General features: G+C 43.2%; 3 protein-coding genes across 5 annotated transcripts; 2 read left to right on the forward strand and 1 right to left on the reverse strand.

Annotated features, from left to right (window-relative positions):
• The first annotated feature begins 898 nt into the window (after window positions 1-898).
• si:dkey-28a3.2 lies at window positions 899-19,883 on the forward strand. Of its 2 annotated transcripts, XM_034164345.1 has the most exons (8): window positions 899-998; window positions 6,318-6,404; window positions 6,435-9,696; window positions 9,808-10,488; window positions 15,350-15,399; window positions 15,475-15,524; window positions 16,019-16,339; window positions 19,249-19,883. In XM_034164345.1, exons 3-8 carry the CDS (start codon window positions 6,499-6,501, stop codon window positions 19,263-19,265), a joined length of 4,317 nt encoding a protein of 1,438 aa, XP_034020236.1. In that variant the 5' UTR covers window positions 899-998; window positions 6,318-6,404; window positions 6,435-6,498; the 3' UTR covers window positions 19,266-19,883. The 2 variants fall into 2 exon arrangements, with proteins under 2 accessions (XP_034020236.1, XP_034020237.1); XM_034164346.1 differs by lacking the exon at window positions 899-998 and adding an exon at window positions 2,082-2,102 and having other exon boundaries at window positions 6,318-9,696.
• An 871-nt stretch (window positions 19,884-20,754) lies between these two features.
• Window positions 20,755-40,924, reverse strand: ecsit (ECSIT signaling integrator). Of its 2 annotated transcripts, none has more exons than XM_034164385.1 (8): window positions 35,549-40,924; window positions 29,978-30,069; window positions 28,069-28,474; window positions 27,747-27,970; window positions 27,602-27,659; window positions 26,358-26,506; window positions 24,514-24,619; window positions 20,755-24,325 (listed from the first exon to the last, which is right to left on the reverse strand). In XM_034164385.1, the coding sequence occupies exons 2-8, from the start codon at window positions 30,041-30,043 to the stop codon at window positions 24,036-24,038; spliced, it is 1,299 nt and encodes a 432-aa protein (XP_034020276.1). In that variant the 5' UTR covers window positions 30,044-30,069; window positions 35,549-40,924; the 3' UTR covers window positions 20,755-24,035. The 2 variants fall into 2 exon arrangements, with proteins under 2 accessions (XP_034020276.1, XP_034020275.1); XM_034164384.1 differs by lacking the exon at window positions 35,549-40,924 and adding an exon at window positions 30,459-31,223.
• A 683-nt stretch (window positions 40,925-41,607) lies between these two features.
• Window positions 41,608-55,045, forward strand: LOC117505363 (protein NLRC3-like). Its single transcript, XM_034165007.1, has 8 exons — window positions 41,608-41,744; window positions 47,881-48,117; window positions 49,108-49,204; window positions 49,906-49,984; window positions 52,039-52,240; window positions 52,389-54,189; window positions 54,279-54,331; window positions 54,933-55,045. Exons 4-8 carry the CDS (start codon window positions 49,982-49,984, stop codon window positions 55,043-55,045), a joined length of 2,172 nt encoding a protein of 723 aa, XP_034020898.1. The 5' UTR covers window positions 41,608-41,744; window positions 47,881-48,117; window positions 49,108-49,204; window positions 49,906-49,981.
• The last annotated feature ends 16,737 nt before the right edge of the window (window positions 55,046-71,782 follow it).

Raw genomic sequence — 71,782 nt, forward strand, 5'->3', positions numbered from 1 at the left:
CCCTGTCCACAGTGGATTTATGTCCCCTTTAAAACAGCACATTGGAGTCCCTGTCCACAGTGGATTTATGTCCCCCTTAAAACAGCACATTGGAGTCCCTGTCCACAGTGGATTTATGTCCCCTTTAAAACAACACATTGGAGTCCCTGTCCACAGTGGATTTATGTCCCCCTTAAAACAGCACATTGGAGTCCCAGTCCACAGTGGATTTATGTCCCCTTTAAAACAACACATTGGAGTCCCTGTCCACAGTGGATTTATGTCCCCCTTAAAACAGCACATTGGAGTCCCTGTCCACAGTGGATTTATGTCCCCTTTAAAACAACACATTGGAGTCCCTGTCCACAGTGGATTTATGTCCCCTTTAAAACAGCACATTGGAGTCCCTGTCCACAGTGGATCCATGTCCCCTTTAAAACAGCACATTGGAGTCCCAGTCCACAGTGGATTTGTGTCCCCTTTAAAACAGCACATTGGAGTCCCTGTCCACAGTGGATTTATGTCCCCTTTAAAACAGCACATTGGAGTCCCTGTCCACAGTGGATTTATGTCCCCTTTAAAACAACACATTGGAGTCCCTGTCCACAGTGGATTTATGTCCCCCTTAAAACAGCACATTGGAGTCCCTGTCCACAGTGGATTTATGTCCCCTTTAAAACAGCACATTGGAGTCCCTGTCCACAGTGGATCCATGTCCCCTTTAAACCAAGATCGAGGTCAGCTGTGCAGAGTCTATAAATCAATAGACTTTTGTCCAACTGTTCCGATAGGAAATAGAACACGTGACGTCAGGATTGACCCCTGTGTGCCCCCCTGTATATTTGGGTGTATTTATTGGGACTTTTTTTTGTAGGGGGCGTAGTGTCGGTGTGGACACACGCGCACAGGGAACATCCTGGTCCTTGGAGCAGCCTGCTGACGAGGAGCAGCGTCAGTGTCCGAGCGACGTCTGTGTGTCCACAAACTGTCCCGGAAACTCACGTGTGTTTAACGGAAAGGTAACGGCTTTAGTGTGTGATTTGTGCTTTTTTTTTGTCCTTTGTCTCTCACACGCACGCACAGGCGCGCGCGCTAATCTTCGGCTTTTATGGCGCGCGGGCGGGGGACGGGCGCGCGCGCAGCGTCACAAACAGGTCCTTTGTGTCTCCGTGGTTTTAACTGACGGACTTTTTCCGCCGTGGACGTTTGTCCCATCGGGGAACGACGCTCCCGTTCGGACGCCGTCCAGCAAAAACACATTAAAGGATAAAAAAAAACGACTCATGTTATCGGGTTTAGCCGGAGGGACACCTTTAAAGGGACAGTGTCCTCCTACTTCCGGTGTCCTCTCTTGTTAGCGCGATACACACGGAGGTTTATCGTTTTAATGTCACTCAAGAAAAGAAATGTGCGGTGTGGTAAGAGTTTGTCACGTTTTCACGGATTTAAGAGAGAAAAGTAACATTTTAAATGGGTTTCGGTCTTGTGACGTATGTGTGCCGCCTGTGGGTTTTTCTTCCCTCCGTGTTGTCTGAAGGCTTAAGCTGCTGGTAGTAATGGAAACCCAAACTTTTTGATGAGTTACTGGGACTCTCACCCGGGTGTGAGATCACAGAGACATTTGTGATGATGCCTCACCTTTGACAGTACAGTTGCTAGGCAACCCCATCTCGCTCTGGTTTGATATATGCCAAACTCCATGAGTATTTGGACATTATGGATACATATTACATGGTCAGGGTGAAGGCGAGTATACATTACTCCTGGCGAAGTGGCGAATCTGAAGGTAAGAATTCATTCGCTAGATGCAGTCATGTTCCCGTATGTCCGCCCAATGCCAATATACTACATATACGACCACCTCATCTCATTTGTTGTTGCAGATACAAGCAGGAGGTATCTGGGCTTACACCCTGGGTCAGGGTGAGACACTTGACTATCCAAGACAGATTCAGAGTAGAGTCGCTGCTTCTTTGCATCAAAAGAAGCCACCTGAGGTGGTTTGGGGCATCTGGTGAGGATGCCCCCCATTGGTCTCCTTATAGAGGTCTTCCAGGCACATCAAAGTGGGAGGAGGCCCCGGAAAGACCCAGGACACCCTGGAGGGATTAATTTAAATTGTTGTAAGTTCTATTATAAACAAAATAACTAAAAATTTTTATGATTACAGTGAGGAAAATAAGTATTTGAACACCCTGCGGTTTTGCAAGTTCTCCCACTTAGAAATCATGGAGGGGTCTGAAATTTTCATCTTAGGTGCATGTCCACTGTGAGAGACATAATCTTAAAAAAAATAAAATAAATAAATAATCCGGAAATCACAATGTATAATTTTTTTAATAATTGTATGTTACTGCTGCAAATAAGTATTTGAACATCTGTGAAAAGCAATGTTAATATTTGGTACAGTAGCCTTTGTTTGCAATTGCAGAGGTCAAACGTTTCCTGTAGTTTTTCACCAGGTTTTCACACACTGCAGCAGGGATTTTGGTCCACTCCTCCATACAGATCTTCTCCAAATGTTTCAGGTTTGGAGTTTCAGCTCCCTCCAAAGATTTTCTATTGAGTTCAGGTCTGTAGACGGGCCAGGCCACTCCAGGACCTTGAAATGCTTCTTATGGAGCCCCTCCTTAGTTGCCCTGGCTGTGTGTTTGGGGTCATTGTCATGCTGGAAGATCCAGCCATGACCCATCTTCAATGCTCTTACTGAGGGAAGGAGGTTGTTTGCCAAAATCTCACAATACATGACCCCATCCATCCTCCCTTCAATACGGTGCAGTCGTCCTGTCCCCTTTGCAGAAGAGCATCCTCAGAGTATGATGTTTCCACCCCCATGCTTCACGGTTGGGATGGTTTTCTTGGGGTTGTTCTCATCCTCTAAACACAGCAAGTGGAGTTGATTCCAAAAAGCTCTGTGTTGGTCTCATCTGGCCATAGGTATTAAAGGCACTGCGCTGCGGTGGTTTGAATCATATTTGTCTAATAGATTACAATTTGTTCATGTAAATGGGGAATCTTCTTCACAGACTAAGGTTAATTATGGAGTTCCACAAGGTTCTGTGCTAGGACCAATTTTATTCACTTTATACATGCTTCCCTTTTCATTGTTACGCAGATGATACCCAGCTTTATCTATCCATGAAGCCAGAGGACACACACCAATTAGCTAAACTGCAGGATTGTCTTACAGACATAAAGACATGGATGACCTCTAATTTCCTGCTTTTAAACTCAGATAAAACTGAAGTTATTGTACTTGGCCCCACAAATCTTAGAAACATGGTGTCTAACCAGATCCTTACTCTGGATGGCATTACCCTGACCTCTAGTAATACTGTGAGAAATCTTGGAGTCATTTTTGATCAGGATATGTCATTCAAAGCGCATATTAAACAAATATGTAGGACTGCTTTTTTGCATTTACGCAATATCTCTAAAATTAGAAAGGTCTTGTCTCAGAGTGATGCTGAAAAACTAATTCATGCATTTATTTCCTCTAGGCTGGACTATTGTAATTCATTATTATCAGGTTGTCCTAAAAGTTCCCTGAAAAGCCTTCAGTTAATTCAAAATGCTGCAGCTAGAGTACTGACGGGGACTAGAAGGAGAGAGCATATCTCACCCATATTGGCCTCTCTTCATTGGCTTCCTGTTAATTCTAGAATAGAATTTAAAATTCTTCTTCTTACTTATAAGGTTTTGAATAATCAGGTCCCATCTTATCTAGGGACCTCGTAGTACCATATCACCCCAATAGAGCGCTTCGCTCTCAGACTGCAGGCTTACTTGTAGTTCCTAGGGTTTGTAAGAGTAGAATGGGAGGCAGAGCCTTCAGCTTTCAGGCTCCTCTCCTGTGGAACCAGCTCCCAATTCAGATCAGGGAGACAGATACCCTCTCTACTTTTAAGATTAGGCTTAAAACTTTCCTTTTGCTAAAGCTTATAGTTAGGGCTGGATCAGGTGACCCTGAACCATCCCTTAGTTATGCTGCTATAGACGTAGACTGCTGGGGGGTTCCCATGATGCACTGTTTCTTTCTCTTTTTGCTCTGTATGCACCACTCTGCATTTAATCATTAGTGATCGATCTCTGCTCCCCTCCACAGCATGTCTTTTTCCTGGTTCTCTCCCTCAGCCCCAACCAGTCCCAGCAGAAGACTGCCCCTCCCTGAGCCTGGTTCTGCTGGAGGTTTCTTCCTGTTAAAAGGGAGTTTTTCCTTCCCACTGTAGCCAAGTGCTTGCTCACAGGGGGTCGTTTTGACCGTTGGGGTTTTACATAATTATTGTATGGCCTTGCCTTACAATATAAAGCGCCTTGGGGCAACTGTTTGTTGTGATTTGGCACTATATAAAAAAAAATTGATTGATTGATTGATCTGACCACATGGCCTTCTCCCATGCCTCCTCTGGATCATCCAGATGGTCACTGGTGAACTTCAAACGGGCCTGGACATGTGCTGGCTTTAGCAGGGAGACCTTGCTGCCCTGCAGGATTTTAAACCATGACAGCATCATGTTACTAATGTAATCTTTGTGACTGTGGTCCCAGCTCTCTTCAGGTCATTGACCAGGTCCTCCTGTGTAGTTCTGAGTTTTCTCAGAATCATCCTTACCCCACAAAGTGAGATCTTGCATGGAATCCCAGACCGAGTGTTATGTGTCGACGCGGATTGAGGAGCGAACCTGCGTCAGACAGGACCCAGCGCTAAAAATAACCAGAAAACGGTTCCAAACAAAAACTATTTATTATACACCTGTGTTTAAAAGTGTAAAAACATAAAAAAAAAACAACGTCCCTCTGGTGGAGTGATCCGCGGCTCGCTCTCCAGCGCCCGCAAGGATTAAAGCCGGCGCTCCTGGACTTCCTACCACCGCCAAACACCCCCCAGGTGGACACGACAAACTGATTCTCTGTGAAGCAAAGAGACGGTGAGGTAAATCAACAGATACAACTATATCTTCCAATAAACACACGCTGCCAGCAACACACTCAGGTCAGTGTCCTCTTTTTTTACTTTATGCAAATGAGCAGCCTCTCACAACAAGTGGAGGATCACTTATCCTTCACGCCACAGCAGTGAGAAGCAAACTACGCAATTCTCTTTACAATTCCAGTACACTGTGTAACAAAACACCAAGTTACTATCAACAAGTACTTAAACACTTAATTACCTTTCGTGTGTGCTGACAGCATGTGTCCTCACCCCTCCCTGCTTCACAGGCTCGATGTGTCAAACCCAGGCGCGGTCCTCAGCGTCTCACAAACGAACGTCACAAGGTCGAGTTCCCGGCAGTTCTGCTTGAATCACACATGACTTAAATGCAGAACGCCATCCAATTATCTGCTTCAGCTGCAAGTCGTCCAGGTTGCACGTGAGCACCAAGCACAGGTGCTTTCCATGATGTTGATGAGGGTGAAGAGTCTTCAGCCAGCACCTTCTTCACAGACAAATCAGCCCTCATGCCACCTGGAGAGCAAAGAAAAGAAAAGAACACCAAAACATCCAGCCACGCCCCCCCCAACACACAACACCGAGGGAGACTGACAGTCATCTTGTGTTTCTTCCACTTTCTAATAAATAATCATAACAGTTGTTGTCTTCTACCAAGCTGCTTGCCTGTTGTCCTGTAGTCCATCCCAGCCTTGTGCAGGTCTACAGTTTTGTCCCTGGTGTCCTTAGACAGCTCTTTGGTCTTGGCTATGGTGGACAGGTTGGAGTGTGATTGAGTGTGTGAACAGGTGTCTTTTATACAGGTAACAAGTTCAAACAGGTGCAATTAATACAGGTAAAGAGTGCAGAATAAGAGGGCTTCTTAAAGAAAAATTAACAGGTCTGTGTGAGCCAGAATTCTTGCTGGTTGGTAGGTGTTCAAATACTTATTTGCAGCAGTAACATACAAATAAATTATTAAAAAAATCCTACATTGTGATTTCCAGATTGTGTTTTTTTTTTTTAGATTATGTCTCTCACAGTGCACATGCACCTAAGATGAAAATTTCAGAACCCTCCATGATTTCTAAGTGGGAGAACTTGCAAAACTGCAGGGTGTTGAAATACTTGTGTTCCTCACTGTATGTTCATTTCATGTCATAAAGGAACAAAAAAGATAAAAGACCCAGGAGGCGAGTGCTTTCTACAGGAACTAAATGTGTCGTGAAGAACCAAAAGGTGAGGGGAGGTGCTCATAAAAACTGTTTGTAAGGAAAGTCTGTAGGCTGTTGGTCCTGTATTGGATGGAGGTAACCGTGGTTTGGGGGAGCAGGGGGCTCAGAACAAACACGTTTATTATCGTGAGAGTGACAAAAGCAGTAAATTGCGCTTGTTTTCTCTCCTTCAGGTCAGCTGCACTTTTCTGTGATGTGTGAGAGGGTCGGCGGTTGCTCTGCAAAGCAAAGACGGCAACTGTGACGTCATTCAGCAGATCCCCGAAATGTAAGTCTTCGGCGCTGCGCTGGGCACGAAGAGTTCTGGATTGAAGCAATGAAGTTGATCAGCGGCCTGTAAAAGCTGGAGGCAGCATGTCGTGTGCAAAAGGTAAAAGTGGTTCAACATCCCGGCGCTACCGTGCTAGTTCACCCTATGATGATGCCACCCTCGCCCAAAAGCGGGAATACTGGAGAACCAAAAAGCGAGAGCAGAGGGCCCGCCTGTCGGAGGGGAGGGGAACGCTAAAACAAGGTGAAGGAGGTGAAAAACTCCTACACCTGAATGGCTCTGCAGTGGTGAACTCCAGTTCTTACAGCTCCTTGGTTGCTTCCTCTTCTCCATTGCAGGAGAACAATAAGTCCTGCAGAATGCTCGCTGTGACTCCAGTACAACAGAGCAGACTTACGCCGCGGAACCAGTCATCTGAAACCGCTCAATCCCAAAATGGAAAGCAGCTCCGAACACGAAATCTCAGCAAAGTCCCACCTCAGTTGTGTTCCATCTCTACCACAGCTGCTGGGAGTAAATACGAGATGACAAGGGGTGCTGCAAGCCAAACGGTTACCTCACTCAGACCCAGTGGAATCCAACTCAGTGCCACTTCCTCAGTGCCTGTCGTCAGATTGACCACACTGACTATCACCAATGGCAGCTCCGCTAAAGCAGCACCTCAGCCACGTGTGTCTATGCAGCATCCGTTAGTGCCCCAAAGTCCCCACAAGGAACAAGGTGCGGTTCGCATTCAGCCGGAACCCTTAATAACTAACATTACCGATAAGGGGATTCAAGCGACATCAACGCGTAGCTCTGTTAAAATCGAGGGCAAAGCTGCAAAGGCAGCACCACAAAGCAGGGCAAAGAGTGCCTGGGTTACCGCCAAGAGGACTAAAGAGGATGACAATACCCAACCCTGCCTGGAGTCTGAGGAGGAGAGAGCAGCCAAGCGACGAGAGCAGTGGCGGCTCAAAAAGCGAGAACAGAGAGCAAAGCTAGCAGCTCAGCTCGCGAAAGCCAGAGAGAAGACACAGAATGGGGAGGCGGCTTTAGCTTCAGCCAGGGTGGTTGTCCAGAAACTACACTCTCACTCAGCTATGAGAGGACCAGGCCTGAAGCAAAGTCTTGCCCGTGTCTGCAAGGTCTCGTACACACCTCTCAAAAGGGAGGCAGGCAAATTCCCAACTGAGCCATCAAATGTAACTCCAGCAAGCCTTAGCGAGAATCGGCAAATGCCTCAGATAAGAGTAAGAGCTCCGCTGGACCATAGTATGTTAGGTGGTGTTTCTGAGAAAAACCTAGCAGAACTATCTGGAAACCTTCCAGGTTACATGCGTTTTTCTAATGCACCTCGAGGGATTGTTCGATGTAAAACTCCCAGACAGAGGTTCATTGAAGCACAGAAAATTTTTATGAGTCAAAGGAACCTAAGGGGAAAAGCCTATGCTTTAATCAGCAATAGCAGGAATTGCCCCAGAATTGACCCTAATGACACCCCTGAACAGATACTAGCCAAAAGGCGAGAGTACTGGCGGATTAAAAAGCGTGAACAACGAGCTAAGCTGTCACCTCAGGTGAAAGCTCGCTTGAAGGAGAAGGACTCTTTGATGCGACGAGTGAAACGGTACCAGAAAATCCTGGAAGAGATGAGGAGAGCCAGGACGATGGCTGGCCGCAGCTTGGCTCAGTCACCAAGTTGTGCCTATACACATGACTCCGAGACCATTGGAGGCTTCATCAAAGAAGATGGGACGGTGACGGTCAACATTCCCCAAGTTCCCTTAGATTATGGCACAACCTCACATAAAAGAGAAGAAGCTCCCAATGTGTTTTCAAGTGCCAACTTCATGGCGCAACACAACAAGAAGAGTAGAGGCATTGCACCCATTCAGGTAAACCCACCATGCCGTTCACTTCGCCCAGCACATGTCAAAGTCCAGAGTACACTTGGTAGCCAGTCGCCAAGCAAAAGTCCACACTTACTGTCTGTCAGACTGAGACCTCGACAGGAAGGAGCGACCACCGTCCTGAATAATTCTGCCGCACTGGCAGGGCAGCTCAAGCTAGCTCACCCAGAAACCCTTCAAAATGCACTTTCAACCACAGGGTCAAGTCTTGGGACATGTGTCATGAAAATGGCCCTCTCGAATAATGTGGCATCACTCTCAGGGCCCTCTGTGGAAGTGGAGTTGACGGAGGAGGAGAGGATGGCAAAGAAGAGGGAATACTGGAGGGTTAAGAAACGAGAACAGCGTGCGGCTCATGCCGCTCAGCTGAAGCAGGCAGCTCTGCAGAGGCGGAAGACCCAAAGGCCAACGCTGCTTCAAAAAGTGAATGACCCTGTCCCGCCGAGCAGAACCCTCGCTGAGTGTACACAAGATGCACAACGTCTTTCCCACAGCGGTGCACCAGTCACGCTTTGTGCAAATGACATAAAACAAGAGAGCGAGTCTGTGCCAGCAGTTGACCTAAATTCCGAACCAGAACATGCCATCTGTGCAGATATCAAACCCCCAGCCTCTCCCCCACAAACACCACCTATCCCATCTCCTCAGCCAGAGCCGGACCTGGCTCTGAGCACAGACAGCCAGGCCACCACTTTACGAGCTGTGGCCTCAATGAAGAAACTCTTGGAGGAATCGCTGAGCAGCGTGATGGAATGTAAAAGTCAGCAGACGAACGTTAAGCTAGAGCAGCTTTCAGGCCAACCGGAGTCTGAGTCTGGTAAAACACAAGGGTTATCGGAGCAGGAAATGAAGTCGAATTTACTTCAGCTGTTTTTTGGCGTTGACGAGGAGGTTCACAGTGCTGCTGACGTGTCTGTTCCTGCGTGTTCACCACACTCTCATTCTAAGGACCCACCACAAATGACAGAGTCACTTCCACCTCTTCCTTCCACCAATGAGGTGGCACTGCTTTCCATTTCTGAGCCATCCTCCCACGCTTCTCCGTACATGCTGTCATGTGATGGCCCACATCAACCTTCCACATACAAAACCCACATCCTTCGCCCGAGAAAAGTAGAACCCCAGCAGTATTGCTCCCCAGAGCCACCTAAGCTGCATCACCCCCCTGTTGATCGAGCATACTCACGGCCACAACAAGCGCACGGACTCGGCTCACCATCAGTACAACAGCATCGACGCACGGGGTCAGAAATCTGCAGCATGAGCAGCCTGCAGAAGAAAAGGGAGTACTGGAAGCTGATGAAGAGGCAACAAAGGGCCAAATTAAAAGCCAGGCAGAAGGAACGACAGGGAAGATACGGCGGCCGGCCCGCTCAGAGGAGCAACCAGGTGAGGGTGGTTGAATAGTAAAAGAATGTCCTTCATTTTCTTGTCTTGATTGCGTTATTCCTGTGGTCCTTGTTTATTACAAATACTTTGTGCTGTGTCCTCATTCTTCAGGCTCCTGGTCTGGCTGGGAATCCTCCAGCAAAACCAGCCTTTCCCCCCAAGTCCTCGGTCAGTAGTCAGAACACTCTACACAGCATCCCCAACATCCTGGTCATCAGCCCTACGTCGGATAATTCCGGACAGCCTCCTGATACCATTCAGGTCAAACGTCCCGTCAGCAGCATTTCATCTTCACCCAGCACAGAGCCGTTCATTCACGTTGAGCCTTCTCAGTTTGTACCTGACCTCACCGGAGCCGATGAAGATGCTTCAGCACTGGGGAACTGCAGGGAGATCACAACAGGTTTACCAAAGTGGATGTTCCAAGATGCAGACCTAAATCCCTTGCCTCCTACTCTAAAACCTCCGGACAACCCACTGTCTAGCATCAACTTTCGAAACATACAACCCCTCGGACAAACTTTCAGTCCAATAAAGACGCCTCAGTCATCTAATGATCCCAAATGCACGGTGACCCTTCCCTCCAAGCTGGCACCTGTAAGCACCATGGTTCCTCCAAAACCGATCCCAGGTGAGCCTGAGGAGGATTTCCTGAAGAGGAAGCGGGAGTACTGGAGGATAAAGAAGAAGGAGCAGAGGGCCAGAAAGGCCATTCTGAACAGGGACGGCAGCCAAAGGAGAGCTTCCAACAACTGGCAGCCCACTGTGCAAACCCAAACCCAAGACACACGGGTAAGATCCCTGCAGAGATTGTTACAAAAGACCCGAATCCTAGTTAATCCCCCCGTCTCATGTAGCTGAGCAACACGCAGTGTAAATGTTCTAGAGTAGACCATTTCGTCCAGTGTTCCCCTCCAATAGGCTTGGCAGGGCGGACTCCCGCTCTGCTGGTAACTTGTATTCTACATCAAAATGGTGTGAACGCCATTAAAAACTCAGAAAAAATCTTTACTTTAAAGGAGACCTGCATTGAAAAAAATGCAGTCAGATTTTTTGAACAAAAAATGACTTACATTTAGTTTTCATGTTTTCTCGTAGCACGGGCCGGGGCGGAGGATTAGCAGCAATCTTCCATTCCAGCTTATTAATTAATCAAAAACCCAGACAGAGCTTTAATTCATTTGAAAGCTTGTCTCTTAGTCTTGTCCATCCAAATTGGAAGTCCCAAAAACCAGTTTTATTTGTTATTATCTATCGTCCACCTGGTCGTTACTGTGAGTTTCTCTGTGAATTTTCAGACCTTTTGTCTGACTTAGTGCTTAGCTCAGATAAGATAATTATAGTGGGCGATTTTAACATCCACACAGATGCTGAGAATGACAGCCTCAACACTGCATTTAATCTATTATTAGACTCTATTGGCTTTGCTCAAAAAGTAAATGAGTCCACCCACCACTTTAATCATATCTTAGATCTTGTTCTGACTTATGGTATGGAAATAGAAGACTTAACAGTATTCCCTGAAAACTCCCTTCTGTCTGATCATTTCTTAATAACATTTACATTTACTCTGATGGACTACCCAGCAGTAGGGAATAAGTTTCATTACACTAGAAGTCTTTCAGAAAGCGCTGTAACTAGGTTTAAGGATATGATTCCTTCTTTATGTTCTCTAATGCCATATAACAACACAGTGCAGAGTAGCTACCTAAACTCTGTAAGGGAGTTAGAGTATCTCGTCAATAGTTTTACATCCTCATTGAAGACAACTTTGGATGCTGTAGCTCCTCTGAAAAAGAGAGCTTTAAATCAGAAGTGTCTGACTCCGTGGTATAACTCACAAACTCGTAGCTTAAAGCAGATAACCCGTAAGTTGGAGAGGAAATGGCGTCTCACTAATTTAGAAGATCTTCACTTAGCCTGGAAAAAGAGTCTGTTGCTCTATAAAAAAGCCCTCCGTAAAGCTAGGACATCTTTCTACTCATCACTAATTGAAGAAAATAAGAACAACCCCAGGTTTCTTTTCAGCACTGTAGCCAGGCTGACAAAGAGTCAGAGCTCTATTGAGCTGAGTATTCCATTAACTTTAACTAGTAATGACTTCATGACTTTCTTTGCTAACAAAATTTTAACTATTAGAGAAAAAATTACTCATAACCATCCCAAAGACGTATCGTTATCTTTGGCTGCTTTCAGTGATGCCGGTATTTGGTTAGACTCTTTCTCTCTGATTGTTCTGTCTGAGTTATTTTCATTAGTTACTTCATCCAAACCATCAACATGTTTATTAGACCCCATTCCTACCAGGCTGCTCAAGGAAGCCCTACCATTATTTAATGCTTCGATCTTAAATATGATCAATCTATCTTTGTTAGTTGGCTATGTACCACAGGCTTTTAAGGTGGCAGTAATTAAACCATTACTTAAAAAGCCATCACTTGACCCAGCTATCTTAGCTAATTATAGGCCAATCTCCAACCTTCCTTTTCTCTCAAAAATTCTTGAAAGGGTAGTTGTAAAACAGCTAACTGATCATCTGCAGAGGAATGGTCTATTTGAAGAGTTTCAGTCAGGTTTTAGAATTCATCATAGTACAGAAACAGCATTAGTGAAGGTTACAAATGATCTTCTTATGGCCTTGGACAGTGGACTCATCTCTGTGCTTGTTCTGTTAGACCTCAGTGCTGCTTTTGATACTGTTGACCATAAAATTTTATTACAGAGATTAGAGCATGCCATAGGTATTAAAGGCACTGCGCTGCGGTGGTTTGAATCATATTTGTCTAATAGATTACAATTTGTTCATGTAAATGGGGAATCTTCTTCACAGACTAAAGTTAATTATGGAGTTCCACAAGGTTCTGTGCTAGGACCAATTTTATTCACTTTATATATGCTTCCCTTAGGCAGTATTATTAGACGGTATTGCTTAAATTTTCATTGTTACGCAGATGATACCCAGCTTTATCTATCCATGAAGCCAGAGGACACACACCAATTAGCTAAACTGCAGGATTGTCTTACAGACATAAAGACATGGATGACCTCTAATTTCCTGCTTTTAAACTCAGATAAAACTGAAGTTATTGTACTTGGCCCCACAAATCTTAGAAACATGGTGTCTAACCAGATCCTTACTCTGGATGGCATTACCCTGACCTCTAGTAATACTGTGAGAAATCTTGGAGTCATTTTTGATCAGGATATGTCATTCAAAGCGCATATTAAACAAATATGTAGGACTGCTTTTTTGCATTTACGCAATATCTCTAAAATCAGAAAGGTCTTGTCTCAGAGTGATGCTGAAAAACTAATTCATGCATTTATTTCCTCTAGGCTGGACTATTGTAATTCATTATTATCAGGTTGTCCTAAAAGTTCCCTAAAAAGCCTTCAGTTAATTCAAAATGCTGCAGCTAGAGTACTGACGGGGACTAGAAGGAGAGAGCATATCTCACCTATATTGGCCTCTCTTCATTGGCTTCCTGTTAATTCTAGAATAGAATTTAAAATTCTTCTTCTTACTTATAAGGTTTTGAATAATCAGGTCCCATCTTATCTTAGGGACCTCGTAGTACCATATCACCCCAATAGAGCGCTTCGCTCTCAGACTGCAGGCTTACTTGTAGTTCCTAGGGTTTGTAAGAGTAGAATGGGAGGCAGAGCCTTCAGCTTTCAGGCTCCTCTCCTGTGGAACCAGCTCCCAATTCAGATCAGGGAGACAGACACCCTCTCTACTTTTAAGATTAGGCTTAAAACTTTCCTTTTTGCTAAAGCTTATAGTTAGGGCTGGATCAGGTGACCCTGAACCATCCCTTAGTTATGCTGCTATAGACGTAGACTGCTGGGGGGTTCCCATGATGCACTGTTTCTTTCTCTTTTTGCTCTGTATGCACCACTCTGCATTTAATCATTAGTGATCGATCTCTGCTCCCCTCCACAGCATGTCTTTTTCCTGGTTCTCTCCCTCAGCCCCAACCAGTCCCAGCAGAAGACTGCCCCTCCCTGAGCCTGGTTCTGCTGGAGGTTTCTTCCTGTTAAAAGGGAGTTTTTCCTTCCCACTGTAGCCAAGTGCTTGCTCACAGGGGGTCGTTTTGACCGTTGGGGTTTTACATAATTATTGTATGGCCTTGCCTTACAATATAAAGCGCCTTGAGGCAACTGTTTGTTGTGATTTGGCGCTATATAAAAAAAATTGATTGATTGATTGATTTACACATGAGATCCTTCTGAATGTAGTAAAGTAAATCTACAAGCCCAGATCTGTCATTCAACAGAGAAATCTTCATTTGAAAATGACAAATTTACAGCTAACATTTAGCCCTCCGCAAATTGTCCCTCTCATCATGGACGCTGCCGAGACGTCACGGACAAGACCCTCTCCCAGCATGCATTGCGCCAATTGTAATTTGTGGATTTACGTCAGTTTGCATCTGCACCTTTTTCTTGTCTTATACGGAAGGATCTACTTTTTTTAGAACTTCATATTGTCTTGTGGCACGTTTGGTGAGTACACATTTCTTTTATTTGTGCTTGAAAATTATTTTTAGGGGACTTTTTCATACGCCCGTTTGATTGAGTGGTGTCGCAATGAAAATCTACTGTCTTTCGCCTCCGGTACCATCGCGGGATATGGAGGCGACACCCGCAAAGAATCCCAGTCATTAAAAATATATAAACCTCTCTCAGCGTCCATGGAGCTCTGGGGCTCCGATTGCCGAGACGTGCGGTGCTGTGGATTTTGCCGCAAGAAGTCTGTCCTTGCAGCAACAGGTGTACCAGCCGCTTCGCATTAAAACAGCGAGCGTAATCTCAGGACTTGTGCCAAGTGTGCTGCAGCTCCATTCAGTAGACAGAGAGGTGATGCCGGTGTTATGCGCTGAATCTGGCACAACACCGGCTGCAAAGCAAACACGGGCGGTGTAAGTGGCCTGCGTCGGCGGTTAACGAGCTCGTTAACGAGCCCGCAGACTTAATAAGTGCAGCGGAGGCAGAGAGCGGGAGAGGAAGAACGGCGTCCGCTGTCGATGTCGTTGCTGATCTGAGCACACAGATCTGTATCTCACATTCATTGCAGCTTACTTTTGGATGTTGAAACCAGGACGTGTATAAGTAACATTACTAACAGATAAAATTAATTTCAATTCGGGATCGGACTGAAGGCGGGAGCGCGTCGTCTTGTCCCTGACGTCATGGAAATGATACGGCTGTACAAACTGTTTTCACAGAGGGCTAAATTTTAGCTGCAAATTTGTCATTTTTAAATGAAGATTTCTCCGCTGAATTACAAATTTGGGCTTACAGATTTACTTTACTGCATTCACAAGGGTCTTATAAATACATATCAGCTATTTCTTTCTGAAATCTGACCACATTTATTTCATTGCAGGTCTACTTTTAAAAGTGTAGTGTCAGTGCTCAATCTAATGTTAGCAAGCTAGCAGGGGACTTGAAGCTAATTATCAAGGAGACTGAAGATGTTTGGAGGCGTTGACTTTCCAGAAATTGTAAACACTGACCTCACGTCAGGCACTTTGCCTGAAATGTCACTGGCTGTTTTGTTTTTTCTTTTAAATGTAAGAATGTGGAGACTTTGAGCCCGGTGTGATGCTTCTTGAGCACGTTTTTTTATTTTTTGTTGTTTTCTCTGTAGGATTCTGATCGTTGGGTGAGCTCGTCTGACGGCTCGGAGCGACTGAGCAGGTTTGAATATTTCGCTGGATTTGTTCCTGTCGCAGTGATGTAATCATGAACTTAATTGCTTGCTCTCTCTTCCAGCTCTGATGCAGATTCGTTCCCCTCGTTGAGTTTCAGCGCTCCGCTGGAAGGTGAAACCTCACCTGTGCCCCCTCCTTAAAATAACATCTCTCAGAATAGACACAATATTGTCCTTTGTCTTCTCGGTTCTGAAGCAGCTCTCATAGATGGTTAACTTTGGTGCGGTGTGTTCCCGTGGTGGGACTCTGGAAGTTGGTGTAGCGCGGCAGAAGTTGGGGAAAGGTTGTGAAGTTTTTCCAAACTTGGTCAAACTCGGAACGACTGCGGTTTGACTTGTTCTCAGGATAGCAACTCCTTTCATTCTGAATTCATTCTGAATTGTCCAAGCAAAATGGCGCAACATTCCCCAATTTTCCCCAAACTTTTTTGCGAGTTGCACCAATGTTCTTCTTGGAAACTGGGTGGAAAATTAGCCAAGATGCACCAGTTTGTAGCTCGGCCTGATATGGCCCGACTTGCCAAAATTGCCCACACGTGAGAGTTGCTATCGTCACAGTCTAATGTTTACTGTGCGACCATACCGCTTTATCATTGTGTGTTTCAGATTCCTCAGAGTTTCTGTTTGCTAACTGCGGGAACAGTAACAGCAGTGAGGAAAATTCCGTGTACGACATCGCGTGGAGAAGTCGCTACCTCATGGACTACGACCCCCTCAACCAGCTCCTGGTGTGCATAGTGTGCGGCGAGCTGCAGTACTCCCACACAGTGGAGGGGGCGCGTGCTCACATCGAGGAATCCCACCCGGACAGCTTGAGGCTGGAGCCCCACGAGCGCTTGCGCATCCTGGAGGCCTGGGACGAGCAGGTGTCCCAACGAGAACGCTTCTTCAGCAGCCAGCTGCAGCAACATGATGCCGCTCTGACAGGTACGTGTGACGGCATCCCACTGCTCATCGATCCTTTTAAACTGTTCTTGACCTAAATGACATTAAATCTGACTGACTGCAGCAACACCAAGTTGTTCAAGAAGCCCTTTAATCCACCAATGATGTTGGAGGATGTTATGTTTTCGCCCCCGTTTGTCTGTTTCTGAACAGCCTGGAGCCCACAATATGTCATATGTCATTATGAAGTTTTTATTGAAGATTCATATCCTCATAGGCAAGAACTGATTCAGTTTTCAAGGTCAAAGTCAGGAAAAAATGTTGGAAAATTGGAAAAATTCCTATCCTTTAACATTGAACAAATTTTCAGAAATTCATAACTCTGTCAATGGAGATCAAATTTCTTTCATATGTGACAGTGTTATGTAGGATGGTATCCTTTATCGACTGACAACGTTTGATCCAGATCGAATCCAGAGTACAGATTTTGGAGATATTTAAATTTAACATTGAAAACCATATATAATGTATATTTTACTTTATATCTTAATCAAACATGCCCCAATCACTCTCATATTTGAAAGTGAGGTGCAAACTGACACTCACTATCACCTGACAAAATTTGATCGGGGTCTGATCCAGATTATACAACCCCTGGCAAAAATTATGGAATCACCGGCCTCGGAGGATGTTCATTCAGTTGTTTAATTTTGTAGAAAAAAAAGCAGATCACAGACATGACACAAAACTAAAGTCATTTCAAATGACAACTTTCTGGATTTAAGAAACACTATAAGAAATCAGGAAAAAAAATTGTGGCAGTCAGTAATGGTTACTTTTTTAGACCAAGCAGAGGAAAAAAATATGGAATCACTCAATTCTGAGGAAAAAAAATTATGGAATCATGAAAAACAAAAGAACGCTCCAACACATCACTAGTATTTTGTTGCACCACCTCTGGCTTTTATAACAGCTTGCAGTCTCTGAGGCATGGACTTAATGAGTGACAAACAGTACTCTTCATCAATCTGGCTCCAACTTTCTCTGATTGCTGTTGCCAGATCAGCTTTGCAGGTTGGAGCCTTGTCATGGACCATTTTCTTCAAATTCCAAAGATTTTCAATTGGATTAAGATCCGGACTATTTGCAGGCCATGACACTGACCCTATGTGTCTTTTTGCAAGGAATGTTTTCACAGTTTTTGCTCTATGGCAAGATGCATTATCATCTTGAAAAATGATTTCATCATCCCCAAACATCCTTTCAATTGATGGGATAAGAAAAGTGTCCAAAATATCAACATAAACTTGTGCATTTATTGATGATGTAATGACAGCCATCTCCCCAGTGCCTTTACCTGACATGCAGCCCCATATCATCAATGACTGTGGAAATTTACATGTTCTCTTCAGGCAGTCATCATTATAAATCTCATTGGAACGGCACCAAACAAAAGTTCCAGCATCATCACCTTGCCCAGTGCAGATTCGAGATTCATCACTGAATATGACTTTCATCCAGTCATCCACAGTCCACGATTGCTTTTCCTTAGCCCATTGTGACCTTGTTTTTTTCTGTTTAGGTGTTAATGATGGCTTTCGTTTAGCTTTTCTGTATGTAAATCCCATTTCCTTTAGGCTGTTTCTTACAGTTCGGTCACAGACGTTGACTCCAGTTTCCTTCCATTCATTCCTCATTTGTTTTTTTGTGCATTTTCGATTTTTGAGACATATTGCTTTAAGTTTTCTGTCTTGATGCTTTGATGTCTTCCTTGGTCTACCAGTATGTTTGCCTTTAACAACCTTCCCATGTTGTTTGTATTTGGTCCAGAGTTTAGACACAGCTGACTGTGAACAACCAACATCTTTTGCAACATTGCGTGATGATTTACTCTCTTTTAAGAGTTTGATAATCCTCTCCTTTGTTTCAATTGACATCTCTCGTGTTGGAGCCATGATTCATGTCAGTCCACTTGGTGCAACAGCTCTCCAAGGTGTGATCACTCCTTTTTAGATGCAGACTAATGAGCAGATCTGATTTGATGCAGGTGTTAGTTTTGGGGATGAAAATTTACAGGGTGATTCCATAATTTATTCCTCAGAATTGAGTGATTCCATATTTTTTTCCCTCTGCTTGGTCTAAAAAAGTAACCGTTACTGACTGCCACAATTTTTTTTCTTGATTTCTTATAGTGTTTCTTAAAGCCAGAAAGTTGCCATTTGAAATGACTTTAGTTTTGTGTCATGTCTGTGATCTGCTTTTTTTCTACAAAATTAAACAACTGAATGAACATCCACCGAGGCCGGTGATTCCATAATTTTTGCCAGGGGTTGTAGAATTTGTAGCCATTTAAATTTAACATTGAAAACCCTATGTATATTTTACATTTTATTTACATTATTTATATTTATTTTCTTAATCAAACGTTCCCCAATCACTCTCATATTTGAAAATGAGGTGCAGACTAGCACTCATTACCGCCTGGCAACGTTTGATCCAGATCTTATCCGGATTGTGTATTTTGTGGACACTTGAATTTAATATTGAAAGTCCCATTTGGAGTAATTTTGCATTATATCTCAATTAAAAGTGCCTCTGTCACTCATTTGTTACAATGAGGTGCCAACCGACACTCTCAATGAACAAACTAAGTTGCTGCAGATTTAGCAGATATTTGATTGTAACATTGAAAAGCCCTTTTGATATATATTTCATTACATTTTATCTTATGAAAATCAACTTCTAATAGGACTTTGACCTTGAACATTTTTCCAAGGTAAAAATTTGTGGAATTGGAAATTTGTGTTGTGCTCTATAAGTACAATGCTCTAGTTTTTGATTTATTTCTTAGCTGACCTGAGAGACCTAAAAGTTCCAGTCTTAATCTTTCACCCCTTCTAGAGGCGTCATTAAATGTGATCACCAGCCGTCACCTTCTCTTCTGTTTGCAGAAGCGAACAGAACTTGAAGTGCAGGAGGCTTGAGAAGAATGCGGACCAGAACCTGTGACCCAGAACCCGCACGCTGTCTCCGGACTCTGCATCGAGTTATTGCGTTCGAAGCAGGAAGGTGAAAACTCAGCTTTACCTCAGTTATCATAAAACTCACTGTGCTCTGTTCAGTGTACAGCAGCAGAGATTTCTTGACATCACTCTTTTTTATTTAAGTTGTCAATCACAGCATGTTAGAGTTGAAAGCAGCTCATAGAGCAGATGATCTTACTTTGAGGGGAACTGCATCCAAGTCTGGTGAAGAGTGTAAACATTCCAGCACTTTTTCTGCGTGCTTCTCACTTTTAAGGGTCCAACCGTAACGTCTGGGCGTTTTAATTAGTCTCTCATTTTTATTGGCAGCCACCAGATTAAAAACTTGATTTTACATCTGTTGACACTCAGCTCACTCAATTATTCAGGAATGTAAAGCGTGCGACAGTTTGGTTAGTCGGTCCTCAGACCAGTGAGGGAAGCCACCAAGACCCAAAGTCCAAAAGCCTGAAGCCAATTTGGATGTAGTTGTTACCGCCTAAGGTGCTCAAATCACACTTACAGCCTCAGTAATCGGTGGCCTGCATAAAACTGTATGGTGGTCATGAGGTGGCAACTGCAGCCAGGTAGAGGTCACAATTTAAAAACACACCAATCTCATTGGAAAGTGTACCACATTATGTAATTATGACTTATAAATGCAATGCATTGAATGTTTGGTCTCCAAAGTAAAGGTCAAACAAGGTTGACTCCATTGGATTCTATGAGATGTGACATATGTTGAATGAATGAATAAATGAATGGATAAGCTGATTTCGGTACAAAGAAAAAAGAGAAACTTTTTGGTACGAAATAAAACAAAACTGATATCTCAGTTAAACTAAGTAACCGAAAGTGCATAAGGAGAAGCAAAAGTGTACATACACCTTCCCCTTTTGCCTCAGTAAATTTTACTCCTCACAACAAAAAGCAAAATGAGCAGAACAATTAAAACACAAACATTTTAAGATAATCAATGAACTGAAATTTCTCATCATAACAAAATGAGTAATAATAGTGCACATCGCACAATCCAGAAAATGGTACAAAATCAAACTGAATTGTCCACAGGAGCAGTCAAAATGACAGCACACATAATTTGTATTATATTGTATTCAACTAAGTCCACGAATTTTAGAATATTTAGGCAAATAAATGATGGGTTGGCTGACTCACAGTAACATTCATAACTGATAATTCTTATTGATTTGTTTTGCAATAGAAATAAACCTCGTGTCCTGTCCAGGTCTTAGTTATGTTGCCCCCTAACATGACTAAGCATGAGAGATGGTGCATATTATTCATTTTTATTAACCATATTAGCTCAACCAGTAATTTGCATCAGTTTTTACCAAAATTGGACCACATTTTTTGACCCCTGTATGAACTTCTATTGACCTTTGTCACCATTTTTGTTTTTTACCTCATAACTCCAGAACACTCAGTCATAGATAGTCCAAACTATACCTTTTTGGAATCTTGCTGATCAGACAAATAATGTGGTATAGCTTTCAATATGATTGGAGCATCTTTTAATTTTGAACCCTGTATAGTTCTTCACTGACTCCGACCTGACTATACCTGTAACCCTGGGGTGGCCACCATACCTAATTATTAAATAGGGATAGAGACACACACACACCTCGAAAATTATGGGTTTCATGTTTTGTAAATCCAGATGGCAGTGACTTGTGCACTTTCAGGTGTCTGCCACAAGGCCTAAGTGAGGGAAGCCACCAAAACACCCACAATTTCTAAATTAACACCAAGATATATGAAACACTTGATGACCTTCAGCACATTTTCTTATCAGTTAGGAAAAAAATGCACCCCCAAAACAAATGACATAACAACAGACCGTTGGAATGGAAGCATATCAAAGATTTGTATCTGTCCAAATACTTTTGGTCCCTTACAGATGAGCACCTGGAAGTCATTCTACATTTTCTAGTTTGCATTTTTTCCAACATGCCACAATCGGAAGCAACAATAATAAGCCTGTGTGCAAAAAAAGGCTGGTGGTTCAAATTTATTAAAAAGCCAGCGTGTTTTCTTTGTTCCGTGTCAAATGTCACACGTACAGTTGTGCGTGTTCGGACGTCCTCCAGCCTTTGTTCCTCCATTTTTTTAAATTTCCTGTTCACGCTGTGATCCTGGTTCGTTCCTTTTATACGATATCACGTTTTGCGAGCGGCACTCTGTCCCGTAAAAAACCTGCGCTGTATTTACGACTGCTGGGATTTTTTTTTTTTTGGACAAGTTTTATTTATTATTTATTGACTCTCTTGTCGTGATGCTCGCTGATCGTTCATATGTTGGTTCTGTGTTAGACGTGTGCTGTTTGTGTTACTCCTGCATGAGTAGTGAAGGGATGAACAGTTGTGTATCTGAGTAGAACTCTAGAACAATTTTCCAGATTTTGGACGGCAACAAAGCGCAAAGCTGTGAAAATCACACACACAAAAAAAGACCACAGTTGTAAAAAACAGGCGGAGAGTAATTTGACCTTTTGAGAATGTAAGTGTGACTTGTTTATTGGTTAAAAGGGAATGTTTAAATGCCTTTACATTAATAAACATTTTCTACATTCAGCCTCCTTCTGTGATTAGTTTCAGTAACCACTCAGACAGTTTTTTTTTTTTATTGATTGGCTTCAAACTGTGCACCTTCAACTACAACCTTGAGTTGAACCCTTTGCTGTCAGGCAGCAATGGCCACATGAGGCCTCATGAAGTTTGCTGTTTTTTCCTAGCCCACCAGATGGCGACATGTTTTTATTCCACCTCAGTGAGACGTCACTCTGCGCGGGGCGTCACACAGATAGTTATGCAGCGGTTCACCCTTGAGCGAGGTTAGTTCAGTTGTGCTCAGACTGTCATAAAACCTTTTTAAAAACTGCCCAACTGCCACCAAACTTATGTGCTATGTATATTGACCCCAAAAGCTCAAGGTCACAGGTGTGTACTTTGTAAAAAATTTTATGAGCACAATAACTTTTTAACTGACCGACTGGTGCCAAAATAAATAAATCTTGCAAGTGTAGTAACATATTTACAAATTGCCTGATTGTCATTAAAGTTGGTGTGTGTGTTAGCCATAGTGACCCCAAGAAGCCCACTGACACCAGGGTCAAAAGGTAAAGGTCACTATAGAGTACTTTTTTTTTTCTAGTTTGTAAAGTTTTGAACTGGATATATAGTGATTTTGAATACTTTGTGCACCGCCAGTTAGTGACTCCAGCTCCAAGCTGTCCACGGATGCTCTGTCCCTAAACGGACACTTCAAGGTAAAAACAAAGTACTTCATTAAGTGCACGTGTAGTGTGAGTACTATTACGTTGAGTTTCTGATTTTGCTCTGATCAATTCATGGTGCTTGGCTGTGGAGTAGACAGCTCCCCCTGCTGGCACACTGACAATATACTCAGCACAGGGAGGTGGAGCCTGGATCTAAGCAAACTGTAGCCCGACAACCGGCAATGAATTGGGCCAGATACTGGCCTCTCTCTCCTAGCCTGTGATTGGTTGGCGGCCAAGCCACTGACATCAGCCTCACGCTGATGTGGCGCGAACGCTGCTCTCCTATTGGTCGTTTAGGAGTGGGATATCTCACTCCAAGACAGAGGACAGTATCCAGCCCAATTCATAGCCGATCCAGTTGTTGGATGAAGCAAACTGAAGTGTGACCTTTGAACTTCTGATTTTGGGGGGGCACCATGTAACAGGCTCAGAGAAAACAGCCAGTGCTTAGTGAGACCTTGCGACTGAACGCTAATTCATCACTTTATGAAGCTGTGCATGATTTTCGAGGTACTGTTCAGAACAGACACCCCTACATGTGCCATCACACATGGGTGGAAGAAAGACAAAGGGTACAGAGTGGTATCTGGTTTAAATTCCACAGCCAGAACTCGTATGTTTTGTGCAGAAAGGGGGTGTAGAAACTCCCCCAAAAATGGACAAAATCAGAATTCTGCTACGCCACAAGATATCAAGAAGCATTTGAAGCTGTTGCAAAACTTAAACCTGAGCCCCAAACTACTCGTAGGCAGCCGAGACATCAAGTGAGCAGTGTCCTTCTGGAAGTGGTGGCCAGTGTCAGAAGCACAAACACTTCTGATTCTGTCCACCTCATACTGTGTGGAACATCTACATCATGCAAAGTCCAATCTGGATTCTGAAAGCTGCACTTAACCATCTACTGGTTGTCTCTCTGCCTGACCCTAGAGAAGAATCGACTTCTTGTCTGAGAATTCTGGTGTTCCTCAAGGATGTGTTCTGGTTCCTACACTGCTTTCGTGGACTGGGTGTTGAGGAAAAAGACATGATGTTTGTGAGGTCACGGCTTTAATCGCTCTGTAATTAACGATCAATCATTCTTGCTGTTCAGCCTCGATGAAGACTTGAGCCAATGTTTCAGTGACAGGAACTATATTTTTTTTTAATAGTTTAAATTTTATCGTTGAAGACTTTCTGAAAATCAGTCAAACTTAAATACAGACGCAGAAACCACCAGTAACAAGGTCTAAACGATCGCTCTGTTAGTTTGTGGGGTGGGTTTGGTAAAGGGGGCGGAGCCTGTATGTTTCATGAAGTTGCGTCAGGATTTGTTCTGGAGCCCTGCTTGGGGGTCTGCTGGGTCTCCTCCTCCAGAACGTCACATCACATCGGCACCTCTCCTTCCCGGACAAACACCCGGGATTTTTCATTCTGATGTTCATTTCTTCATCCCCTGGCTTCTCCTCAGCTCTACTTCCTCTAGAACCTCAGGCTCTTCTTCGGCCTGTGGCATCGGTCTGGATTGGGTTTCTGGGTCAGGTTGGTGGCGGGGGTCTGACTCAGTGCTGGCTGTGTCTTCCAGCACTCTTGGGCCAGAGTTTAGGCGGAAGAGGGTGGGGATATGACCCAAGATGGGGTTGGCCTGCTGGAGGCCAGAGATCCATTGGTTTAGGGTGGCCTCATCCCCGCGACCCGTCATACACATGGCATAGACCGGACCCTCATCCACTGGACACAGAACAAACAACAGCCAACATTACACACTGGAATTTGTCCTGAATGTGGTCCCCCTGTATGTGGAGGATAGAACTTTGTGGCGAGATGGTTGTTGGGTCAGGGCAGAGTTATGTCCTCATTCCATCAGAACTACACCACCAGAGAATCAATGTTCAACAAAGCCAATTAAAATATCTTACGGTCTTCCACATCGAAGCTCTCCTCGTCGCCAAGGTCACGGTCTAAATCCAGATCCAGCTGCAGGGGATAGTAGAAACACCTTTCTGGATCATACGGCTCCTCTACCTGTACGGACACAAGCACAGATCCAGTTACATCGGACTTGGACTGCAACAAAAACCTCAGCAGCACAGAGGTGAGGTTTCACCGTGATTATAAACCACAATGATTAAAGACACACATTTCAATTAATTTCAATTTATTTAAAAATAAACTGATTCAATGTTTCAGGAATGAAATGCTATATTTTAAAGTAGAAATAGATGAAAATGTCAATGTGGGAATTTAATATTTTGGTTTTATCTTTAGTAGAGAAGCTTGAATCTTCGACTGGACTGGGTTGCTTGACGCGAGGACGTTTCGCTTCAAATCGCAGAAGCTTCCTCAGCTAAAATTCTTGCTCTGGTAGTCTGACTTCTGTCTTGACTCTTGTAGAGAAGAAAGACAAGAGTCTCTACAAGAGTCAAGACAAAAGTCAGACTACCAGAGCAAGAATTTTAGCTGAGGAAGCTTCTGCGATTTGAAGCGAAACGTCCTCGCGTCAAGCAACCCAGTCCAGTCGAAGATTCAAGCTTCGCTACTACGGAAACCACCTGGACAACAGAGCCTACACAGAAACGTTGTTTTATCTGTTACTTTGCTAAAAGTAATATTTCAGTTTCTCAGTGTTTTTCCCAATAAAATAACTTAATGGTTAAAGCATGCTTGAGCCTTTATTGTGAAACTGCTGATTTTTTCGGGGGGGGGGGACCACAGGGATCCGTGCTTGTACATCTGCTTTTTAGTTTGGGTCTTCATGTGTTTTTTTAAAGCATCAACCAGAAGAAATGTCGCAACAAATTCGAGATTTCAAATGTGATTCCCCACCACCAAAAAAAGAGGCATCCTTCAAATTCCTGCCAAAGTTAGCTCATGGTCTCAACAACATTCCCTAAAAATTTTGTGATGGGCACACTGACAGTCTCTGCACTACTGGCAAATACACATATCACGTTGACTCCAAAATCACCATTAGTAACACATCTGAACTACTTTTCCTCACACTTGCTCTTTAGATATTTTCCTTTTCAACTTTCTCTCAAATAAAATTGAGCTATAGAACTTATAACAATTCAGAATTTCATTTTCCATTTGGAAAGAAAAAAGAGCTCGAAAGGTGCTGGAAATGTAAGTCAGACTGTATCTCACTCATTAAGAAGTCATGAGCAAAAATACAGGGAGTTCCGAGTGTTACTCGTGAATCCTGACACCATCCCACAAAGACTTACAGAATTCTGAGGTGTCAGCAGATTCCTGGTTGGTTTGACCCGGAATGACCCTCTGACAGTAGTTTTGCTGCTTCGTTAACAGAAAATATTTTAAAACTAACTTTGCATCAACAAAGAATTGCGTTGTCTCAAAAACGTTTTTCACCCGAGGCCAAAATATGGCCGTCGGGTATTGCGAGGACTTTGCGTCTGTGCTCAGTATAACTCCTTTTCTATTACTGCCACGGTCTTCAAATTCACAAGGACCATTCTTGGGAACCTTGACCTTTTCTAAGTGGTCAAAAGGACACATCCTGTTTCCTATTTATATGCTCATATGGCCGAGGGTATTTTAGCACTGTGTTATACCTAAAGATTGTTGTAGGGTTGCTGATGAGTGTCATAAAATTTAAGTTTTGTGTTATTTTGCACACAAACTGTGACTCATCGATGAGAAACCTATATATAGGTCTGAACTGATTTTGTTGTAGTTATAGCGGTTTTTAGTCACCATTATCTTTAGTATGAAAAAGACAGTTTATGATGACATTTCCAACCTTCTCCTCGGGAGGTGTGGGATCAGATCTGAGGACGTAGTAATGGACACAAGTTCTTCTCAGCCACAGCGGAAACGGTCCCTCCACAAACACGGGCCGCCTGCTGTTGTGTTTGGCCAGCAGCTCCATCTGGCTCGGACTCTGGATTCCTGGTTCCACACAGAAAGATGGGTGAAGCTACACACCACAGGGGGCAGACATATGGAATCATCTGAGACAGAAGTGGACTTGTTGCTTCTTTGACTGGACAGGGGTCAGATCTAGGATCGTGTGCCAGGACTGCATGTCGCCACAACCACACCGGCAGACAACCGGTCCATCCTCACCTCTCCCAAGTAACCACTGAGGTCCAAACAGATCTGGTACCATTCCCACAACCATCCAGTGAGATAGGAAGCACCAGGACCGGGTTTCATAAAGCGGTCTAATCTTGTTTAGTTAACTAATCTTTTGATGGTAGTCATTCCACAAAGGGCTTAGTTGGCTAAAGTTTCTTTCACGTTAGTTGACTGAAGTTTTTAGCCTGCTACAAAGGAGGCTAATCTTATTTTAGTCAACAAAACTTCAGCATCTTACCTCAAAAATGGCAGCTATTATGTAACACCACTTGATGGAGCAGGAAGGAAGGAGAGCCTTGGGACAGGAGCGGGTTTTCTGGGACCGGAATAATCTAGTGGACTAACAATCAACTAAGTAAGATTAGTAGACTAAAAGATTAGACCACTTTATGAAACAAGTAACTGGACTCTTAAGACTTGGATCTTCATTCTCTTGCAAAAACACCAGCATCACTAAAGATCTCTGACCTCATGACTCCACAAGTTCTCCCCAGGTGTCTGTGGATCTCAAAGGCTGAGGACCCAGAGACTTTTAACTTGGCACAGAGACACACTTCAGATGGCCGAGTCCAGGGAGTGATCGAAAACCTGGATCAGTGACATGGAAGTGTTCATGTGTTCATCTCCCTGACTTGTCTCAAGAAAACTGCCTGTAAAAGTGATTATTTAATCCTTATATTTAGAACAAAATCCCCCTGTTGCAACTTTTTTTTGGAATGTGTCACAGGAATGGACGTATAACAAAAGGAATGACGCTGACCAACCAAACATGAAACAGAACTCAAAGTAGGTGCAAAGATCACTGTTGGCTTTTCAAAATTTGCAACCCAACTTTTTTCTGATTTGTGGTTGTATTTTTTTTAACAAGGACACCCTCTGGTGGTGGAAAAACAGATTTCACTTTACCGACAATATGTGGAAGCGTTAGCTGCTCTCTGCTCTCCGTTACGTCTGAACACGGCATCTGGAGGAAGAAAAATGCAGTGAGGACCAAAATGAAATAAAAAGGTCACATACTGTACTTTGGTCAAACCCTCCTCCTTAGACGTACCTGGTATACTGTGACTTTAGCATCCAGATCTGCAGCGATACGGGTCAGGCTGAAGCGAGCCAGGTCCACAGGGTCTTCAGGCAGCTGGTGTGGGACGGGGAATGGGTTTGTATGTTTAAATTTGGGAAACCAGTACATGATGCGCTGGTACTTCCTGATCGGGTGGCTTTTGTTTCCAAAGATCTGCATCAACAGGACCTTGGTCTCCACGTTGGGCGTGACACCTGAAACAGAAATACACGGTGACATAAAAACGCATCCGATTCTCCAAATATCAAGAAGAGAGCGAGCGAGTGGCGGGAAACCCGTTGAGAAGACAAACCGTAGTTTTCCATCTGCTCCAGAACCTGCACGCCGCACTCCTGCTGTCGCGGGTAGTGGTTAAACATTCGCTGGATAAAGTTCCGCGGCACAAAAACCTCTTTGGGAAAAACATCCAGTAGCTTGTTGTAAACGGAAAGGTCTCGCTCCACGCCAAACTCCGGCATTTTCTTCAGAGCGGCGTAAATGAACTCCACGTGACCCCGGCGCCTCATGTCCCTGCTAGTGAAGGTGTCCACCGCCTTGATGAAGGTGGCCTTGGTTTTGAGGTCCTTGGCCATCTGTTCGAACAGGTCGTCCTGGGAGACCAGAGACTTGCCTATCTTTTCATTGCACTTGTGAGAAACGTCCGTGAGCGCAGGCCGACTCTTTGTGCACACCGGGCTGCCATGGAAACGCCTCAACACCTACAGGTGAGGAAATCAGTCAGTCACACTGTACAGCACGAACTCATAAAACAGGTTTTGTTTTAAATATTTGATCCTTCAGGGTTGCAGTCAACATCTCCCTGAAACCACGAGTCCATGACAAAAACGTTTGTGTGTTCCTTGTAAATACAAAGTTCAGCAAGAATCTCTATGGTTTTCCCACTTTATCAAGTGAACGCAGTTTTTTTGGAACGTTCCAAACTGGGATTTACGAGTCGCTTTGAATGCAGCAATAGTATGAAGCCTTCAGCAGACATGGAAGTCGTGGCTTTGAGGCCATGCCATTGTGTCACTGAGAACACCACTCTGACTTATCTTTGGCCAGCTTTCATTTTTATTACCAGTGGTCACGTTGCGTCACGGTTAGCTGTCTCTGACTCTGTCCTAGCAAGGTGCTATGAAATGCTGGTTCTTCATCCGCTTCTGCCTGGCTACAGCGGTGCTGTGCGAAGTTGCATCTTAGTGGAGGCGAAGAAGGCACTAACCAACCCAACTGTCCTATGACACCAAATTAACTACCCAGAAACCAAAAGTGACAAAAAACCACATTTGTCCATCTACAAAAACAGAGTTCTCGCGAAGATTTTTTTCAAAGCATAGAGGGGAACTTAGCCATGTGATGAGCACTGCAGGCGTGACTATTGTAGGAGGGTCCAGGGGCATCCCCCTGAGAAAATTTTGAAATTTATAACCCTTTGAAACGCTATTTCCTACATTTTGAGGGCCACTCTGTGTTTCTAACTTGGACATTAAATAATGTGTGACATGTCCTTTAAAAAAGAAAAAAACAAAACAGAAAAGCCCCCCATGCTGGTTAAATCACACAATAGGAGCCCAAATCACTGCACAGCGGCCCCCTGTGCTCAACTGTGCTGGCGAGAACCCTGAAAAACCTTTATCAGTTTTATAAACTTGGTCCGAAACACATTGTAGTCTGAAACTGGACAACATATGAGCCCAAAGTCAATTTGAACCCAACTTAGGCTGTCCAAACCCTTAGAACCCAGACTCACTATACCATGGCCAAGAAAAAAAGGGGGGGGAAAAAAAAAAGTATGGTGGCCATTCTAGGGTGGCAGCTGTAGCCAGGTACAGGTCAATGAAGGGTTACACAGGGGTCAACATTTAAAAATGCTTGAATCATACTGAAAAGTATACCACAACAATTTGCATCAAGTATACCACATTTTTGCTGTTTTTACCCCCATAACACCACAATATTCAGTCACAAATAGTCAAAATTATACCTTTCTGAAATCTTTATGATAGACAAATAACGTGATACACTTCTCAATATGACTGGCACATTTTTTTTATTTTTTTTTATTGACCCTTCCCTGGGATGGCCACCATACATCTTGTGTAGGTTATGGTACACTGAAAGTGCTTGGAGCTGGGATTCACTCTTTGGATTGTGAAGTGTCCCAGTCGGAGGGACTCGGTTCCTCCAGAGAAAGGATACAACAGCTGGATGGTGTTTACCTGCTGCTGGATCAGAACCGCAGATCTGACCGAGTCAGCCCGCAGCAGACAGCGTGCACACCTCATGGCAGATCCATCACTCTCACCGTCACCTAAAGCCACAAATCAACCACACTCAGATCTGGCGATCAGTTTCAGCCAAACATGGCAACATAGTGTTTTCAGTTTAAAAACAAAAAAAACAAAACATCGATGGAGTCACTATAAACGTCAAAACCTGACATTAAAACATTATAATTCACGTACTGATTAACGCCGAATTAAAGAGCGGCTCTTATATTCTTCAGAAAGTTATCCACTGCTTCTCTAACGCGTATAAACGGTTATCAAGATAAAACAAACAAAACAGTATTTTTTTTCTACGGAATTCTGAACGCTGTCACTCACTGAAGCTAAAATTGTCAGAAAAACGATAAATAAAACATTGTTATCCCACACAGATTTTAAGGCATGAACCATTTTTAAATATATAAACACTGACCATTTAAAATGGAAAAATAGAGTCTCCTTCACAGCTTCCTACGGAGGCCACCATGTTGGAAACCCGGCGGTCCGACAACATTCACCTTCCCCGTCAACGGTTCCGCCGCTAACAAATTGTATATGTGCGGCAACAATAACAAAACAAATAAGAAAACTTCACTCAGATCACTGTTATCGAAGGATTACGATAGATTTTTTTTTCTAAAGCTCAATCCCTTCTGATCTTTTCACTGATTCACTCACTACCGCCCCCTTGCGGTGATGTTATGAACTTACATTACAAACTCCCTCTCGGGGGAAACACGTGGTCAGGGTTTGCCAGCTTGACGTCAAATAGAAATACACTGATCTGACACATTTTCCATCTTGCTCATCCACAAAAAACATTATTAACTTATTTCTATGCTCTTTTTAAAGCCTGATGAATATGTTACCGCGAGCTTCTGCACTGTTTTCCAAGATCATCAAGTGAATGCATACTTTTCAGCAGAGGTGGGACAAAGTCACTGCATTTTGAAGTCATCAGTCTGCAAGTCTCAAGTCAGCTTGCAAACAACTGGTGGACATTATGGCTTGAGACTTGACTTGCTGGTGACTTCGTCCTACCTCTGCTTCTCAGTTCGTGGCTTCGATTTTCTGTGTGTAGAGTCATCTTGAACTCAACTCAGCCACATGGGGTGTGTAGCCAGTACACTCTGAGTGCCCATGTTGCCGACCAAACCGTCCGCCCCTCAGAATCGGTCCACCTTTTGCATCTGCGCATTTCAATTTCAATTTATTTTCATTTATATAGCGCCAAATCACAACAGAGTTGCCTCAAGGCGCTTCACACAGGTAAGGTCTAACCTTACCAACCCCCAGAACAACAGTGGTAAGGAAAAACTCCCTCTGAGGAAGAAACCTCAAGCAGACCAGACTCAAAGGGGTGACCCTCTGCTTGGGCCATGATACAGACACAAATTACAGAACAATTCACGGACGAATATACAAGAAATGCTGTTGCCGCACAGGACAGGAGGATCGCCAACACGAATACAACTCCCATCTCTGGATGGAGCTGCACCTTAAACAGAGAGAAAAAACAGAATGAGGCATCAGAAAGACAAAAAAATACTGTATAGTTTGTCAGTATTAAACAACAAGAAAAACAAATACTAAGGTGATCACCGGCCACTAGCCCTAAACTTCACTAAAAGACCCAGAATTTAGGTGAAGTTGAGGCCGCAGCACACTCCAATTACTAATAAATGAATTAAAAGAGTAAAAAGCGTAAAACAAAAAAACTGTACCAGTATGCTGCCATATGAAAGGGAAAATAAGTGCATCTTAAGTCTGGACTTGAAAGTCTCCACAGAATCTGTTTTATTGACGCAGGGAGATCATTCCACAGAACAGGGGCACGATAAGAGAAAGCTCTGTGACCCGCAGACTTCTTATTCACCTTAGGGACACAAAGTAGTCCTGCACCCTGAGAACGTAAAGCCCGGGCCGGTACGTAAGGTTTAATTAGGTCAGCTAGGTAGGGAGGTGCCAGTCCATGATGATCCAGAATTTTATAGGTTAGTAGCAGAACCTTAAAATCTGATCTCACTGGGACAAGAAGCCAGTGAAGAGACGCCAAAATGGGTGTAATGTGGTCAAACTTTTTGCTTCGTGTCAAAAGTCTGGCTGCAGCATTTTGAACCAATTGGAGAGCCCTAATGCTGGACTGCAGTAAACCAGAAAATAGAACATTGCAGTAGTCCACTCTAAAAGAGATAAATGGATGGATCAGGGTCTCAGCATCAGCCATAGACAGGATGGGAGGAATCTTCGCTATATTTCGCAGGTGGAAGAAAGCAGTCCTAGTAATATTTCTAATGTGGAGGCCAAAGGACAACAAAGGATCAAAAATTACCCCAAGGTTCCTCACTTTGTCAGTGTGATGTATGAAACACGAGCCGAGGCTGAGCGTTAACTGGTCAAACTGCGCATGTCATTAGCAGAGGTTCACGGCAGAGCTCCGAATTGATGCGTGCGCAGATGCAAAAGGCGGAGCAATTTATAGGGGTGGACCGTTTGGTCTGCGACACCGGCCTCAAGCCCGGATAAATGAGTAGGGTTGTATCAGGAAAGGCATCTGGAGTAAAACAAGCCAAAATAAAGATGCAGAGCACAAACTGAATTTCCATACTGGATCGTCGAGGCCCGAGTTAACAATGACCTCCACGGTTGCCACTGCCCAAATGGGTGCAGCTGGAAACTGGGCTACAAACAACATGGGAAGGTTGTTAAAGGCAAATATACTGGTAGACCAAGAAAGACATCAAAGCGTCAAGACAGAAAACTTAAAGCAATATGTCTCAAAAATCGAAAAATGTACAACAAAACAAATGAGGAACGAATGGGAGGAAACTAGAGTCAACATCTGTGACCGAACTGTAAGAAACAGCCTAAAGGAAATGGGATTTACATACAGAAAAGCTAAACGAAATCCATCATTAACACCTAAACAGAAAAAACAAGGTTACAATGGGCTAAGGAAAAGCAATCGTGGACTGTGGATGACTGGATGAAAGTCATATTCAGTGATGAATCTCAAATCTGCATTGGGCAAGGTGATGATGCTGGAACTTTTGTTTGGTGCCGTTCCAATGAGATTTATAAAGATGACTGCCTGAAGAGAACGTAAATTTCCACAGTCATTGATGATATGGGGCTGCATGTCAGGTAAAGGCACTGGGGAGATGGCTGTCATTACATCATCAATAAATGCACAAGTTTACGTTGATATTTTGGACACTTTTCTTATCCCATCAATTGAAAGGATGTTTGGGGATGATGAAATCATTTTTCAAGATGATAATGCATCTTGCCATAGAGCAAAAACTGTGAAAACATTCCTTGCAAAAAGACACATAGGGTCAATGTCATGGCCTGCAAATAGTCCGGATCTTAATCCAATTGAAAATCTCTGGTGGAAGTTGAAGAAAATGGTCCATGACAAGGCTCCAACCTGCAAAGCTGATCTGGCAACAGCAATCAGAGAAAGTTGGAGCCAGATTGATGAAGAGTACTGTTTGTCACTCATTAAGTCCATGCCTCAGAGACTGCAAACTGTTATAAAAGCCAGAGGTGGTGCAACAAAATACTAGTGATGTGTTGGAGCGTTCTTTTGGTTTTCACGATTCCATAATTTTTTCCTCAGAATTGAGTGAGTCCATATTTTTTCCCTCTGCTTGGTCTAAAAAAGTAACCGTTACTGACTGCCACAATTTTTTTCTCCTGATTTCTTATAGTGTTTCTTAAAACCAGAAAGTTGCCATTTGAAATGACTTTAGTTTTGTGTCATGTCTGTGATCTGCTTTTTTTCTACAAAATTAAACAACTGAATGAACATCCTCCGAGGCTGGTGATTCCATAATTATTGCCAGGGGTTGTAGAAACCATCTCCACTTCTGCCCTACAGTGCCACGTCGCCTGTCCCCCCCCCCATGGATTTTTGATTCCCCAAGAGTCAATATGGGTATAGATCAGCTGCTCAACCGGGAGAAAAACACCAGAGTGGTTTCATGTACAGAAATATTTTGAACAAATCAAATTTTATTTATATAGCGCCAAATAAACAGTTGCCCCAAGGCACTTTATATTGTAAGGCAAAAGCCATACAATAATTACAGAAAAACCCAAACTGTCAAAACGACCCCCTGTGAGCAAGCACTTGGCGACAGTGGGAAGGAAAAACTCCCTTTTAACAGGAAGAAACCTCCAGCAGAACCAGGCTCAGGGAGGGGCAGTCTTCTGCTACTACTACTACAAGTAAGCCTGCAGTCTGAGAGCGAAGCGCTCTATTGGGGTGATATGGTACTACGAGGTCCCTAAGATAAGATGGGACCTGATTATTCAAAACCTTATAAGAATTTTAAATTCTATTCTAGAATTAACAGGAAGAACAGTACAACGATTCTCTTCATTTTCATTGATGCGCTAAAGACCCAATTAGTGGCTGCACTGGTTCTGCAATTTTCATCCCAGAGAATAAAATCAGTATAAAGAGAAGAACATTGATCACCTCTCTGTGTATTCTGAGCTGTGTGCTGTCTTAATGGACCTTAACTGGGCTGAAGACAATCTGTCACAGAAGTTAGTGGTTGCCTCTGACTGTCAAGCAGCTCTCCTGAGTATTGGGTCTGGGAAGTCTTGCAGACCAGATTTGATATACATTTATTACTTGATATGGAGGCTGCGTGAGAAGGAAGTTTCTTTGTGCTTCCTCTGGGTACCGGCTCATGTAGGAATTGAAGGAAATGAGGACGTTGACATCCTGGACAAACAATCTTTAAGAATGGACGGAATTGATTAGGAAATTCCCTTAAGTATGAAGGAAAGACTTAAAGGAAATGTTCTGGAGTTATGGCAGGAACTTTGGGACATGCATGATACAGGAAGACATATCAAATCCATAAAGATGTTTTAGGTAGAATGATGCGGCTGGAAACAGGAAAGAGAAGTAGTCTTGGCCTGTCTCAGGATAGACCACACAGGTCTTAATAACACTCCCAACTGCCCCAACTGGAAACTGTTCATGCTCTTATACAGTCTGAGGTGTATATTGAGCAACGGAGGAGACTGTCCACAATACTGTGCAGAGAGAATAAGAACATGTCCCTTGGAAATCTGCTGCAAAACCCATCACACGTCATGCAAAAAGAATTATTTAAATCGTGTAACAAGCCTGGCTCAACGGCAAGTCACAACCCAAACAAAACTAACTGTGGTGAAATAACTCAAGCGGTTCAGGCCAATTAAAATGGTTTATTTGACAAACAAAATGCAACAAATACAAGTTCTGCAAATGTGAGTAAGAATCAGTGGTGTATGCGAGTGAATGTGAGTGCGAATGTGTTGGCATGTGAAAACCAAAGGTAACTGGAACGAAAGATGAGCTGAAGACAAACCAAATGGGTTACCTGGTGGGGAGAGAGCAGAGAGAGGGAATGAGCACAGCACAAACAATTTAACAGCACAGGTGACACCCCCCTCCTTAAAATGAGGGTACTACTCTCATCCAAATAGGACTACGTACATAAGACCCAACCAAAATAATACCTGTGCATACAGTAATTTCTGCACCCTTCTACCAACCGTCCGTACCTCCACCCAGCAGCCCTGGTACCTGGGGAGCAGTTTAAGAGCAGGAGGACAAACAGTGAGGCAAAAAGGAGCAGAGAAACACATTAGGTTAGAGGAGCACAGGAAAGAGCATCAGCAATAATGTCTTTACCACTGATGTGTCTCATGTCAAGGGTGTACGGTTGTAAAAACAAAGCCCAAGCATAAGGCGCTGGTTGGGATTCTGCAGAGACTTCAAAAAGGTCAGTGGATTATGATCAGTGAATACAGTCAACGGAGTCAACCCGGAACCTACATAGACCTCTAAGTGCTGTAAAGCCCAAATGAGACCCAAAGCCTCTTTTTCCAATTACAGAATAATTAAAGTGATACTTATTAAATTTCCGTGAGAAGAAACTTACAGGGCACTCAAAGTTATTATTGTCCTGTAGAAGTACAGCACCTGCACCAATTTGACTGGTGTCCACCTGTAATTTAAAAGGTTTACTAAAATTTGGTGCTGCCAACACCAGAGCGGAACACAGCAATGCCTTAACTAACTCAAAGGCCTCCTGACACTGGGGGGGACCAGAAAAACTCAACCTTGGCTTTCAACAGGTTGGTCAGAGGGGCAACTACCACAAACGTTTTTACAGAAGGAACAGTAGTACCCAGCCATCCCAAGGAAGCGCATAAGCTCCTTTTTAGTAGTCTGGGGAGCAAACTGCTTTACAGCCTGTATTTTAGCCTCCACGGGACAGACAAAACCTTGACCCACCACTTTACCAAGGTAGGTGACTGTGGCTCTGGCAAACTCACACTTTGCCAAATTTACAGTCAACCTGGCCCACACCAGCCGATCAAACAAGGCTTACACTCTCTGGACATGCTCCTCCCAGGAATCCGAGTAGACAACCACATTGTCAAGATACACTGCACACCCTTCTAGACCAGAGACTACACGATTCATCAGTCTCTGAAAGGTGGCGGGAGCATTCCGGAGTCCAAAAGGCATCACTGTGTACGAAAATAAACCAGACGGTGTTATAAAAGCAGCAATCTCACGTGCCCGTTGAGAAAGTGGAACCTGCCAATATCCTTTCAAAAGATCAAACTTACTTACATACTTTGCAGACCCAACCTGATCAATACAGTCCTCCATCCTAGGCAAGAGATAGAGATCTGCTTTGTAATGCCATTTACTTTTTGGTAATCTGTACATGGTCGAACAGTAGAGTCTGGCTTTTCAACCAGCAAACAAGGTGAAGCCCAATCAGAATGGGATGGTTCTGCAATACCATTATTTAACATATACTGTACCTCAGAATCCAACTGTCACCTCTTCTCAGAAACCCTATAAAATTTTTGTTTAATAGGCTTAGCATCTCCGATGTCTGTCATGTTCAATTAAATGAGTTTGAGTTGGAGTATCAGAAAATAAAGCTAGATACTTTAATTAGTCCAACTAACTGAGTACGCTTCTCAACATCCAAGTGGTTAACTAAAGTACCAAGATTTTCCAAAGTCTGCAAATTCTTTAACCGTCCTCTCAAAATCTCATCTGCAGCCAAAGCTACCTCTTCTCCCCCCTCCTCACGATCAAGACCACCAGGGGCAGTAACAGGCACAACAGCCAATGCTGCCCTCTCCACATGACCAGTATCTCGAGAGTGGTAAGATTTCAATACATTCACATGATACAATTTAGAAGTTTTCCTATGTCCAGGAGTTTCAGTGAGATAGTTTAGATCAGACACTTTTCGCAGACCTGTATAAGGACCAGAATACTTTGCCTGAAGTGGAGAATTAACCAGTGGCAAAAGAGCAAGTACTCTGTCCCCAGGACAAAACTCAAGCAATTCACATTCCCTATCATACTTTTGCTTCATTTTCTTTTGAGAACACAAATTTTTGTTTTGCAAGTTCACCTGCTCGGGACAACTTAAACCTAAACCCACTGACAAAAGCAATCAAGTTCTGTGGTGGCTCCTCAGGTAAACAACCCTCCTGGAGAACAGCTAGAGGACCCCTAACCTTATGCCCAAACACTAAGTCATTAGGGCTAAACCCTGTACTTTCCTGCACTACCTCACGAGCAGCCAACAAAAGCCAAGGTAAACCCTCTTCCCAATCAGCAGATAGTTCAGTGCAATATGCACGGAGCAACGACTTCAAAGTTTGATGAAAACGCTCTAATGCTCCTTGACTGAGCATGATACGCTGTTGACTTGTTATGCTTAACTTTTAACTGCTTCAGAATCTGAACAAACATTTTGGAAGTAAAATTTGAACCTTGATCTGACTGAATGATCCTCAGAATACCAAATGTAGAAATAAACTGAGTCAAAGCTTTAACTACAGACCTGGTAGTGATCGTACGCAAAGGAAAGGCAGCCGGATATCTAGTTGCTTGACACATTACCGTCAGCAAGTAGCTATGACCCGATTTCGAACGTGGTAAATGCCCAACACAATCAACGATGAGCTGTTCAAATGGCTGACCAATTGCCGGTATCGGATACAAGGGTGCTGGCTTAACAACTTGATTAGGTTTACTAGTAAGTTGACAAGTATGACATGTTTTAATAAACCTTGATACGTCCCTCTTTAAGTGTGGCCAGAAAAAATGACGCAAAATTCTGTCATAAGTTTTCCGCACACCTAGATGACCAGCCACAACACCATGCGATGTCTGACGGACTTTACCACGCAAGGAGGTTGGTACTATTTGAAAAACTGCTTCTCCCAAACCTTGATCATTATGTGGAACATATTTTCTAACCAACAGTCCATCAAGAAGAAAACATTGAGCACTATCCCTCACTGCTACTTCAGGAACAACTTTATCAAAAATTTCAACCAAAGATTTGTCACCCTTTTGCTCTGCTATCAAGGAATCTCTCAAATTTGTCAAGCTTCCAATGTGAAGATCAGTTGGCAACTCAAGAGTATCAGGCCGGCTCTCTGCCTCCTTCCGCCGAGAAACAGCACAAGTAGTAACGCAACTTGGGAAAACATCTAGACTGCAATCTGGGAACACACCAGCAGAGGGCACTGTTAACTCCTTGAAAATGTTAGGCTTGCCATCTGCCCACACTTCGCCCCTGCCAGATCATTTCCCAGAATCATATGGACACCATCCACTGGCAACCTGGGTCTGACACCAACCACAACATCACCCTCAACCAAACCACACACACAAGATTAACTTTATGTAAAGGGGATGAAAAAGGAAACAAACCCATTCCACGGATTAGAACACAACGTCCTGTATCTGACAGTTGTGAAAATGTAAACACAGACTCTAAAATAAAAGAATCCAAAGCTCCTGTGTCCCTCAAAATTTTAATTGGAACTTATTGATTCCCATCTAACAAAGACAACCCCATCGGAAATGAAAGCTGAAAACTCACCCTGGGTAGATTCAAAACCAACCTTAACCTGTTGGTGGTAGAGTTCACCCTGGTGGACAGGTGTGGCAACAGGACTTGTAACCGGAGCTGCCAACACAGCCGGCTTTACTTGTTCCGACCTTTTGGAGCTAAGCAAAGGACAATATTTTTTCCAATGTCACCCAAACAGTATCTACAGCTATTTGCATTAACTGGTCCTTTTGATCCCACATTAGCAAACTTTCGCTGAGGTTTTTGGAAAGAAACCCCAGGCAGTGGTGCCTTATGTTTTAACAGATTCACTTTTATTACGACCTTCCCTATTTGAGTCAAAACGAGTTTTATGGGTCAACACATTCATCTGCCAGAATAGCTGCTTCACTAGGAGACTTGACTTTCCGTTCGTTAACGTATGTGGCAACAGAATCAGGTACAGAATTTTTGAATTGCTCCAACAATTAAATTAGACAAATCCTGTAAAGTAACCACTTCAGCAGCTGTAGACCATTGACTAAAGGCATTTGACAAGTCCCTTACAAACTCAGAATAAGTCTGTGAATCCTGCTTCTTCCTGTACCGAAAACACTGACATACGCTTCCGGTACCAGCTCATAGACTTTAAGGACTGCCGCTTTAACAGTAGCATAAACCTTACTATCTGCAACATTTAATGCTGAAAAAGCCTCCAGTGCTTTCCCTGTAAGCACACACTGTAACAAAGTAGTTCTATCCACATCTGACCAGGCCCTAGCATCAGCAATGCGTTCAAACAAAATAAAATACATATCTGGATCTGATTCATCAAATTTAGGTAATAAATGAAGATTCTGTGAAACATCAAACTGAGGCTCCCTTTCAACCCCTGGTCTCATGCCACTTCTCAGCCTTTCCAGTTCTAGCTGCATCTGCAACAGCTCCCTCTGCTGCTCAAAAGTTAACATGACTGGACTAGACTGAACCGCTGCCCCTTGACTGGCACCCGACTGAAAGAACACCAGCGTCCAAAAGACCTTGTTTTAGTGAATCCCTAACTGTTTCCTTTAACTTCCTATCCACTATAAAAATTTTGTAATGCTCTGCAATCTCCAATAACTGTTCTTTTGTGCACAATTCCAAAGCCAACACTGAAGGTGACTGAACAAAACTAGCTAACATGGAGGACATCATGTCAGAAAGACCAACCAAATTAACTAAACAAGTTTAGAAAACTCACCAGCTGCCCCGATTGGGTTATTGGTAGAGAGCTCCACCCCACTAAACTCAAGAAAAAGCTAACTGCCCCCTAGTCTTCGTGCAGTCTGGCAGAAGGTTTTTTTTTTAATCACCAGTGACCCTAAATGCCACTGCACCAATGGGGCTGTGAGCTCCTGCACCTGCAGCCACCCATAGGATCCCACGGACGTGAACCCGAGCCGACGAAAGGGGACAGGGAAGCTCTACCCACCTCGCTGCCACCTACAACAAAAACACCACGAGCCACCTATTGTGACCCGCTGATAAACCTAACAGGGGAGGACTCCCACCAGGCTAAACCCAGTACTAGGCCCAGATGTGACCTTCTAACCAAAGTAGCACAAAAGAAAAATGCTAACTGCTCTCAACCCCAACTGGCCCAAACCAAATTTCCCCACACAAAACGAACAATCAAAATAACCTACTGAAACGACTAAAAACAGAATTACAAATTAGATCAAACAAGGCCAAACTACAAATGCAAAACCACAAAATAAACTAACCAAAATTTAACCCAAATATTAAGTTAAGCAAATAAACTTAAGTACAAATGTAACTCAAAATACTTAATAAATTAAACTTAATAAATTAGACGAGGCCCCACGTGTAACAAGCCTGGCTCGACGGCAAGTCACAACCCAAACAAAACTAACTGTGGGGAAATAACTCAAGAGGTTTGACAAACAATAAAATGCAACATAAATACAAGGTATGCGAGTAAGAATCAGTGCATGAATGCGTAACTGGAACAAAAGATGAACTGAAGACAAACCAAATGTGTTACCTGGTGGGAAGAGAGCAGAGAGAGAGAACGAGCACAGCACAAACAATTTAACGCCACTCAGGCGGCCCCTCCCCTGCCTGCCGTGGGGAGCCTCCCACAACAGGCAGGGGAGGGGCCGTGACAAAAGGACACTGGATTACTTCATCGCATCTAAACAAATGTCTATGGCTGCCAGGAGCTGAAAGTTTGTAAAATCTCAGCGATCACTCACCAGCCAGGTAGGTGGCGCTAAATGCACCTTAAGATGGTGCCGTCCGCCATTGAATCCGAAAGAAGAAGAAGAAAAAGAACTTTCCTGTTGTCCGAGGCTAAAGCTGATCAGAGGTGCTATTATTCGTTTTCTCCGCCTGACTGGCACTTACTCAAGAATATAGTGTAACAACGTCAGCATAACAGAGGAGGGCAGCATTGCGCACACCAGCGTATAGCCTGCCGGAACTCCATTAGAAGAAGAAGAAGAAGAAGAAGAGGAGGCTAAAGCTAGTTAGCTGGAGACGTTGGAAACTCTTCTCTGAACAGATCAAACTTTACTCTGTGATCCTCGAATATGTTTTTTGAAGAGCTTCAGAAGCACAAAGGTCGACAGTAAACTGGAAGAAGAAGAAAAGGCGAAGTTAGCGTGAAAAGGTGGAAGAGCTGAGATGGTTGTTGAAACAGCGGCTAACTGCTGCTAATGCTGAGATATTTGAGTTGGTAGAAACAAACAGATCGCAGAGCAGCAACAAGAAACCAGTCAACGTGCTGGAAGCTGTTTTCAAGCCTGAAGTTCACTGATCCAGAGCAGGTTTGTCCACTAAACTTTATTTCAGACCAACTCCGCCTGTGCGACTAAACACCGGTCTGCGCTGTTCCACCTTGAATCAATAGTTGTTCATGTATTATGCTGTTAAAAAAAGCTTTTGGTGTCGTTAGTATACAAAATCTACCAAATTTTCAAATGAAACTTTGAGTATACATATCGTTTATGACTAATAAACAATGCAGTGAGTGAAGCCAAGACCAAAAAAACAGCACAACGGCTGGACTGAAAGGCGCAGGAACTGAAAATATCGCAGGAGACCTGGAAAAAAAACTGGTGTGCTGTGGTGGCTGCTGTTTCACTGTATTACATTTCTAAGCCATATATACTGATGGGTGAATAAATATAAGTGTAAAGATGATTGTGTGTATATAATCAGAGCAGTAAATTGATCAGCCCGTGTGAACATTGACTCCTCGTGCAGTTATTTCCACCAGCTGCTGCTGATCAACAACATAAATCATGTCTTCCTGAACAGATTTTATATAATCATCTGAATCATCTATCAGCTACCTGCTTCCACATGTACAGAAGGGCTGGATTGTCATTCCTACATTAATATTGTTATATTTAATAAGCGCCCGGGGGCAAAAATATCACCATCAGAGTGTGCAGGATGTCTGGAAAAAACTGCTGTGGTACTGATTTTTTATTTTATTTTATTTTCGAAATCACTGTTAATAAAAAAATCATAAGTGCAGACACGAGCCCAAAATATCGCCATCAGAGTGCACTGGATGCCTGGGGAAAAAAAAACTGCTGCTGTGGTTTTGATTCTTTTTATTTTAGAAATCACTGTTATGGCTTAGTAACGTAATCCCAGCTGAACTGAAAGGCACAGGATACACAGGAGACGAAAATATCGCAGGAGTGTGCAGGAGAACTGGAGAAAAAAAAAACGCTGGTGTGTCATGATGGCTGCTATTTTGCTGTATTACATTACTAAGGCCGCGATTTCTAAAATAAAAATTATCAGAACCACAGTGGTGTTTTTTTTTTTTTTTTTTTTTCTGTTGTCCTGTGCACTTTGATGGTGATATTTTGGCCTCGTGTCTGCACTTATGATTTTTTTATTAAGTGATTTCTGAAATAAAAAAATCAGTACCGCAGCGGTGAACCCCCCCCATGCATTCTGCACACTCTGATGGCAATATTTTGTCCCTTGGGTGCTTATTAAGTAATGGTCAGGGTTAGGGGCAAAAAAAATTGGGGAAAATAAAGTCAGCTGTGTGGGATGGAAGAGACTTCATCATCAAAGCTTTGAGAGATAAATTTATTGTTCAGTCCCATGTTAAATAAAACTCACCTAAACTGTCATCGTAGAAGTGCAGATGAGGTGCACGTCCCAATTCAGGATTCCCCGTAGATGTTCAGCACCTCCTGATTTAACTAATCCGTTACATACATATGGCTCACATTGGATAAAATGTCCCGTCCGATCACAATGTATTTCCATTAAACCCCGAGCAGTCTGGACGTGCAGGGATACAAATTAAAGTTCAGCTCTGACACTTGCTGATTTGAGGAAAGTGGGACCGGAGTCATTTCCCTGATTAAAAGTCCGACCGTTTATTTTTTTCACACCGTGCTCAGACTGGGACCTGAAGCCTGACGTGCAGCTGTGAAATCAGACACAAAAGGCTGTGATTTGACACTTTTCTGCTTTTAATCCTTCATCTCCCATCTCATATTATAATAGTTTTTACAGTGCGCATGCTGATAAATGTATTAGGAAAGTCCGCACATTTACAACACGAAGTCGGTAAAAGAAGAAAATGTCCAGCTTATCTTTGATTTGGAGGTGATGATTGTAGAAAGAACAACTTGTTGAGGGTCAAATTAGTCCAGAATAAATTATAATCCAGAGACGGAGAACTTTAAAACCGTCACAGACGTCATTGCATGACACGGAGTTACAGAGCTGCAGCTGGATAAATCAGGCTTTAAATTAATTAATTAATTAAATAAATCATCATAAATTGTACATTTATGTCAGTTTGATAGCTTAGGGTGAGTGTACCTATTAAGCCCATGCACCCTTTAAGCCCACTTTCAACTTTGATGTCAATTTACAAAAAAGGGAAAATACATATTTTGCCATCCATACTTCATTCAATCAAATGGTTTTTTACTTCTGACATTTTTTTACTCATCATCACTCATCTTCAACCGCTTTTCCGGGTTCGGGTCGTGGGGGCAACAGCTCCAGCAGGGGACCCCAGACTTCCCTTTCCTGGGCCACATTGACCACCTCTGACTGGGGGATCCCGAGGCATTCCCAGGCCAGTGAGGAGATATAATCTCTCCACCTAGTCCTGGGTCTTCCCCGGGGTCTCCTCTCAGATGGACGTGCCTGGAACACCTCCCTTGGGAGGCGCCCAGGAGGCATCCTTGCCAGATGCCTGAACCACCTCAGCTGGCTCCTTTCAATGCAAAGGAACAGCGACTCTACTCCGAGCTCCCCACAGATGACCGAACTTCTCACCCTATCTCTAAAGCTGGGCATACACTATACGATATTTTCAATCATTGTACTTAGCTCCAGCTCAGACTGTGCGACAAAACCACAGGGGTTAAAAGTTCAGAGCGCACGAGTCATGTTCTCACACTGTATGGCCCGATGCTCTGATGCGATCTGACTGCTCACATTGTACCTTCAAAAACCACACGTCGGAAGGTTTTTTTCTTTAAAAAAATTATTTGATGCCTATCAGTGCGCACAGTGAGTGAAATCAGGTGGGGGGAGACTGAACGTATATGCGCATGCGCACACAGCAGACAGCAACATGATTCACAAGAGGACGGTAAAAAAGAAAACATAAACATTCATAACAGGTGTTGCTACTTACACTGTTGTATAAATAAACTATATTTCATACGGAGTCATACATATTTTGGTTAAATACACAGTAAGTTGCTGTGCAAGGTACAGCAACTTACTCCCTCATCTGTCGTAAATCCTGCTGTTGTCTGCTATGCGCGCGCATACACGTACAGTCTCCCCCCCACCTGATTTCACTCACTGTGTGCGCTGATAGGCATGAACTGTAATATGATATTAGGTTATTGCGAGGGAACACACACAAAAAAAACACATAAGACTTTACATGAGATCACTGTTTGCTCTCTCCGTGTTTGCACATGGACAGTGCGCGACGTAATCAGCGTGTAGATGCTTGTAGCGCTGCTTCAACAGCGCGGAACCCTAATGAGTCACGACGGCCGACCAAAATAATAATAATAATACATTTTATTTGTATTGCACCTTACATTTCAAAGAAATCTCAGTGCTTATATATATATATATATATATATATATATATATATATATATATATATATATATATATATATATATATATATATCTCAAACAGGTTTGATTTTCATCCGACCATACGATTCCTGATCAGGAGGTGGTTGTGAGATGTTAATCGCAGCTCGTTACTCCATGTAGACTGCACGATGCAGGACGCACGATTAAGCTGAAACTCGGCGCAATCCAAAAAATTCTCACACGAGTGAAAAATCGGCTGAAAAAGGGCCAAAAATCACACAGTGTAAGCCCGCCTTAAGGGAGACACCAGCCACCCTCCCGAGGAAGCCCATTTCATCCACTTGTACCCGCGATCTAGTTCTTTCGGTCATGACCCAACACTCAATCGTAGGTGAGAGTTGGAACGAAGATTGATGAGTAGATCGAGAGCTTCACCTTTTGGCTCAGCTCCCTTTTCGTCACAACAGTACAGCAGAGTGAATGCAACACCACCCCTGCTGTGCAGATTCTCCGGCTAATCTCATGCTCCATCGTCCCCTCACTCGTGAACAAGACCCCACAGTACTTGAACTCCTTCACTTGGGGCAAGGCTGTATTCCCTACCCGGAGTAGGCAATCCATCGGTTTCCTGCTGAGAACCATGGCCTCAGATTTAGAGGTGCTGATCCTCATCCCAGCCACTTCACTCTCGGCTGTGAACCGATCCAGTGAGTGTTGGAGGTCACTGGCCGATGAAGCCAGTAGGACCACATCATCTGCAAAAAGCAGTGATGAGACCCTGAGCCCACCAAACTGGAAACCCTCCTCCCCCGACTATGCCTCGATATCCTGTCCATGAATATCACAAATAGGATTGGTGACAAGGCGCAGCCCTGGCGGAGGCCAACCTCCACCGGAAACGAGTCTGACTTACTGCTGAGCACCTGAACACAGCTCTCGCTTTGTGAGTACAGAGATTGGATGGTCCTGAGAAGGGACCCCCTCACTCCATACTCCCGCAGCACCTCCCACAGTATCTCCCGGGGTACCCGATCATACACCTTCCCCAAGACCACAAAACACATGTAGACTAGTTGGGCATACTGCCAGGCACCCTCCAGGATCATTGGGAAAGTGAAGAGCTGGTCGGTTGTTTTTAATTGCAAACACATCACATTTTTCCATTCAGTTTCAACTTATTTTCATTTATATATCTCCAAATCACAAAAAAGTTGTCTCAAGGCGCTTCACACAAGCGCCTTTTCCATTGTTGAGTTAGCCCTACCCCAAAGTATACAGTCTCGGGACCCCTGACTAGAACACACCCAAAAACTATGGTGTTTTGGAACCTGTCAAATTTAATTAATTTTCAGCAAATTTCAGCCACATCTTTGGTAAGTACATTAATATTATGTCAAATAAGAGGCAAATGTACTCATTTTGATTTATAGATAAATAGTATTTTGCCAAATTATATGATTTCCCTTCAGATGGAAAGATGAGTTTTATGAGCTAGCAAACATAGCTGATCTCATGCTAACACACCTAGATGGATTGGATGTCTCGAACCACAAGCGTCTGTCCAGCCACTTCATCAGAACCGAGTCGCTTCGATTTACAACCAATCACAGCTCGTGTAACAAGTTTTTTTTTCTGCTTTACTTTCACTCCTACATGATTCCTACATGAAATTATTTGGTTTTCACCAGTTTTGTTAAAAAAACAAACAAACAAACAACCCCCCGCATAACGGAATATTCATTTTGACATTGACTGAAAACAGTCATAAGACTAACTACCTGCACTAATGTGTATGCTAATGTCAAGAAAGCATACAATGTCACAGCCATCCTTCCGCTTGGCAGAGTGGACCATAACCTGGTCTATTTAGAGCCACTCTACATTCCTGCAGTTCTGTGGCAACCTGTGATCACCAGAGTGGTACAGAGGCGGTCACAGGAGGCTGAAGACGGTCTCTGTGGATGATTTGAAGTGACAGATGCCATCACATTTCTATGGCACGGCATGTAGGGGAAGGATTTTCTTGGTTTAAAGACATGTATGAATGTTGTTGGAGCTGGATTTGAGCAGAGTGCCATTTAATGAAAGCATGTCGTCATATTTCCTCACTGATCGTGTATCCTCCTCACGAGAGAGAGAGAGAGAGAGACAGAGAGAGATTTAAAAAACAATTAAACAATAATGCTGTGCACTCAGCTTCTGCAGTGTTGTGCTCTGAAATAAAAAAAAAAACATGAAATGCAGGAGTCCTGATGTCTGTTGCAACCACGGCCAGGTTGGCAACAGCTCGCTCACTTCCTCGCTCTCTCTGATCATCTCTGCTATTTTGGTGTGCTCCCATGGGAGCTTATGTGTGTGGCCCATCACCCCCCCAATTGTCTCATGAATGTCTCTTGCAATGGCCTTTTGCATGATGTCGCAGCCCAGTGAGATCGGATCCTTACTTTGATGGTGGGGTTGGGCCAGCTGTCTGTCTGGGTGGTTCTCATTCAGGACCTGAGAGTGTTCTGTGACGTAGTTGACCAGACAAGGTGCAGCTTGCAGCAGACTGCGCGTGGCTGTGATTGTTCATGCCACATTTGTCCAGTTTTTGTTTTACCAGCAAGGTGACGATGATCAAACTTTAACAAGTATCAAGCATTTCTTCAACTGGATTGAACCTCTGAGTTGTGTGAAAGCATCGTCTGGGTCCAGATCAAGAATGTGGAAAAAAAAATCTAAACCAAGGAGGCTTGATGTTATTCCACAGTATCAGTTCCATCAGTGCAGTATCTTCATGGTAACAGGGCCGCTGATGTGTCTTCACTCTGACAAATGTTGTTCTTCATATTATTTGCTTCCCTGCAGACATGTTGCAGCAGTTGGTGATGAAAGAAGAAATGCTCCCTGAACAGCAGGAGTTGAATCGGAGTGTCGACCAGAAGGATGTTAAACAGGAACAAGAGGAGGTCTGGACAAGTAACGAGGGACAGCAGCTTCACTGGCTGGAGACTGAGAAGACCAAGTTCTGTTATGCCCGTGTCCTTGTGAAGAGTGAAAATGATGATGAAATATCACAGTCATCACAAGTTCTTTAAAAGTCAGGTATGAATTGATCAAAACTCTGTGGAACGTCTGTTAGTGGGAGCAGGTGTTCCACTGCTATGAAACTACTTAAAAGGAATTCTCCTGACCACAGATAGGAAAAAATCAACCCAAGAAGCACTGCGTCAACATTTGGGGCCTCATGTACAAAGACTTGCGTGGATTTTCTACTGAAACGTGGCGTACTCCAAAACCCAGAAACTGCCGTAAGCACAAAAATGGTGTCTTTTTTTCAGTAACAGGTAATCTAACTAATGACTGCTTCCACCGTTACAATGCCATTACCCTTACTGACAGTAAAACGTGGCCTGTCAATATAATTATGCTCATTGAAGCTGTTTTCATTGGACCAGGCTTCCCAGCTGCTGCTAAGCTGCAAAACCTTTTTTCTTCTTCATGCTTTTTGACACAACAAACTCCACTCAGATCCAGCATATACGCTCGTATGTCTATAAACTGCACAGACCACCAAGAAATTTGCTTTTTAGAAGGCTCAAGCAATACACAAGGGACATTGAAGCACCTTTGTGCCTCCTGGTAAACTTATTTGGATGCACAATGCACTCTCTGAACTTTGTGATCTGATGAAGGATGTTATGAGCCCCAATAAGACAACCGTGCATCTCACTGTACCTCTGGACATGTTAATGTGATTTCTGATAATTGCATAAATCTGATAAAGCATATCGCATGTTGCTGTTTACATGACCACTTCAATAATCAGATAACTCCAGTAATCGCATATTGTACAAGTAAATGGGGCCATTGTTTTATATTTTCAATACACTGGGATTAAAAAAAGTTCCTGCATTTCCCCCTGGAAGTTTAGAGTTCTGAGATGTTCCACGAGCTATGGAACAGGAACAAACATTCAAGATGAGCACATTGGGGAAAAACAATCTGAACCTGAGATGACGCAGTGACGAGTTTGTGACACAGAGGAATGCTGGGAAATCCTGTGTGACAGCATGTTGTTGTGTTTGTGTGAAGGTGTGGACTCTGCTAAGGATCTGTGCAAGGACACAGAAGAGGGACCTTCGAAATCCAGTCTGCGTGGGGATTGTGAGATCCAGATCAAAGCTCAAAGGTGAGATGAGGGTCTGAAACTGTTGACTAGGGATGGGTATTGACAAGATTTTATCTATCGATTCCGCTTATTGGTCTGATTCTTTATCAATACCTTTTGTCAATTTTCTGTGTACTAAAAGTAGGCTTTACAGGTTTTCTGTGTCAACATTTTATTGAGTCTTAAAGTAAATAAGTATGACATTTGTCTCTGGATCCTTGATCTCTGGACATAAATAGAAATAAACAAAATCTGTAGTTTTTGTCAAAAGCATTTCCTTTCAGGTATAAATGAGACACATCAAGATCTATGTTTCATAAAGAATGTTGGACGTCTCATTTTGGGAGGGGAAAAAACAGTTTGGGTCAGTTGTTTATTTTTCATATTGTAGTGTGTAGAAAGAGGTGTCGTTTGACTTAAAACGGCGATTCACTTTGAAGTCACTGTTTTTGGCACGGTGGGCCGTCCTGTCAGGCCTGTGGCAGGAAAACCGTGCCCAGAAAATTCAGTCATCTTTTCCAGCAATAAATCCTAAAAGTCAGTGTTTTGGTCTTATGTGGATGGACAATCGACCCAACTCTTTTGACGCTCAGTGAGTTTAGCAGGACCAAGAAGACCATGAAAACCACTTTGAGAGTTCAGACCAACAATGCAGGTTGATATGAACTTGAAGCTGTTTGTGTTCAGACATAATGTGAGTAAACTTTCTGATTGGTCCACAGAGTGAAGCAGAAGAGCTCAGAGGTTCTCAGGGTTCCATCTGCTCAGCAGCATCAAGCACGCCTGAAACGCATATTTATGGTCTGTTGACTTCGATCATATATTATCATTGGACAGTTTGTTCATAATGTCTCCATGCTGCAGCAACAAACACTTTGATGATGATCATTTGCTCATTTATATTCATGAGTGCATCATTCATGGGTTTGCTGTTGTTGAAAGTGAAGATTTGAATCATTTGTGCTTTATTTTGATAAACTATGATCTTGATCTTTAAGAAAAATTCTTTAAAGGATTTAACTTTTCACTTTGGTTTTAATGGAACTGGATTTTATGAACAAAATCCAGAGAATCTCACACAGTGAAAAGTACAGTACATCCAGAAAGTATTCACAGCACTTCACCTTTCCACATTGTGTTATGTTACAGCCTTATTTAAAAATGGATGAACTTCATTTGTTTCCTCAAAATGATCCACACAATACCCCATAATGACTGTGAAAAAGGTTCTTGAGATTTTTGAACATTTATTCAAATAAAAACCTTAAAAATAATATGTACATATGTATTCTGTATTCTTTATATGTATATAAAGCGCCTTGGGGCAACTGTTTGTTGTGATTTGGCGCTATATAAAAAAATTGATTGATTGATTGATATTCACAGCCTTTGTCATGAAGCTCAAAGTTAAACTCAAATGCATCCTGTTTCCACTGATCATCCTTGAGATATTTTACAGTTTAATTGGAGTCCACCTGGGGTCAATTCAGTTGATTGGAAATGATTTGGAAAAACACATACCTGTCTACATATAAGGTCCCACAGTTGACAGTGAGAGCACAAACCAAGCATGAAGTCAAAGGAATTGTCTGTAGACCTCCAAGACAAGATTGTCTGGAGGCACAAATGTGGGGAAGGGGACAGAAACATTTCTGTTGCTTTAACGGCCCCATTGAGCACAGTGATGTCCATCATCCATAAACAGAAGACGCTTGGATCCACCGGGACTCTTCTTAAAGCTGGCTGCCCATCTAAACTGAGTGATCGGGAGAAGGGCGAAGGGCTTTGCATCTGGGAGGTGACCAAGAACCTGATGGTCACTCTGTCAGACCTCCAGCATTCCTCTGTAGGTGAACCATCCAGAAGGTCAACCATCTCTGCAGCAAACCACCAATCAGGCCTGTATGGTAGAGTGGCCAGACAGAAGCCGCTTCTTAGTAAAAGGCACATGGTAGCCTACCTGCAGTTTGACAAAAGGCACTTGAAGGACTCTCAGACCAGGAGAAACAAAATTCTCTGGTCTGATGAGACAGAAATTGAACTCTTTGGCATCATGTTTGGAGAAAACCAGGCACCATCCCTACAGTGAAGCATGGTGGTGGCAGCATCATGCTGTGGGGATGTTTTTCAGCAGCAGGAACTGGGAGACTAGTCAGGACTGAGGGAAAGATGAATGCAGCAATGTACAGAGACATCCTGGATGAAACCCTGCTCCAGAGCGCACTTGATCTCAGACTGGGGTGACGGTTCATCTTTCAGCAGGATAGTGACCCTAAGCACCAAGATGTCAAAGGAGTGGCTTCAGACAATTCTGTGAATGTCCTTGAGTGGTCCAGCCAGAGCCCAGACCTGCATCCGACTGAACATCTCTGGAGGGATCTGAAAATGTCTGTGCACCGACACTCCCCATCCAACCTGATGGAGCTTGAGAGATGCTGCAAAGAGGAATGGACACAACTGCCCAAAGATAAGTGCACCAATCTTGTGACATCATATTCAAGAAGACTTGAGACTGTAATTGCTGCCAAAGTTGCATCAACAAAGTATTGAGCAAAGGTTGTGAATACTTATGGACATGTGATTTCGTAGTTGTGTTTTTTTATCATTATTATTTGTAATAAATTTGCACAAAAAACCCCCCCCAAAAAATCATGTTGTCATTATGGGGTGTTGTGAGTAGAAATTTGAGGGAAAAAAAAATTTACTCCATTTTGGAATAAGGCTGTGGCATAACAAAATGTGGAAAAAGTGAAGCACTCTTGAGATTTTCTGGATGAACTACATAATGTGGAGACAAAATTCACACTCATAAAAAAGTGCTGAGTTTCTATGTACATGTTTATATTCTGCTGCAGAACATCGAGGAGAACATGGGGATGTTTATGAAAGATGAGCTCAAGATGATCCAGAAGTTTCTCCTGACAAATGATGCAGAATACTTGGAGAGTCAGAGTGAGGATGAGGAGCAGAGGAACATCCGACTGGTTTTCCTGGACCTCACAGTGACCTTCATGAGGAGCATGAATTATGATGAGCTGGCTGACTGTCTGCAGAGCAGTAAGAGGACTTCTGTCCACATTTAACACAGACGCTAAATGACACGTGATGTTTGTCCATTTGAAATATATTCATGTGTAAATTCTGTCAGGAAAACAGGAAGTGATGTCATCATTCAGTAACTGATCTGTGCTGTTTGTTCTTTCAGGAACTCGTACTGAAGTTTGTCGTCGTAAATTCAAATCTAAGGTGAAGCAGAAGTTTGAGCGTGTGTTTGAGGGGATCTCTAAAGCAGGAAAGACGACTCTTCTGAAGGAGATCTACACAGAGCTCTACATCACAGAGGGCGGGGCTTCAGAGGTCAACCAGGAACATGAGGTCAGACAGATTGAAGCAGCATCCAGGAAAACAGACTCACCACAAAGAACCATCACATGTGAAGACATCTTTAAAGCCTCAGCTGACACTCAGCCACCAATCAGAACAATGCTGACAAAGGGCGTGGCCGGCATCGGGAAAACAGTCTTAACACAGAAGTGGACTCTGGACTGGGCTGAAGGACGAACCAACCAGGACTTCCACTTCATATTTCCATTCACTTTCAGAGAGCTGAATGTGCTGAAAGAGAAGAAGTTCAGCTTGGTGGAACTTGTTCATCACTTCTTTCCTGAAACCAAAGAAGCAGGAATCTGCAGCTTCCAGCACTTCCAGGTCTTGATCATCTTGGACGGTCTGGATGAGTGTCGCCTCCCTCTGGACTTCCACAGCAATGACGTCCTGACTGATGTCACAGAGTCAAGCTCAGTGGATGTTCTGCTGACAAACCTCATCAGGAGGAACCTGTTTCCCTCTGCTCGCCTCTGGATCACCACACGACCTGCAGCAGCCAGTCAGATCCCTCCTGAGTGTGTGGACATGGTGACAGAGGTCAGAGGCTTCACTGACCCTCAGAAGGAGGAGTACTTCAGGAAGAGATTCAGAGATGAGGAGCAGTCCAGAAGAATCATCTCCCACGTGAAGACATCACGAAGTCTCCACATCATGTGTCACATCCCAGTCTTCTGCTGGATCACTGCTACAGTTCTGGAGGACATGTTGGACACCAGAGACGCACCAGAGCTTCCAAAGACTCTGACTGAGATGTACATCTACTTCCTGGTGGTTCAGTCCAGAGTGAAGAAGGTCAAGTATGATGGAGGAGCTGAGACAGATCCACTGTGGAATCCAGAGAACAGGGAGATGATTGTGTCTCTGGGAAAACTGGCTTTTGAGCAGCTGCAGAAAGGGAACCTGATCTTCTATGAAGAGGACCTGACAGAGTGTGGCATCGATATCAGAGCAGCCTCAGTGTACTCAGGAGTCTTCACACAGATCTTTAAAGAGGAGAGAGGACTCCACCAGGACAAGGTCTTCTGCTTCATCCATCTGAGTCTTCAGGAGTTTCTGGCTGCTCTTTATGTCTATCTGACCTTCATCCAGTCTGGAGTCAATCTGATGTCCAAAGAACAAACAACATCCAGAAGGTCTGAGACTTCTAAAGAAGAACCTAAACTAACATCTCTCCATCAGAGTGCTGTGGACGAGGCCTTACAGAGTCCAAATGGACACCTGGACTTGTTCCTGCGCTTCCTTCTGGGTCTTTCCCTGCAGACCAATCAGACTCTCCTACGAGGCCTGATGACACAGACAGACAGAATCTCAGGGACCAGTCAGGAAACAGTGGAGCTCCTCAAGAAGAGATTTAATGAGAATCTGTCTGCAGAGGGAAACATCAATCTGATCCACTGTCTGAATGAACTGAAGGATCGTTCTCTGCTGGATCAGATCCAACAGCTGAACTCTGGAAGTCTCTCTGTAGAAGGACTTTCTCCTTCTGTTTTATCAGGTCTGATCTTCATATCACCATCATCAGATCAACATCTGGATGTGTTTGACTTGAAGAAATACTCTGCTTCACATGAGGCTCTTCTGCTGCTGCTGCCAGTGATCAAAGAATCTAAAAAAGCTTTGTAAGTACAGAGGCACTTTGACATTTGAACAGACTTAATTTCTCTGATTTTAAAGTGAAAATTCTTCTTGTTTTGAATCGTCTCTGCAGGTTATCTGGCTGTAATCTGTCAGAGAGAAGCTGTGAAGTTTTGTCTTCAGTTCTCAGCTCTCAGTCCTCCAGTTTGACAGAACTGGACCTGAGTCAGAACCGGCTGCAGGATTCAGGAGTGAAGCTGCTGTCTGCTGGACTGGAGAGTCCACACTGTCACCTGGAGACTCTCAGGTCAGGATTTAGTTTCTGCTTCAAATGGTTCAAAACATCTCTCTGAATTCTAAACTGTATCATCAGATTCACTTTCACATCAACGCTCAGATATGTCATGTAGTTATCAGGACCTTCTGAGCTCCTTGGGAAAATCATGACTTGTTTCTATAAAAGAAGCCAAGCTGCACCATTAATTTGGTCAGATTTTTAAGATGATCTTTAAAAGAAATATCAATAATTAATCCCAAATACTTAGTACTTAGTACTTAGTAGCTCAAGTAGCTCAAGAATTTTAGCTCTGGCAGTTTTAATTAATTGTATTTTCTATGAGCAAGCAGGTGAATTTGGAAAAAAAAAAAAGATATTATTTTGGATTTTTCAGCATTGAAGACCAGTTTCATTTTCTCCAGATGGCTCTGCACTACATCAAATGTAGGCTATTGTAAACAAAGTAGGTCTTAAACCTGAACCTTGAGGTACACCTTTTGTGACTTCAAGGAAGGAGGAGCAAACACCAGCCATCTGAATGCACTGCATCCTACTTACCAAGTAATCTGCAAACCAAGAGCCTGTTTGTGGAGATGCCATTTTGCGTAACACTGAAGTTGTGAGCATCCCCAGAAATGCTGACGTCAGCACTGGATCGAAAATCTGTTTTATTGTTTCCTATTTATATAAGTGGATAAGAATCTAATTTAAACCCAAATCAGTGTTCCTGAAAACTAAAAGTGATATTGGTGACTTAATGAACAGTAGATGCAACTTTACTTGTATAAAATTTGATTTTAGTTTATTTTAAGACGTTATCAGTTATTATAAAAGCACAAATTGCTTAAGCCAAATGTTTAGATAACTGTCGAGAGAGAACAGTAACAGTCCAAAGTCAATATGTGATCTTCTCAAATTGACAGGAGACGGACTTAGAAAACCAGATGCTGTATTAAAAAGATGCCCACGTTGAATAAGAGAGTCACCATTTATTGGGCTGGGTGCGTGAGGGTCATTTCACAGTAACTGAGCATTTTGTGTCCTATGACTAGCCGCTGGAATAAAGGTTCATCAGATAACTCATTCTACTATTCTTCTTAATCTACTAAAAAGATTGTGGTCAGGTCATTTCCCCAGGGACAGGGTTCCTAATTCACAAAGTATATTTTTATTTTTCACTCATAGTCTCTGTTCAGCGATTCAGTGTCAGTGCTGTTACCAAACCACATTTTCTAGTGAGGCTGAACAGACTGGGTATTAATTCAGTTCTTCCAGTGTCCAAAAGGTGTTTCCCTTGTACTTAATTTTGGGGGGAATTCAAAATGGCAGTTGCGGTGGCTTGTGTCTTCTAAATTTGGTAAGTACTCCTGATTTTTGGCCCAGTATGTTAATTCACTGTCAGTGATGTTACTGTAATTTGCGCTTATATAGACACTCGTTCCTTTCAAATTCTTTGCCTGTCTTAATAAGTCATTTTTATATTTTCTGCTTGTAAATCGTATAACAATGTTAGATAGTTTATTTTTTCTATCTTTAGTTGGAATAGTATAACAGTCTGATATTGTGTCTTGATGGATGTCAACACCTTTTTGATATAAAAAGTTTGTAACTTGTTCCAATGATTGTCTTTCTTCAGGTGGTGCATCCTCCCCACTGGCTCCACCAGAATCCACCACCCTTGCATATGTCCGATGCCTTGTTTCTAGTCCAGATATTATAACGTCATCTTTTCTAGTAAATTGTTCAAGTTCATCTACACGTTGCTCAAGTTTCTTAATGATCTTGTCCTTCTCTTTAACCAGATTTTGGAGTTCTTTAATTTCCACCATCAGTTTGTCTAGATTAGACATGTCTTTTGATATATGGTTTAATGAGGTCTTTATCTCCTCTATATCTCCCTCGAGTTTATCTGTTTTCCTGGGTGGTGCCATGCCGACTGTCGTGGCTCAGTATGGCCACTATTGATTACAAAAACAATTCTCACCAGTAGCCTTCACCACCACAGGTCCGGTAGCCGCACCCCAACCCTCCCCGTTGCTAACCTCGTTCACAGCCGCTGCTAGCCGCGGATGTAGCCGCTGTTAGCCTCGGATGTAGCCGACGCCTCGGGCCTGGATGTATCGCCGCCACCGATGCCTCGGGCCTGAATGAACCGCCTCCACCGATGCATCCGCTGCTAGCCTCGGACGTAGCCGCTGTTAGCCTCGGATGTAGCTGACGCCTCGGGCCTGGATGTATCGCCGCCACCGATGCCTCGGCCTGGATGAACCGCCTCCACCGATGCCTCCGCCGCCAGCCACCGATGTAGCCGCTGCTAGCCTCGGACATAGCCGCTGTTAGCCTCAGATGTAGCCGACGCCTCGGGCCTGGATGAACCGCCTCCACCGATGTGCTCGAGAGAAAGGAGGAACAACTAGGGACGTAAGAGGCATGATGAGAGATGCAACCAGGGTGAACGTATCTGCACAGTAAGCTTGTGGTTCATCAATGAAAGTGTATTTTGCTATTTTTTTTTGTCAGTGCTGTTACGATCAGTGCTGTTAAGTTGCACATGGTAACATCACTAACACAGAGTAACAGCAATGACAGTTCAGGGATATGTTCTAATATTTACCCTTATATTTCCCAGATATTTTATTGAAAACAGTGCTTTTTATAGCCTAGGCCTACTGTTGGAATTGATTCAGTAGTTGCCCGCCACCTATACATCTGATCAAACCATTTTATTTTCCAGAGTTGGATTGGATTGTAATTCCATCATGCCACCAAAGTCGAGGGCGGAAATCCAAAGGGAGTACAGAAGGAGGCGAGATGCCGACCCAGAGATGAGACGGACATACCTTGAAAAAGAGCAGGCCAGATATCGGGAGCAGTTACAGACAGGAAAGCGGAAGCTAATTAGGGATAAAACTGATCGAGAAAAGTGGCGAACAAGAAGGAACTGGAAAAAAGCCCAACGCAACTGTCGCAAAGCAAAGGGAGAGTTTGCTGCAACAGTAGTAACACCACCAGCTACACCTGAAGCTGAACCTGGTCCTTCTCATGAAATCCAGTAAGCAGCGACCATCTTATTCTAACATTCTATTACTAGATCTAAGATGCAGAGGGAACCAACTGCAAAATACATTTACTCATGCTTTGCCTTTCTGCAGTCATTTCTCCAAACGTTCCCCTCCACAAGTATGATGAGAGCAAATTAACAGCAGTCAGTTGGTGCACATCCAAGAAATATCATTCACATTGTATTTGGTAACAGTACCAATAAATATTAAACATTTGTGTAATATCTAAATAGCAATAAATAAACTTTTGTGTAAATGTGAATTGTCTAAACATGAAATAGTGGTAAAGTATATGCATACAAATACATTCTACATGCGTACATACACTCAACAAAAATATAAACGCAACACTTTTGGTTTTGCTCCCATTTTGTATGAGATGAACTCAAAGATCTAAAACTTTTTCCACATACACAATATCACCATTTCCCTCAAATATTGTTCACAAACCAGTCTAAATCTGTGATAGTGAGCACTTCTCCTTTGCTGAGATAATCCATCCCACCTCACAGGTGTGCCATATCAAGATGCTGATTAGACACCATGATTAGTGCACAGGTGTGCCTTAGACTGCCCACAATAAAAGGCCACTCTGAAAGGTGCAGTTTTATCACACAGCACAATGCCACAGATGTCGCAAGATTTGAGGGAGCGTGCAATTGACATGCTGACAGCAGGAATGTCAACCAGAGCTGTTGCTCGTGTATTGAATGTTCATTTCTCTACCATAAGCTGTCTCCAAAGGTGTTTCAGAGAATTTGGCAGTACATCCAACCAGCCTCACAACCGCAGACCACGTGTAACCACACCAGCCCAGGACCTCCACATCCAGCATGTTCACCTCCAAGATCGTCTGAGACCAGCCACTCGGACAGCTGCTGAAACAATCGGTTTGCATAACCAAAGAACTTCTGCACAAACTGTCAGAAACCGTCTCAGGGAAGCTCATCTGCATGCTCATCGTCCTCATCGGGGTCTCGACCTGATTCCAGTTCGTCATCGTAACCGACTTGAGTGGGCAAATGCTCACATTCGCTGGCATTTGGCACGTTGGAGAGGTGTTCTCTTCAAGGATGAATCCCGGTTCACACTGTCCAGGGCAGATGGCAGACAGCGTGTGTGGCGTCGTGTGGGTGAGCGGTTTTCTGATGTCAGTGTTGTGGATCGAGTGGCCCATGGTGGCGGTGGGGTTATGGTATGGGCAGGCGTCTGTTATGGATGAAGAACACAGGTGCATTTTATTGATGGCATTTTGAATGCACAGAGATACCGTGACGAGATCCTGAGGCCCATTGTTGTGCCATACATCCAAGAACATCACCTCATGTTGCAGCAGGATAATGCACGGCCCCATGTTGCAAGGATCTGTACACAATTCTTGGAAGCTGAAAATGTCCCAGTTCTTGCATGGCCGGCATACTCACCGGACATGTCACCCATTGAGCATGTTTGGGATGCTCTGGACCGGCGTATACGACAGCGTGTACCAGTTCCTGCCAATATCCAGCAACTTCGCACAGCCATTGAAGAGGAGTGGACCAACATTCCACAGGCCACAATTGACAACCTGATCAACTCTATGCGAAGGAGATGTGTTGCACTGCATGAGGCAAATGGTGGTCACACCAGATACTGACTGGTATCCCCCCCCCAATAAAACAAAACTGCACCTTTCAGAGTGGCCTTTTATTGTGGACAGTCTAAGGCACACCTGTGCACTAATCATGGTGTCTAATCAGCATCTTGATATGGCACACCTGTGAGGTGGGATGGATTATCTCAGCAAAGGAGAAGTGCTCACTATCACAGATTTAGACTGGTTTGTGAACAATATTTGAGGGAAATGGTGATATTGTGTATGTGGAAAAAGTTTTAGATCTTTGAGTTCATCTCATACAAAATGGGAGCAAAAACCAAAAGTGTTGCGTTTATATTTTTGTTGAGTGTAAATAATATGAATTCGAATTTATATAATCCCCCTGGAGGAGCTGGGGGAGGTGTGCGTGGATTGGGAGGTCTGGGCGGCTTTGCTTGAGCTGCTGCCCCCACGACCCGACTCCGGATAAAGCGGAAGAAAATGGATGGCTGGATGGATGGATATATATTATATATATAATACAAGCAATGCTTGGGTGTACAGTAGTGTTCAGAATAATAGTAGTGCTATGTGACTAAAAAGATTAATCCAGGTTTTGAGTATATTTCTTATTGTTACATGGGAAACAAGGTACCAGTAGATTCTCACAAATCCAACAAGACCAAGCATTCATGATATGCACACTCTTAAGGCTATGAAATTGGGCTATTACTAAAAAAAGTAGAAAAGGGGGTGTTCACAATAATAGTAGCATCTGCTGTTGACGCTACAAACTCAAAACTATTATGTTCAAATATTAAATTAATTAATTAAATTTAATCTTAAAATTAATCTTTTTAGTCACATAGCACTACTATTATTCTCAACACTACTGTATATTCCATAGAAAGTACAGTACTGCTGAGGCCAAGACCCCAATTTCCGGGCTATATCTGTTCTTAAGCCTGTCCTGGGCCCACCCCCAGGTGGGCGGGTCTGACCCTACTGGTGAGATCAGTGGTGCTATATGATTGGCTGAAAAGTGTTGTTTGACATTTACATGCGGTGACTGCTCACGTTGTATTATCTGAAATAGTATGTCTAAAAGTAAAACGGTATTGTCTGTGTTGTGTGGTAAGCAAATGAACAGTACGCATCATGACCTCCCAGAGGAGATATGAAGTTAGCAAAGACGTCACGTTATCAAAGTAGCAAATTGGTCATGAAGCAGACTGCCCAACAGATTTCTTCAAAACTACTTCACGGATTCTCACCAGATTTTCACCAGGGATAGATATTAGGCCTGGTGTGCCCAACCGGTCGCAATCGACCGGTTGATCACGGGCTGAGTTCCAGTCGATCGCAATAAAAAAATGGTTGGAAAAAATTGTATGGTTGAGTGATGAATGTGGCGTGTTCTGTTCAGGCCAGGAGTCTGGGGACGCATTTATTCTGTGCGCAGCTGGAGGAGACGTGCAGAACACACACGTGCTGCACACAGACATTCGGTGGCTCAGCAGAGCTAAATTTCTGGAACGGTCTTCTGAATTGTTGCCTGGAATTAAAGAATTTCTGAAACGTTTAAACCATACTGAATATGCACAGCTTTTGGATTTGAAAGCAAATTATGCCTGCTATCAAGCAGGTTGCACCAGTGAGACCTGCAGAACCTCCCACACATGGACACAGAACTTAAGCACCAGGACATACACTGGGCGGCGCCTGAGAGTGCACGTTGTGATGATCACGTGCAGAGCATCTTGTCAGAACTTGACAGGTGCTTTACTGACTTTGCATCCAAAGAGCCTGTTGTCAGTTTTCTCTGTTTTCCATTTGAGGAAAATACAGATTTGGACTGTATATCGTCCAAAATGGCATCACTCTTCAACCTGAATAGCCGTGCTATTGAGAATGAGATCCTCACACTGAAAAATGACATTGAGCTCGAATTCAGAGTAAAACCTGGAATCTAATGCAGACAGTGTGTCTGAGTGCCTGCTTACGGCTGCACTCAGCTCCTACTGTCTGGACTATCACAGACTGGCTTCCGTCTCTCACTGCCAGAAGTCCATTGTGCTTATTCTTTTCCGCCATGCACATTTACTTCAGTAATGCATTATTATTGTTAAAACTTTATCCTTTTACCAGAAAATTGTTAATATATTGGTGCACAATAAATTGTGGCTATGCAATGGCGTTGGATATGGCTTGGTAGATCTTGATACACTGTCAACTTTAAAAGTAGTTCTTGGTTCAACAAAGGTTGGGCACCCCTGTATTAGGTCATGGAAGACTCCATTAAATTTTGGAGGTGATCTAGATTGGGATGTGGATTCTGTATCAAGTTTCACTTTATATAGGCTTTGAAGGATTACATCAAAACTACTTCAGATTCTCACCAAATTTTCACCACGGTTACATATTAGGCCATTGAATACTCCATTAAATTTTCAATTTATTTTCATTTATATAGCGCCAAATCACAACAAGTTTGCCTCAAGGCGCTTCACACAAGTAAGGTCTAACCTTACCAACCCCCATAGCAACAGTGGTAAGAAAAACTCCCTCTGAGGAAGAAACCTCAAGCAGGCCAGATTCAAAGGGGTGACCCTCTGCTTGGGCCTTGATACAGACACAAATTACAGAACAGTTCACAAAATGAACATACAGGAAATGTTGCCGGTGCACAGGATGGTTTCTGGAACAGATACCACACCCATCTCTGGATGGAGCTGCAGCTCTAACAGAGAGAAAAGGGAAAAAGCAGAATCAAGCATCAGAAAGACAAGAAATACTGTATAATTTGTCAGCATTAAGCAACAAGAAAAACAGAAGAAATACTAAGGTGATCGCCGGCCCCTAGCCCTAAGCTTCACTAAAAGACCTAGACTTTAGATAAAGTTCAGGCAGCAGCCCGCTCTGTTTACTAATAAAATGAATTAAAAGAGTAAAAAAGCATAGTAACATACTATGCCAGTATGCTAGCCATACAAAAGGGAAAATAAGTGCGTCTTAAGTCTGGACTTAAAGTCTCCACAAAATCTGACTGTCTTATTGATGGAGGGAGATCATTCCACAGAACAGGGGCACGATAAGAGAAAGCTCTGTGACATGCAGACTTTTTATTCACCCTAGGGACACTAAGTAGTCCTGGACCCTGAGGACACAGAGTGCAGGCCGGTACGTAGGGTTTAATTAGGTCAGCTTGGTAGGGAGGTGCCAGTCCATGAACCGTTTTATAGGCTAGTAGCAGAACCTTAAAATCTGATCTCACTGGGACAGGAAGCTAGTGAAGAGACGCCAGAATGGGTGTAATGTGGTCAAACTTTCTGCATCGTGTCAAAAGTCTGGCTGCAGCATTTTGAACCAATTGGAGACCCCTAATGCTGGACTGCTGTAAACCAGAAAATAAAACATTGCAGTAATTCAATCTAGAAGAGACAAATGCATGAATCAGGGTCTCAGCATCAGCCACAGACAAAATGGGATGAATCTTTGCTATATTTCTCAGGTGGAAGAAAGCAGTCCTAGTAATATCTCTAATGTGGAGGTCAAAGTACAACATAGGATCAAAAATTACCCCAAGGTTCCTCATTTTGTCAGTGTGACATATGACACATGAGGCTAGGCTAAGCGTTAACTGGTCAAATTGATGCCGATGGCTCACTGGACCAAGAACCATCATTTCAGTCTTATCAGTGTTTAAAAGTAGGAAATTGCTAGACAGCCAGCTTCTCACTGATCTTCTCAGGAATTTGTGTGGATGAGATTACCAGCAGTTATCGGCATGTATAACTGAGCATCATCAGCATAGCAGTGAAAGGTAATCCCAAAATGCCGCAATATGTGCTCAAGAGGTGCTATATAAAGGGAGAAAAGCAGGGGGCCTAAGACGGACCCCTGTGGAACCCCAAATTTGATGTCACTAAGGTTAGAGGTAGTGTTATTGTACAAAACGGTGAGAACAACTGGTCAGATATGATTTTCCAGCCTATCAAGTAGAATATGATGATCCGCTGAGAGCTGACAGCACCACAACCGTAGTGGTGTCCGAATCCATTGCAAGCAGATTATGTGTCGGACGCAGTCGGAGAACCGACCAGCGTTTGACAGGACCCAGCAAAAAGGAAACAGAGCACGGTTCAAAGGATAACAGAATTTAATAACATAACAGTGAGTGCTAAATTACTAACAAATAAGTGCGCGGTCTGGCGAGGTGAAAGAACGGTGCGCTCCCAGCAGCACAAACGGTCCGGAGCCAGAACAGTTCGGACCCAAGGACCCCGCCGACACCCCCCAGGTGGCCGCGACCAACCGAGTCTGTGAAAGAAGAAACCATCATGTGAGTCCACCACTCCACACACAGAGAGACCACTCAAAGGTGTACATAAACAGCAAACACTTCCTGGCTTAATCACCAATCAGCTTCCCACCCTGCAGGCATGGAACACCCAGTTCAATTCTCCACTGCAGTGGAAGCTGATTAAACGACTAACATAACAGCTCAATATAATAAGGTGTGAGGGACACCACATTTACTGACTGTACTCATGTTAGTCACAAAACCTAAAGTACCTCAGGAAGTGTGCTGACGAGCGTGAGACCTCACCCCCTCCTCTTTCACAGACCATGGCATCAAACCTGGTACGGTCTCTGCATCCATGATGATGAGATGGTTCTCTAGACGTCGATCTCACCCATCTGGTCACAAGGTCGGGTCTCTGGCCAATACACACTGTGTACTCCAGACTTAAATGCAACCATGCCCCAATCCATATAGATGCACCACAGCTGTGAGTCCTGACGAGCTGCACATGACCAGCCTCAGGTGATCAGGGTGAGGTCCTAATAACTCAGCCACACAGCCACTCAGTCCTGAACGCATGCCACCTGGAAGGAAAAACAGAAGACAGAAAACAGAAGACAAACAAAAGCCAGCCAGGCACCTCAGCCACAACACAGATGATCATTCACCACTTTAGTGAGAGCCGTCTCTGTGGAATGATATTTTCTAAAAGCAGACTGCAGTGGCTCAAAAAGATTATTCTCAGTAAGATGGTCAAAAAAATTGGTCAACATGGGAAAAAGTAGTGATTATATTTTTTTGTATGTCTCAACAGTTATTTTTCAACAAACCTAGAAAATTTAATTTACTCAGTAATGCTTCAGGTTTGACCATTGAGGCATTAACATATAAAATATATCAAAATGAAAATTTAAAGACAAAGTTTTTGTTGAAATCGTTGCTATAAATTTGTTTTTAATCCTCTAAATCTCTCCTACAGAACAGGTTTGTTCACTCAGCTTTGTTTGTGTTACTGATACTTTATAACATGTTGTTGTAACAGTCAAATATTTTACTCCTCTGGTATTCCTCCAGAGATTCTGTCAATACCTAACACAACAGGATGAGGAGGATTTTGATGAAAGATACTTGTAAAATTTCTCCATATTTTGAAAAATCTCGGGATAATTTATTCGTGAAGGAAAGTGATGTCACCGTCCTCAATGTTTCATCTCCCTTTGTCCAAGATCAGCAGGGACTTTGAATTTAGAAATGAACAAAAGTAACTGAAAGGATTCTGGTGGCAGTGATTTGTGTATTCTAGAGGTATAGAGGTTTGGTTTATTTGAATCCAACACTTGGCACTAAAAGGTCAACATCAGTAACCTGTTGTACAGAGCAGCTCTGGTTATGAGCAGACCAAGAATAATTATCTTCTTTCCCAGAATTTATTCATCACTGCAATATTAATTCAGATCATCATGATTCAATGAATAAAATCCATTATTTTCTACAGCTCCCATCAACACCCCAAGTAACTTTTCCTTGGTAACTTGGCAGCATAAATATCCAGCTTTGCTATCCAGGCGTGACATGTTGACCCAAATAGTGTAAAGTCTGGTCGCAGAAACAGTCTTTGTTAACAGAACTATCTTTGGTTTTGTGATATTAGTCCACTTAGCCTGTAACAAAAGCTGACTCAAGTCATTGAAACTCATCTGGGTTCTTGTTTGTAACTGAAAATGTCTGCTCACACAAATATGTGGATCTAAAAAAAATCTTCAGCATTTTCTTTATCTGTTAATCTGTTCATCTTGTTTGGTCTTCAAGGCTTTTGTAAAGCAGCTCTTGTGCTAAGTTCATATCATCGTCAGAGCCTCAAAAAATCTAACTGATCGACGCCAGAAGATTCTCTGTAAATTCACCCCCGTCCTCCAGTTGTCTTTTTAATATCAGATGATGTGTCTTCAGTCCTCTGTGCCACAGTGTTATGAGCCAAACAAGCATCAGCAGTTTATTGCTTCTTCTCAGGGCAAATGTTCTCCACCAATGGCGTGACAAAGTTTTTGTCCACTCGAGATAAGTGGCTCTGCACCCTTGCTGAAAACAGTCTGATCGAAAAACTAAGGTTGCGACCGATCCGATCCATTATCAGGATTGCCTTCTGATACCAAGGTAATTCAAGTATCGGAAAATATTGATACAACCTGTGGCGTTTTCTGATACCGGAGAGAAGCCACATCTAGGAAACATCTCAACTCCTGCTGCATGCTCTCTATGTTTACTGCTCAGTGTGAGAAGGTGAGAGGGGAGGGCGAGTTTTCTGAGCTGAAGCAGAGCTGTTTCTTCTGCATCGCAGCCGAGGGTTTTAAGCCACGCATAGCGGCAAATTTCTGCCCAGCTCTCAGGTTCAAATTTTCTGTGTCAATGAGGAATGATTTTACAAAAAAAAAAAACTAGAAATGTGTGCTGAAAAAAATCAGCCGCTTCAGCATCCAGAGGCTGTGAAACAGCAGCTCAGAGCACAAGAGCAGAGCTGAGAAGAGTTTGTTTCTGTGTGCTGAATAGGGGAAAAAACTCCATCAGAATCCTTCAGCATTAATCCAGAGTTTCTCATGTGAGCCTGGCTGATGATACATTTAGAAATTTAGTTTATTTTACAGTTGAAAGGCTTCGTGTTTCCAAAAAGTTCAAAGTTTGCTCTTAGCTGGAAAACAGAGAGGGAGCATGCGAGAGAGACAGAGATTAAGCTCCACTGAAATTGAGAAGGAGAGAGACGGACAGAGAGAGACGGTCTTTTCTCTTTTCAGACTATAAAAGTACTTATTTCTTTCACCAAAACATCAAATCTAGGCTTGCATTTTAGATGTACCTTCTGGCAAATTGTAGGTGAACTTTGAGGTCTGCTTTTTAAGAAACTCCTCCTCTAAACACTTCACCATGAAGCAGTAGAACTGGGGATATAAAATCTCATAAAATCAACAATAATGATAATATTAAAGCAATAGTATAATATCGGAATAGTATCAGTATCAGCAGATATCCAAATTCAGGGATCGCAATCGGATTGTAAGTGGGGGGAAAAAAAAATGTGGATCGGTGCATCCCTACGAAGAATTGCCTCAGTTTCCTGACTTTGAGGCCGACTGAAAGTCATTCTCTGTGTACTCTGTTTCTTCCCACACCCACTCAGTTTTTGTTTTGACAGCCACTGAGTTTCTGATGAAAATCAAGAGTGTGGATCCAACAAATCTTGTTGGTTTATTGCTGGGATGCTGCCAAACTGTGATGTTGATCTTAAATTTAAATTCCACTGCTCTTAAAAAGTTTTCAGTCTGTCTTTGATTCAGCGGTAGGAACCCTGTTTACTGTGCCAGCATTAAAAACCATAGGGATGACCGATCCCAATACCAGTATTGGGTATCGGCCCGATCACGTATTCATTTACTTGTACTTGTAATCAGAAACCTTCTCCGATACTACAATGTACTGTATGTACATTTGTCTCTGTCAGATCTATATCAGGGGGAGTCGCCCTGATGTTTGGCACAAGATCAGAGCTTCAGAGTGTTTTTCCTCATCTCTGACACTGGGACCAAATCATTGTTAAATTACTAAATGCTTTGAGAGTGTATTTATGACAACATGACAAATTACGAGGTCTGTCCATAAAGTATCGTACCGTTTTATTTTTTTTTTAAACTATATGGATTTGATTCATATGTTTTCACGTCAGACAAGCTTGAACCCTTGTGCGCATGCGTGAGTTTTTCCACGCCTGTCGGTGACGTCATTCGCCTGTGAGCACGCCTTGTGGAAGGAGTGGTCCTGCCCCGTCGTCGGATTTTCATTGTCTGGAAATGGTGGAATGAGTTGGGATTTTTTTCCATCAGAATTTTTTCAGAAGCTGTTAGAGACTGGCACCTGGAAACCATTCGAAAAATTTATCTGGCTTTCGGTGAAAATTTTACGGGCTTCACAGAGAATAAGGTCTGTTAGTACAGCTTTAAGGACCCCTTTAAGGACGCTCAGCGCGCCGCGCTCCGAGCTGCGACGATGCGGCACAAGCCACCGGACCATTTCTAAGCTGATGGCTCTGTGGATACGAGACCGTCATGTGCTCTTTCTCTGTTTATCACAAGAGCTGGACATCAGCCATTTTCCGGCAGGTTTCACTTTTAACAAGAGATTTTGTCATGGAAAGCCGCGCGGAGGCTTCGCGCGTAAAGACCGATTCGCTTTGGAAGCGAGACAAAGGAACACCTCTGTTTCGGCGTATCAGAGGACAAGTTTGGACATGTCCAGCTCTCCACAACTTCACTGATACTTACTGGACTGGTAAGCATTGAAAGCCGAGATAGACATGTCCAAACTTGTCCTCTGACACGCCGAAATGGAGGTGTTCCTTTGTCTCGCTTCCAAAGGGAATCGGTCGTGATGCGCGAAGCCTCCGCGCGGCTTTCCATGACAAAATCTCTTGTTAAAAGTGAAATCTGCCAGAAAATGGCTGATGTCCAGCTCTTGTGATAACCAGAGAAAGAGCACACGACGGTCTCGTATCCACAGAGCCATCCGTTTAGAAATGGTCCGGTGGCTTGTGCCGCATCGTCGCAGCTCAGAGCGTGGCACGCTGAGCGTCCTTAAAGGGGTCCTTAAAGCTGTACTAACAGACCTTATTCTCTGTGAAGCCCGTAAAATTTTCACCGAAAGCCAGATAAATTTTTCGAATGGTTTCCAGGTGCCAGTCTCTAACAGCTTCTGAAAAAATTCTGATGGAAAAAAAACCCCAAATCATTCCGCCATTTCCAGACAATGAAAATCCAACGACGGGGCGGGACCACTCCTTCCACAAGGCGTGCTCACAGGCGAATGACGTCACCGACAGGCGTGGAAAAACTCCCGCATGAGGGTTCAAGCTTGTCTGACGTGAAAACATATGAATCAAATCCATATAGTTTAAAAAAAAAAAAAAAAAAGGTACGATACTTTATGGACAGACCTTGTATTTTAATCGAACATTGATTTTTCAATGTGTTTCTTCAGGCTACAGTCAAAATGTGTATTATAGTAATGACAGAAATTGATCAACATGAGAAAAAGTAGTGATTATATATATTTTTTGTATGTCTCAATAGTTATTTTTCAGCAAACCTAGAAAATTTAATTTACTCAACAAGGCTGCAAGTTTGACCATTAAGGCAAGTAAGCATATAAAATATATCGAAATGAAAATTAACAAAGTTTTTGTTGAAATCAATGCTGTAAATTTGCCACAAAATATAGCAAGTGTCACATTATAAATGAAATTGTTCCATTACATTACACCGAATACCCCTTCACAACAGAGTGATGTCAACCTCTCAATAGGGGGTTTTCGCTCCATAGTTTCCAGACTATAAGACGCTACTTTTTTCATACGTTTTGCACACTGCTCTGTTTAAACAGTGATGCAGCTAATTTATGGATTTTTACAGGCTTTTAGGTAATTTACTCATAAGTCAAAATATGTCAATCAGTGGTGTCCTTTGGCTTAAAGCTGTGGCCCTAATGCAGAGAAAATTCACACATTGAGTAAATACAAAATCATTTTTGTGGAATTCATCACATACTGAAGAAAAATTATTCACATAAAACCTCCTGAATTTGGAAAACAACATCTGAAGATACTTGAATTCCTTGTCGTGGCTGAAAAAAGTTCCTCTGTGACTTCGCCACTTTGTGCCACAGTTCCTCCATTAGATCACGGTTTCAGCATCAGGTTGGTAAGTTTCAGCCCTTGGTGTTTCTGTTCGGCTTGGTCCACTACAGGTCACATCCATTTATTGGATATCTGTATGTATTTGTGTATGTTACTGGTACGTATTTAATTAAAAGTTAAAAAATCGTGTGGTGTGAGTGAAAGGCTGTTCAGCTCAGTGTCACACATTGTAGATAAAAACAGAAACAGGCTCACAGCTGATAATGCAGAGAAGCTTCTTTTCATCAAAAAGAATCTGTCCCTCAGATTTTCAAAAAAGTTTTTTAGTCTACACAGACAAAAGTAAAGTTATTGATGGACTGTTTCAGTTCAGTTCCTGGTGTTGTATATTTTGTAGTGCTGAAGTCCAGGTTACATTTCAGTGAGATGTCTGGCAGTGTCATGTTTAAGAAACACACAATGTTAAAGGACAATTTGTTGGAGTCAAAAAGTGAAGTTACATGATTTAATTGAAATGTTTGTCAAAAACAAAGCTAATGATATTGGTAGCAGTTACAGTAAAAAAGTAAGGAACAACTGATGAATAAAACATGTTTTCAAAGTCATCATAAAACTGTAGTGTATCATTAAGTATTTGTATCGGTACTTGGTTTCGATGAGTACACAAATTTGTACTCAGTCTGGAAAAAAGTGGGATATGGACATGTGTCTCCCACACATGATGGACTGTCAGCACTGTGCTTACAGACACAGCAGGGTGACCGCAATGTGTTGAGCACATGGAGTGCACAGAAGAGCTGTGCTCCGTGTTGACTGGTTGGATCACCGGTCCACAGGACAGCGCCTGACATGAGATATATTTATTCCGTGGTGGACGAGGCATTTGTGAGCCGATGTCATCAGCACATGGCGCAGCTGGGGCGAGACTGGCTTCCCTCGCCGTTGTCTGTCTGTACCGGAGGTGAGTTCACATGTTTATATAGTCATGGGCTGGTGAAACAGTTCCCCTGTCATTCCTGCGACAGTGAGATGGTAAATATGTCATAATCTGTATATTACGGGGGTGACATCACATCATCACATTCAGCTGCATTGCAGGTGCTGTACCGAGCCTGTGATGTGCACAGTGATGCATGGACAAAGTTCACATCCACTGCACATGATGGATGCGTGCCACATGCATGTTGCATATCAAGATATCCTTTGCACTCCCTGAACAGGATCCAGTGGAGGTGCCCGTATGTAGCACAAGTGCGACATACCGACAGGATCTGACATGCCCGATCCGTTTTGGGGTTCCCTTGACTGTAATCAGATTGTTCCAAATGTTATGACGCTGTATGAATATGTAGATTGCAGTGGGATTGCACTCAGACTGCACATAGACTGCCGTTCAGTGGGTGTCCCACATGGACTGTGCCATGAGTGTTTTGCACATGTGCAACACATTTGAAGCAGCTGTGCGAATGGGCATGCCCATGTAGACTCCTCTGAGACTGCTGTCTGACGTTTTCAGACTGCACCTTGACACGTTTCGGATGTGGGCCGATTCGTCATTCTGATGCCATTCAGCCTCATTCGTGCTGTGTGTGACGGGGGTCTAACTGTCATCAGGTCAAACTCACCACTCTGCTACTTTATTTTAGTGAGTGTTGTTCTGACATTTATTGTTAATTTGTTTCTTTACAGACATGCAGCCGTTGTTGGTCATTAAAGAAGAAACTCTCCCTGAACACCAGGAATGGAATCTGAGTGTTGACCAGGAGGACATTAAAGAAGAAGAGAAGCTGTGGATAAGTCAGCAGGGAGAGCAGCTTCAGCAGCTGGAGGAGGCAGATCTCACCAAGTTTGGTTTCACTGCCGTCCCTGTGAAGAGTGAAAATGATGATGAAAAACCAGAGCCATCACAGCTTCATCAAAGCCAAAGTGATGAGAGCACAGAGGCTGAGCCTGTAGCCAGCAGCTCATCTGTACACAGAACACTGACAGCAGAAGCTGATGGAGAGGACGATGGAGGACCACAACCAGCCAGCAACTCGGGTCCAAACAGTCATTTACAACCAGATACCAGTGGCAGGAGTTCACACAGTTCTGGAACTGAGACTGATGACAGTGATGACTGGAAACAGACCAGGGACCTTCAGTCAAGTTATAACTGTTGGAAAAATACCAATATTGTTCATTCAGGCAATGCTGATGAGAAACAATTTAAAGGCTCTAAATATGGAAAAGTATCGGGTCACATGAACAACACAGAGCAACAAAAGGAGAGGCAAGCAAGAAGAAAACCATCTAGCTATTCTGGTCAGAGTAAAAGACAGAAACAGAAGGACACTCTGAACAAACACATTAGAATTGAGACAGGACAAAAGACATTTAACTGTTCTGAGTGTGGTCAAGGGTTTGGACAAAAGGGCGCCCTGAAAACACACATGATAATTCATACAGGGCAAAAAGAGAGGCTGAGCCTGTAGCCAGCAGCTCATCTGCACACAGAACACTGACAGCAGAAGCTGATGGAGAGGATGATGGAGGACCACAACCAGCCAGCAACTCAGGTCCAAACAGTCATTTACAACCAGATACCAGTGGCAGGAGTTCAGACAGTTCTGGAACTAAACAGAAGAACACTCAGCTGGATAATCCACCAGATCAGCATAGTTCTGATCCTGGACTCCAGCAACAACAGCATCAATGGGCCAAAAGAAACAAGCGAAACTACACCACAGTTAATTGGAC

Source organism: Thalassophryne amazonica, chromosome 23 (genome assembly GCF_902500255.1).
Source record: "Thalassophryne amazonica chromosome 23, fThaAma1.1, whole genome shotgun sequence".
Classification (NCBI taxonomy): domain Eukaryota; kingdom Metazoa; phylum Chordata; class Actinopteri; order Batrachoidiformes; family Batrachoididae; genus Thalassophryne; species Thalassophryne amazonica.

Coding starts and splice junctions, on each gene's coding strand:
- si:dkey-28a3.2 (XM_034164345.1), top strand. CDS start 6,499: ATGTCGTGTGCAAAAGGTAAAAGTGGTTCAACATCCCGGCGCTACCGT. Junction 15,400..15,474: donor GGCTCGGAGCGACTGAGCAG/GTTTGAATATTT, acceptor TCTCTCTTCCAG/CTCTGATGCAGATTCGTTCC. Junction 15,525..16,018: donor TTTCAGCGCTCCGCTGGAAG/GTGAAACCTCAC, acceptor TGTGTGTTTCAG/ATTCCTCAGAGTTTCTGTTT.
- ecsit (XM_034164385.1), bottom strand. CDS start 30,043: ATGAGGTGTGCACGCTGTCTGCTGCGGGCTGACTCGGTCAGATCTGCG. Junction 28,475..29,977: donor CGGTTCTGATCCAGCAGCAG/GTAAACACCATC, acceptor CCTCACCTGTAG/GTGTTGAGGCGTTTCCATGG. Junction 27,660..27,746: donor CTAAAGTCACAGTATACCAG/GTACGTCTAAGG, acceptor TTCTTCCTCCAG/ATGCCGTGTTCAGACGTAAC.
- LOC117505363 (XM_034165007.1), top strand. Junction 52,241..52,388: donor GGCTGACTGTCTGCAGAGCA/GTAAGAGGACTT, acceptor TTGTTCTTTCAG/GAACTCGTACTGAAGTTTGT. Junction 54,190..54,278: donor AAAGAATCTAAAAAAGCTTT/GTAAGTACAGAG, acceptor TCGTCTCTGCAG/GTTATCTGGCTGTAATCTGT.